The sequence below is a fragment of the Quercus robur genome, chromosome 8 (assembly GCF_932294415.1).
Source record: "Quercus robur chromosome 8, dhQueRobu3.1, whole genome shotgun sequence".
Classification (NCBI taxonomy): Eukaryota; Viridiplantae; Streptophyta; class Magnoliopsida; order Fagales; family Fagaceae; genus Quercus; species Quercus robur.
In genome coordinates this window covers 8,353,202-8,425,290 of record NC_065541.1, presented here as the reverse complement: position 1 = coordinate 8,425,290, position 72,089 = coordinate 8,353,202, and the positions used below count along the sequence as shown (strand labels likewise).

At 34.7% G+C, this 72,089-nt stretch overlaps 3 protein-coding genes, 1 long non-coding RNA gene and 1 pseudogene across 7 annotated transcripts; 1 reads left to right on the top strand and 4 right to left on the bottom strand.

Annotated features, from left to right (window-relative positions):
- Positions 1–1,927: 1,927 nt before the first annotated feature.
- LOC126694443 (chloroplastic import inner membrane translocase subunit TIM22-2-like) lies at positions 1,928–5,716 on the bottom strand. The gene is made up of 5 exons (XM_050390707.1): positions 5,456–5,716; positions 3,459–3,523; positions 3,261–3,333; positions 3,129–3,182; positions 1,928–2,382 (listed from the first exon to the last, which is right to left on the bottom strand). The coding sequence occupies exons 1-5, from the start codon at positions 5,637–5,639 to the stop codon at positions 2,126–2,128; spliced, it is 633 nt and encodes a 210-aa protein (XP_050246664.1). The 5' UTR covers positions 5,640–5,716; the 3' UTR covers positions 1,928–2,125.
- A 24,098-nt stretch (positions 5,717–29,814) lies between these two features.
- LOC126694439 (uncharacterized) lies at positions 29,815–36,928 on the bottom strand. The gene is made up of 7 exons (XM_050390706.1): positions 36,247–36,928; positions 35,315–36,153; positions 34,175–35,196; positions 33,371–33,441; positions 33,151–33,240; positions 30,327–30,383; positions 29,815–30,119 (listed from the first exon to the last, which is right to left on the bottom strand). The coding sequence occupies exons 2-3, from the start codon at positions 36,088–36,090 to the stop codon at positions 35,049–35,051; spliced, it is 924 nt and encodes a 307-aa protein (XP_050246663.1). The 5' UTR covers positions 36,091–36,153; positions 36,247–36,928; the 3' UTR covers positions 29,815–30,119; positions 30,327–30,383; positions 33,151–33,240; positions 33,371–33,441; positions 34,175–35,048.
- An 11,141-nt stretch (positions 36,929–48,069) lies between these two features.
- LOC126694440 (uncharacterized) lies at positions 48,070–51,988 on the top strand. 4 transcript variants are annotated; one of them, XR_007645763.1, is made up of 9 exons: positions 48,071–48,232; positions 48,443–48,597; positions 48,722–48,825; positions 49,232–49,316; positions 50,358–50,566; positions 50,691–50,809; positions 51,035–51,148; positions 51,243–51,293; positions 51,724–51,988. It is a non-coding gene; the product is annotated as an uncharacterized LOC126694440 (long non-coding RNA). The 4 variants fall into 4 exon arrangements; XR_007645762.1 differs by having other exon boundaries at positions 50,691–51,148; XR_007645764.1 differs by having other exon boundaries at positions 50,691–51,148; positions 51,222–51,293.
- A 4,400-nt stretch (positions 51,989–56,388) lies between these two features.
- LOC126695795 (kinesin-like protein KIN-12C) lies at positions 56,389–64,268 on the bottom strand (annotated as a pseudogene).
- A 1,079-nt stretch (positions 64,269–65,347) lies between these two features.
- LOC126694438 (disease resistance protein Roq1-like) lies at positions 65,348–71,633 on the bottom strand. Its single transcript, XM_050390705.1, has 6 exons — positions 70,510–71,633; positions 70,080–70,352; positions 69,183–69,983; positions 68,300–69,093; positions 68,032–68,196; positions 65,348–66,277 (listed from the first exon to the last, which is right to left on the bottom strand). The coding sequence occupies exons 1-5, from the start codon at positions 71,476–71,478 to the stop codon at positions 68,049–68,051; spliced, it is 2,985 nt and encodes a 994-aa protein (XP_050246662.1). The 5' UTR covers positions 71,479–71,633; the 3' UTR covers positions 65,348–66,277; positions 68,032–68,048.
- Between the last annotated feature and the right edge of the window lie 456 nt (positions 71,634–72,089).

Below are 72,089 nucleotides of genomic sequence, written 5' to 3'. Positions count from 1 at the left end.
ACTTTAAGGCGTTCTTGCGGTTTTGGGTAATATCAGCTGGAGGAAAGACCAACAAAAAAGGAAAGGATTTTAGCAAGAAAAAGATAGTTTCTTTGGTTGGTTTTGGTTTTTAGCCAAATAAGGAAATTCTGTAATGTTAAGGCTGTCGGGTTAGCTGTCCTATCAGTTCTGAAACAACTATCCTAGCTGACTAAAAAAGTTATCATAGATGTCATAAGACAACTGTTGGTTGGGACTAAAGTAGATGAGGTTAATTGGATGATGTCAGGCTTCTGGAGCAAATATTTAGCATTTATTGCATGAGTTTGGTTGAAAATGGTAAGATCTCTTTTAAGGGTATCTTGCCATTTTGGGTATAGCAGCTGGCTGTTGGGATTTGAGCATTAAATGGCTAGTGATGTCACTTTCAGCCAGGTGTCAAGTGCTGAACACACTGCTGGTGTTTGGTTGGAAATGTTTCTTCTTTTGGGTATTTATATTTTTGGTCCAAGATTCTATTACAACACATTTTTAGTAAGTAATAAAATGATTGATTGATAGTTCATGAAGCTTTAAAGATCTAATCAAAGTCTCATTATGTTGTGACTTAATCTTGGTGAACAAGAAGAGCTTTTAATGCTCTGATCTGGCAAATGAATATTTGGTCTGATTATGGTAGATGACAACTAGGTCTTAAAGATATCATGAATATATTATATTTGAAAATTGAAGATAGCCATTCAGATTTAGTCATGTGTTTGAGTTGGATTTTAGCTAAAAGTAGTAATGTAGTTTATGTGAAAAATATAATTAGGTTTCTAAATTCGTATAGGAATAGCTAAAGGTTGAATGAATAGTTATTTTGCCAACATTTAGAAGGCTAGAGTTTTTGAGTGTTTGTCATATGATGAATATTAAGTTTTAGGAAAAGAGTAATAGAGAATTTTATCATTTTAAATGTTATGTGATAAGAGAGGCTTACCATATGTTACCCGCTACACACTGACTCGTCAGAGTTCAGGGAGTTGGAGAAGATACGCCAAGCAACATGTTTCTTTTATCAACTTTAAACCGTTGGAGTTTTACTAAACATACCTCTTAGCTCTTCAAACCACAACTCCCAAAACTTCCCCAAAGAGACTCATAAGCTTGGATCGTAAGTCGAATATAAGATGACGTACCTTGAGTTTTATTGTCAATTTGTGTAAATATGAGCTTTTGTTGGAGAAGCTGCTTTCCATGAATATGAGAGAGATATTATGGGCCATGAGTTTTGATTCATTGATTGAGCTTGATTCATATGTTGTTGTTGATGATGTCATGGGTTATGATCCCAATTGATAAAGAGGAAATGTGGCGCATGATTCCACCTCTTGAAGTAAGGATCTTGTGGGCCATGTGAGCCCAATCCATGTAGTTGGATACAATATAAGCTTATTTTGGGCTTTATAGAAGATTCACCCAAAACTCAATAATATGTTAATATGGAGTGGGTTGCCAATGAAGTAGTGTTATGTGGGGCGAAAAAAGAGTCCTCAACAATGTCTCCTAAACTTCATAGTATTAATTTATGTAATTTTCCCATAACACGAATTTTTTGGTTAAATTTCATGCCTAACACAAATTAGGGGTTTCTAGACATCCTAGGACTTTTGTAGTATAAATTAGTAGTATTTATTCAAACTAATCAATTATAGAATATCTCTCTCTCAGTGGATTCCAAAGCAATTTTCCCTATGGATTCAATGATCCTTTTGGGAATAAAGGGGTTTATTCTTAAAATGGACATTCTATTTCTTATGGCTATCCCACTGCGTTTGTTACGCGCCTTAAAAGAAATGAAGACTTGCACAGTATGCACTACGCAGCATCGTACTGGAAAAGAATTAAATCAGCTCTCTCCCACCATAAATACTGTGTTTGGTTTTTCAAGTGTTAAAACTATGAGTGACTTTTAGAACTATTTAATTGAACCATCAAATCGAGAACTAAGTCGCAATTTATAGCTCAATTCACAACGAATATTAGAATTGCAACTATAAATTTACAGTTTACAACGTGACCATGTCTTTCCAAAAAGAAGAAGAAAAAGAAGAACGGGGGACCTAGAGATCTGCAGAAGATCAAAAACACATCCCGAAATATCTCAGTGAGATGTGGGAAAACTGCTATTACGGTTCTTCAAAGACATGCAAAAAGCGGAGAACGCCCCTTTCATTTCATCTGGAAGAGGGAGCTGAAGTTGAAGGGGAAGTGCCAAAGATGGATGTACGTGATAATGCTCACTTTTCTTTCTCAATGAAAATGGTTCCGCAAGTGCTGGCTGCTGCTTGTTAAGCCCTTCAAGGACAAATGAGAATGCACCAAATGTGAGGCAGCTTTGTAGAAGAGCTTGGGGAGCACCTGCAAAATCATTTAGAGTGGAAATAAGGCTCAATTACTACCATATACATAGCTATAGGAACTTCTATAGATTTGCATACGCTAAAGGCAATCAAATGAACACTAATCAATCATCTGTAGCTATGAAATTCCAAATTTTATGTTCAACAACAAAGACAATTCAAAATGGAGAAATTGGCAAGATGAGACATAGAAGGTTCATACAGAAACTGCCCTCCTCTACCCACAAAAGCCAAAGGAAAGGCACAATTCCAATCATTTAGAAAAGAGTGAGTTTTTAGCAACATGAATACATGAAAAGATACAAGATGGAATATAGCCAAATGTGCTTCATATAAGTATGATCCAAGACTCTTTCCAAAACCAAAATATGTTCCACGAAGGATTTTGGTGAGGTGGAAGGAGGCAGGGAAGGACCAGGTACTTGATACTGAATATCCAAGTTTTATACTCCCTCCGTCCCACTTTGTTTGTCCTCTATTCCATTTTGGAATGTCCCAAAATACTGTCCTGTTTCTAAAAATAAAAGTTATTAATATACTAATGTTCCTATTATACCCCTATTAATTTACTAATTCAATTTTTTGATAAATTTATTTAAGGGTAGTTTTGGAAATTTATACATTTTTAAAAGGTAGACAAGACAATAAATGATGTCCCCTTAAAAAGTTTGACTTTTCAAACAGGACAAACAAAGTGGGACGGAGGGAGTAGTTAACTTTATGTATTACTGGGATATTGGATACCTGGGAAACTTAGAGCAAGACCAGTGCAACATCCTGCCACTCCAGCATTAATAACTGCAGACAGAATAAATGATTAAAGAAAATATGAATGTATAAAACATTTGTGCAAGTTCTATGGTTAAGGTAACATACCATCATCTTTTCCCCGGAGCCTCTTCAAAATGCAGACAACCAAACTGTGTACTCCAGACAAAACTGCAAATGTCTGATAAGGACAAAGACAGAAAAAGGAAGCCTTAACATGCAGCATAAGTAACAACAAAAATAGAAAAGGCCTCAAAACATTCTATTCGGTTAATCAAAGTGCAGTAAACTTCTGGGATTTCGCACCTTTGCAGAAGATCCTGCCTCTCCAAAAGATCCTTTAAAGCCTTTCTTCTTAATCAATCCCGCACCTGGTACATAACACATATCCTTTGTATAAGTTAAAATTAGGACTTCTACTTGACATGTTTGGAGAATCACAAATTTCTTACTACATACAAAACCAATCATCAACGGAGTCTTGATCATTACAACAAAATACCATGAACCAATAAGGTTATCTGAATTCCCCATAACTATTTCTTATCTAACATCTTGCTAGTGGCTAGTGCATGCAAAAGAGGTCTTATCTAACATACTTAGTAGGCGCATAGCCCCACCAAACTTTCTAAAATTTTAAGTTGTGCCCTTATATTTCAGTTTCATATTACACCAATTATATAGGTTTCCACCCCCCACCACCCCCCCCCAAAAAAAAAAAAAAAAAAAAAATTTAAAGAATCTTCTTGTTTCCTATATGGCCCTCTTAATTTAGTTTAGTAGTCATAACTCATAATTGTTAGGAAACTTACAATTTACTCCCTTGTGGTCCTATTACCATTTAGTAGCACAAAAATTTTCAATTGCTATAATTTGCTAGGATGCACAGACACGGGTACAAGTACAATACAGCAAAATGAGCAATTTTTAATATATTATAATATGATATGCCCATTAGAAAACTGTTACGACACGTGTATGGCACTCCAAATGAAGTGTCCATGCATCCTAGATTAATTTGACCCCCTAAAGTTTGGATTAAAATGAAATCTTTAAGAGGTCTTTTGATGGTATCCTAACAATTTCTTTTTTGTCCTCCAAACCTTAGGAAGGTCCAATATAGCAATCAGAAGTTTGTGGACTAAACTGTGACAGGGCCAAATCAAAGGAGGGTAAATTGTAATTTCCCCTAAAAAAATTTTGACTTTGGCCCCCCCAATCTTTAAAGTCTAGTTCTGCCTCAGCCTGGAACCCTGTACTAGAGAGAGGTGTTGCTCGGAGTCCTGAATTTAGATCTCCATCAGGAACTTAACCACAATTTATGAAGTTGAGGGTGTGACAATATCACAAAATTTTCATTCCCCCCACCAAAAAAAAGTGGCCTCACAACGGATAATCCTGCAAACATCTCTACACTGAAGCACTCCTAGATCCATAGGTGCAACATAACCTCACAAATAAAAGTACCCAAAAAAAAAAAAAATTTCTTTCCCATCTAAGTACTAAATTTTCATTCACAATCCCCTCCATTTCTTTCCCCTACTGACATCAACTGGGTCTTTTTTTTCTTGATAACTTCAACACGACTAAAACTACTTTCCTTCACAATCCCTCCATTTCTCTCCCTGACTGGCATCAACTGGGTCTCTTTTTTTTTAATTCATAAGTTCACGTGTTCAACACAACGACTAAAACTACTTTCCTTCACAATTCCCTACATTTCTCTCCCCCACTGGCATCAACTGGGTCTTCTTCTTTTTTTGGATAAGTTCATCAGGTCATCTATAACAATCACTACAGCCTTAGTTCGCATAAAATTACGTCACTCCTCAATTTAACTCAAAGAAACTGAAACCATAATGCAACAATTTTAACATCTCAGGTATGTGTCTTAACAGTTAACACACTCAAATTTCACTTGGAAAGTTAAAACAAACCCTCTCCACCTTGCTTATGTACACTGCATAATCAAGCACACAACACTCCTATTTGTCAATCAAGCTCAATCACAGACTAGGAACTACACAAATATACAAAAAAAAAAAAAATTATTAATTAATCAAATTAACCATTTCCAATTCAATCACACCAGAGTAATTTTATTTCCCCCAATACTTAATTAACACATTTAATTTTCAAAAAAGAAAATTTATTTTCAAACATCCCCAACAAAATTTCCAAAACAAAAAAACAACAACAACAAGAATAATAATTCAATTATATATCAAACAAAAAAGAATATATTATATACATATATGTGTGTATGTATTAGAGAGAGAGAGAGAGAGAGAGAGAGAGAGGACCGTAGCCGAAGATGGAGCCCATGAAGGCGCCGCCGAGGGAGTCGCCGGCGAACCTCATGAGGCAGACGGCGGAGCCATTGGGAGTAGGGACTAATGCGTTTGAGGGATTAGGGTTAGGGTTCGGGTTTGGGTTGGTCTCGATTTCGGACTCGGAGTCGGGCTTTGGAGAATCCGTAGTCGCCATAGCTCTCTCTCCGTGTTTCGCTATCTAATTCCTCACAGTAGGAGAATATCGAATCTGATATTGTACAAAGTAGTAGTATCTTTTTCATATCTTTATAAACGACGTCGTCGTCTCTTATACTAACATAGGCTGTAAATAACTGCTATATGAAAATATTCGGCTTTTTTTTTTTTTTGGGTAAATAACTAAATCTAAAGTTTTAGCTTGATTATTAAATGAGTAAAGCTCAAATATAATAATAATGTATTCGTGTATATAGGATAAAGTTTCTTGTTTTCAAATAAGAGATTTGTGATTAATATCTTGATTATATCGAGAATCGAGTAGTAACTTGAAATATGAAGTAGACACTGTAATTTAAACAAATTTATGAGAGTAATATTGAATTGGGTAAATTTATTTATAAGATATATCAAAATATTATTTATTGATGGTATATGTAGTTCATTTGGTGCTAAAAAATTACATATATATATTTTAATAATATAAAGTTAGTGAATTTAATTTTTATAAGTTTATAAACAAAAATCATTCTATATAATTAAATCAAATAATATTATTTCAACTATCAGTTATTTATTAAATTATTTTAAAATGATTAAAATGTTTTGTTGTACTTTATATTGAAAAAATAATAAATTGATTGAATAGCTCATGAATAAGCTCGACAAGAAAATAAACCAAGCTTGAATATGTAATGTAATTTGTTGATGAGCTCGAACTTGGCTCATGTTTGGAATAAAATGAATGAACAATTCTAAACCTTTACTACCCAATTCAACTTGATTTGTTTACAACCTTCCATTGGATTGAGTTACTTTAGACTTCAAAGTAATCATCATGTGAGGCGTGGCTTGGGTTTTAGTAGAGTAATTTATTTATAAATGTGAAAAGGTGTTACAAAAGCAGGGATGGTAAAAATTCTCCATTCCATCCCACTTGACCCACTTTTCTTGCTGTGAACGAATTTTGATTGTCTAAGCCGTTTGGTCCCACTCCAACTTTTTTTTTTTGAGGATGAACCATATTAATATTATTATTCAAAAGTGGCTAAGTCAGCCTGAACAACATGATGAATGTCTGGTGGTACATCTTCCATCCAGACAGTTAGATCTTGCTCCCTAATAGCCCGTCTTGCCAAAGCATGGGCGACAGTATTCCTTGACGACATACATGAGAAAAACCAACAAAGTGAAAAGAAGTTGACAAACTTATGACATCCTGAAGTAGATGACCATGTAAGGCCCGGGATGGAGTAGCATCGTTGAGCTCCCTGCATATGGTTTCTGAATCTCCTTCAAAGATGGCTTTAGTTATTCCAAGTTCAAGTGCAAATTCCGTTTGGTCCCACTCCAACTTGAATGTGTATATAATTAATATGTGTGTGTTATTTATACATATTTTATTTATAACTTTTTTTTTGGTATATATCCTATTACCATCTAAGACACTTGATTTCTCACTCGCGGCACTTTCTTGACTATCCTTTTCCTTTTTATTTAATTTCTATCTCATTAACGTCACCTAATTCATAAATGATGAAATATCTCCAACCCATCCACCACCAACTTACCTTACATGGGGAACCCGTTATTGACTCTAACCTTGTGATAATTGTGGTACAACATCGACCTCCACGGCTTCCACTCATTGTCAGATTCGGATTTTTTTTTCTTCAGATTTGGGTGATGGGGCTTTTAGTTATGTATTGCAATGGATTATTTATTTGATATTGGTTTTGTGAAGGCTTGATAATTGTGGTACAACATCGACCTCCACGGCTTCCACTCATTGTCAGATTCGGATTTTTTTTTCTTCAGATTTGGGTGATGGGGCTTTTAGTTATGTATTGCAATGGATTATTTATTTGATATTGGTTTTGTGAAGGCTTGTGGTGGATTTCTGCTGCTGGTGGTTGGTTGTGCTTCTCGTGGGGTGGGGTTGGAGAGAGAGAGAGAGAGAGAGAGAGAGAGAGACGTTTGGTACACTGAATGAGAATTATAATATGAATTGTAATCTTTATTACTAGGAATAAAATGTGTTATAATGTAAAAACTAAACATATTCATAGGTTTGATTGTGAGCTATAACATTAGAATAAAACTTAAGATTTATTTTAGGAAATATCTTACTCATGCAATTATATCTCCTTAAAAATTGTTATTTTTTAAATTTAAGAGAGATATGTGTTATTTTTTATGATTTTTTATTTTTATAATTATTAGATGTATATGGAAAGTTTGTTTATTTGGAAATATATTAAGTTTTGAAATTATTGCACTTACTGAAGAATATTTATTTCTAATTTTGAAGAATAACTAGTTTGAAGAATAACTATTTGCAAACGTATCAAAAGATACGTTTGGTACACTGAATGAGAATTACAACAGGAATTGTAATCTTTATTACTAGGAATAAAATGTGTTATAATGTAAAAACTAAACATATTCATAAGTTTGGTTGTGAGTTATAACATTAGAATAAAACTTAAGATTTATTTTAGGAAATATCTTACTTATGCAATTATATCTCCTTAAAAATTGTTATTTTTTAAATTTAAGAGAGATATGTTTTATTTTTTATGATTTTTTATTTTTATAATTCTTAGATGTATATGGAAAGTTTGTTTATTTGGAAATATATTAAGTTTTGAAATTATTGCACTTACTGAAAAATATTTATTTCTAATTTTGAAGAATAACTATATATTCATAAGGAATAACTATTCCTTGTAATAAAAATATAACTAAACTAAAAAATAGTTAAACCATAGGAATAGTTAAAGCAAATGTTGATGGAGTTGTGTTCAAGGAGCAACTTACTGCTGGCTTGGGTGTGATTATTCGTGATGCTAATGGTTAGGTTGTTGGTGCCTTAAGTCAGCAGATATATGCTCCATTAGGCGCTCTTGAAGCTGAAGCTAAGGCGATAGAAGCTACTGTGATGTTTGCAAGGGATGTTGGAATTCAAGAGATCATTTTCGAAGGGGACTCACTACAAGTATACAATTTTCTTAAAGGAGGCTCCTTAGTCCCACCTGCTGTTGCTAATGTGTTGGAAGGCATTCTCTATCATCTTCAAGCTTTTCGTTCTTTTGATTTTTCTCACATAAAAAGGGTAGGCAATAGGCCAGCCCATCTTCTAGCTCATCATGCTAAGTCTATAGTTGATTTTGAGGCATGGGTTGAAGAAACCCCCAGTTTTTTAGAAGCTGCTTTGGCCTCTGATGTAATTGCTTGCAGCACTTAAGTTTTATTAATGTTATGCAGTAATATTCCCAATAAAAAAAAAAAAAAACTATTACATTACAGTACCTATTACTGTTTACCAAACATGCATTAATTGGAGTCCAATTTTACGTCATTTATCCTAGATTATTTATTAATTTTGGTGCTATGTGGAGACCATAAATATCCATCAAGGTGTCTATTGATTATAAATTACGTATGTATTTATTTGCTGGACAGACTCTTAATTTACTCTTATTATTAATCTTAATGACTCTCTCTCTCTCTTCTTTTTTTTGGCTCTTCCCCTTCTCAACTAAACAACCCTTCCTTTCTTCAATTCTTCCGCTCAGTCGCCTCTACCCCTAAAACTAGACATGGCAAAACGGGCGGGTCGGGTCGGGTTCGGGTCGGGTCAACCGGGTCACGGGTCAAACGGGTCACGGGTCATTTTAAGCGGGTTGAAATCGGGTTCGGGTCAATCGGGTTGCGGGTCGGGTCGGGTTGAACCGTATTTTTCACATGAAATTTTTTATTTTTTTATTTTTTTTATAAAGAAAACAATATGTATTTGCCATTTGGATAGTTATGCAACATATTACTTGATCTAAAATGCATTATTTTGAATTCACTACTTATATCAAGAATAAACTCAGTTAAACTTATTAATATTTATTCAATAATTTTAAAATTATACAAATCCTAACATTGCTATCTAAAACAAAACAACACAAAGATAAGTAAAACAAATATACAAGTTTTATTTTTACACAATATCAACATTCCAAAAAAAAAAAATTACAAATGACTTATTGGATAACTCATTTGATAAAGAATAAAAACATATATGAAAGTTACAATTTAAAAAATTAATTTTATAATCTATTATCAATTGTGGTTGACACTCTATTTCAATTTGAGATATACATTAAAGTTTGATTGCTTACTTATTTATACCTAGTCTCTTTTATGAAGATCATATCATTGTTAAGCAGAGCACACTCTAGGAAATATCATAATTTATTTTGAAAAGCTGTTTATTTTGAACATAAATTGTTAAAAAAAAGATCTAAGCATTCATAATTTATGCTAATTTGATACTTTGGTTTTACTATTTTCACACTTGTGAATGTGTCTCACACATATCTACAATTTTAAATATGTTTTTAACTTTATTGTAACTAGATTATCTTAGCATGTACTTTGCTATTTGATATCTAAAAATCTTTACTCATTACAGAATGCTCAACCATTTATTTTTCAATTAATTTGCATGCAGTTATGTAAATGTATCAATTGTTTCCTTAAAACTCATAATAAACAATTAAACTAATATTGTCTTAATTTCACTATTTTTTTTACCCAAAAAAAAAAAGTTTTAAAAAAATGGTTCGGGTTCGGGTTCGAGTCGCGGGTCGGGTCGGGTTGACCCGCGCAAAACACGGGTAGGGTCACGGGTCAACCCGTTTTTGCTTCGGGTCAAAAAAATCGGATTCGGGTCGGGTCAAAAAATTCTGACCCGTTTTGCCATGTCTACCTAAAACATCAAAGACTCACAACAACTACTAAATGAAAAAAAGAAGAAGAAGAGGTCTTTGTCTTTTGAAACAAGAACCACGTACAAAAGCAGACATAGACAACTCCACTTCCATTGGAGTTGCTCTCTTCTCCGGCAACGGTATTAACCCAGAGCAACAAGTCCATCCAAAAAGGTTACTCCTAAGAAAAGGTGAGTGAAAATTTTGTTCTTGAATTTTTTTTTTTTAGTTTTTCCATGATTGATGTTGCATGTTTATTTCCTGTTTGATAACAAGTTAGTATTTTTTTTCCTTCTCTTAGATCCATCAAATCCATCCAAGCTTTACTCCATCACTGTACTATCTGTCCCTCTCTCCCAATGTAGTACGTATAGCAGGTGTGGTGGTTTCCTTGTGAATTACATGAAAGCAACATGTTGGGTCTGTCAATGTCATGCATAGCATGTGCTTGTGTTGATGTGCAAGTGCAAATGTTTTTCTTGAAGTAGTAACCTAATCTATTAAGTTATATATAAAAGAGGCAGATATTTTTTGGTAAAAACTTAAGAAGGTTCATACTTTTCGATTCACATTGGAGTGCAGTGGTAGATCTCTATGTTTTATTGTTTATTTATTTATTTATTTTTATTTATTTTTTATGGTTTTTGCTTTGTTTCCTAGGTTTAGATGCTTTATCTTTGTTCACTATTAAAAGATGTAGGTAAATCTTGAATGTTGTAGTTTAGTCATTTGACTAGTGGAAATTAATCATTTCTTTTAATTTCGTGGCTTCTAAGTTAAATGGTTTTAAAATTTGTTGAAAAAGTTGATGACGGTCATTGCAATGGAATAATTTCTTTTTAAATCTAAAGCAAATGAGTGGAGGATTGTGTTTTATCTTAATATGGGATTTCCAGTTGAATACGAAAATTATTTTGTAAGCCAAGTAGTGTTAAGGTATATATTGATGAATAGCTACTGGAGTTGAAAGTCATTGAAGGTACTCCATTTCTCTATCTCTCATGTTTTCATTTTTCTTTTAAAACTGTATCTGGAGGTTGTCGTGGGTGCTTGAATTTGTAGATAGTACTTGTGGATATATGGGTTGTCCAATTTGAAACTTAGTTTTATGTTGTTAACATTTTTCTTAAGCTCTTGATGATAGTTGTTTATGTTTCTACTTTGTATTTCTAATTTTCTATAGAGTACCTTAGATTAGCAACCTATATACTTCTTATTTTTATTGCTGTTTGTATTGCTGTTTGTATTGTTGTGATTGGTGTCGTAGTGTCATTAGTTAACAACCCTATAATTTATATTAATTGATAAAGTTTCTAATGGTTAAATGAGAGATTTGAACTTCAATTCCCGCCTACATCAAAAACTGGTTTGTGTCTTGGTCTAATAATAAATAGCTATCATCAGGAGTGAATGCTGTAAGTTGAAACCTCTCTCTCTCTCTCACAAAAAAAAAAAAAAAAAAAAAAAAAAAGCTCTGCCAAAATATTATAATTATAATTTGAGTTAGCTTTCTTTATTTTAGGGATTGTGTTAAGCTATTGGTCGGCTTTCATTATGTTGCAATAGAAACCAAACGAAAGATGATATATAGGAGATTCTCAAATCCTTATTGTTGTGGTCTTGCTCTTTTCAACCTAAACATGATAATGGAGACATGATCTGGAGCAATATTATTTTTTACCTTTATGTGTCCGTTTATGTACAACTTATTTGGCCACCTTTTACCATTCAGCTAAATAAGTTGATCCTAAACACACATGGCATATAATAGACACCCACAATATTGTGTATTGTTAAATGTAATAATGATGTAGGACACGGTTTAATATTTAATTTTTGTAATTATTTAACTTTAGTATATTTTTGTTATTTTAGGTTTAGGTGATTTATTTCCTTATTTTAAGTGTTTTTATTTTTATTTATTCAAATTAGGGTTTTATATGCTTTCGTAACCGCCTTAGAATTTCTAGCTACCCTAGGTTTCTTTTTACTATTTAAATGCATTGTAGCCTTCAAAGGCAATTCAGTTTTCAAACTATTATCAATAAACACAGAGTTTTTTCAATTTTCTTCTCTGGTGGATTCCAGTTTTATCATCTTATGAATTCAAGGAATTCTCTGTAGATTCAAGGTTTACTACCTAGGAAATAATAGTTTAGTTTCTGTCCATCAAAGAGAGTATCATGCGCATGTGTGTGTGTGTGTGTGTGTTTGTTTGTTTGTTTGTTTGTTTCTTTTTCTTTTTTTTTTTTTTTTTTTTTTTTTTTTCATGACATTAATTGGTATCAGAGCCTTGTCATACCTTGGTTTGATAGCTAACCGGTGAAACAATAAGCACCACAACAATGACGACGGTGACAATGTCAACAACCCAGTCCTTACTTAGGCTGAGTTCCTTGAGTTTTGTAAAGAGGCTCGTGATAAGAATAAAAAATTTTGTGAAAAGAGTTAGAAAATTATAGGTGAAATCAAGCAAATGATTGCTACTCTTCTTGCTAGGAAATCATCTCACAACAACAATGATCAATATATTCAACGATGCACTCCTAACTACAAGAAAATTCCATTCTTTGAAGGAGATATGTGTAAGTTGGATTTTATTGACTGGCTTCTTGATTTGGAAGAGTATTTTAATTTTTGGAAGATTTGTGATGAAGGAAAAATGCGGCTTGCATCTAATAAATTGGACGATGAAGCAAAGGAATGGTGGGAAGATATTCAAATCGATAGAAAGTGACGAGGTAAGCATCCAATCTGCTCTTGGCAAAGAATGAAAAAGGTGCTAATTGATTTATGGTTTCCTAATGACTATTATGATATACTAAATTATACAAGTGTTGATTATAAATTTGTATATTCATATGAAAAGCAATATGTTCAAAACATGAAAGGTTAACCACAAAACTAAAATTATCCAAGTCAAATCCATGTGTCAAGTAAAGGAAAGGATTTTAGGGTTGAGAAGAAGCAGCCTATTTCTAAAGAAAATTTTGAAGTGGTTAAAAAAGATCAAGACTTGCAACAAGTTATTGGATTGAAGATTGAAGATACCACTTGCCAAAAACATGATGAAGAGATCAAAGAAAAGAAGGTTGAGCTGATTGTGGATAATGACAAAAATCAAGAGATGGTAATTGTTGAGAATATTGTGGAAGATCCAATTGAGGTTAAATATGAGAATAAGTCCACAACTCATAGTCCTCAGGTTTCGGTTGATTTGTTGAAGATGACTACACAATATGTTGATTTTATTGGAGTAGAAAATTTTAATTTTATTATCAGTCCTTTGTTGATTAATGTTGCAAATAAATTGAAGGTAGATGAGAATAAATTTTATGCAACACTTTAGGAAGAATTCAAGTTTCAAAACCGGATGAAGTCATTCAAGCATTCAAAGTATTTATTTATTTGGAGCGGAAGATTTTAGATTTTGACAATCAACTCGAGGATGTGTTTGTTTCAAATGGAGGGGTCTGATGTAGGACACGGTTTAATATTTAATTTTTGTAATTATTTAACTTTAATATTTTTATGTAATTTTTGTTATTTTAGGTTTAGGTGATTTATTTCCTTGTTTTAGGTGCTTTTAATGTTTTTTTTTTAGTCAAATTTGAGTTTTATATGTTTTCGTAACTACCTTAGGATTTCTAGCCACCCTAGTTTTCTTTTCACTATTTAAATGCATTGTAGTCTTCAAAGGCAATTCAGTTATCACCTTGTGGATTCAAGAAACCTCTCATGGTTTGCGGTTTACTACTCAGGAACTAATAGTTTAGTTTTTGTCCATCAAAGAGAGCATCGTATGTGCTTTCTTTAGGCTTCTGCGATATCAAATAATTTGTGTAATCTATATATATATATATATATATATATATATAAAACCAAAACTTTTGAAGCTCCCACAAATTTCCACGTCATCACTATTTTCTTTTTCTTTTTATTTTTGGTTTTATATCTTATCAAGTATGACAATAGTTTAGTTTAAATAAAACTCTATTAGTTATATGTTTCAAAAGCTTGAAAATTCTATTTCAACTAAAATTCTATAACAAAAATTTTCACAAATATAAACTTCTTTAAATAAAACTCTATTAGATATATGTTTTAAAAGCTTGAAAATTCTATTTCAACTAAAATTCTATAACAAAAATTTTCACAAATATAAACTTTTGCCAAGGTTGAAACCCTTCATACTCACTCAAATTTTCACAAAGAAAACACACATATCAAATTGAAGCCATAGTAGGAAGCAAGTTGATTCTTCAACGAGAACAAATCCTGAAGTACAAAGACCACCTAATCGCTTTTAGTTTTGAATTCGATTGTCTTATTAACAATAAAGTCTATGAATTGCAGTGATGGACAGTCGTCCACAAATAACATCCACACAAGGGCTTGATGTTCTTCTTAATTATCTCATATAATTCTAGGAATTATTTTATTTAATATTTTTTGGAATTAATATATTTAGATGGTTGGCATAGCAGACAACGTAAAAACAATTTTCTGTCATTTATATTGCCTTCTGCATAACCCTAAATCAATGTTGACAGGTTGTGTTTTACACCCATCTGATCTTGGTAACCAAACCCTGCACCTATGATTGTTTATTATTATTTTTGTTCATTGTTTGTATTTTAAACCCATTAAAACTTTTTCTTTCAAGGTTGCTAGGAACACAACATAACATATGATTTTTTTCCATTGTTTAAAGTTTAGACCCATTAAAATTTAAAACTTATTACTTTATAGTTTCAAACAATGACTCCTTTATCAAAAGTTATACAAGAGAAATTCATGCAATAATGTAGTTTCTTAATCAATTTAAAATTTTATAAAATCATTTTAGTTTATCACATAAATAGGTAGGTTCCCATGCATAGCACGGGTTAGCGACTGGTGTAAACAGTGGTGGAGCCACTTGATGACCAAGGGGGGCCTGGGCCCCCCCAAAATTTTTGAAAAAAATTATTAATTTTTTTGAAAATATCTTAAATAATTTGATAATTTTTGAATGACCTTATTATTTTGGCCCATGCCTAATAATATACATACATATTTAAGAAAGTTTAAAAGTAAATATAATTTTCATTTAAATAAAATACAATCTATAAATATATGTGTAAACAAATTACAATAATTAAACATTCATTATCTTTAAAATGAACATATAGGTATTTTAACAATTATCTCAACAAATAAAAGGGAAAAAATTGAGTTATGAAGTATTGAATATTACTATTTTACATTTCATATATACAAAAAAAAAAAAAAAAAAAAAAAAATATGGCCCCCCCAAAGGTAAATTCCTGGCTCCGCCACTGAATGTAAAATGTAAGAATTAATTTGTCTGGAACTTGTGTGTACTAATACAATAAAAAATAAAAAATAAAAAAAAACTATTTGAGAGATGAAGTGCTTAAGTATGCTTATTTTGAAGGAATTTCCTTTTGCAATGGATGATCACGTTTTTATTTATTATGTATTGCAACACAATCTTTTTAAGGGGAATCTTCCAATTAAATGCATTACATGGATTAGAGAATAATTGTCAAATTTTATAGTATACTTTATATAATGGACTAAATTTTGGAAGTTGACAATTATCTACTTTATCTTTTGAGATCTTAAAGTCAAAGTACAATCAAAATCTAAGCTAGCTTTTAATCGTAATAGTATAATTTTACACTAAGTGTTCATTTTAATGCTAAATAACCCATTTATAATATTCAGTGCAAAAGTAAAAAACTCCCCACATTCAAATATCTCCCTTGGTGGAGCTCTCTCTCTCTCGTCTAAAAGCGAGTTTCCTCTCTCCCGTCTAAAAGCGAGTTTCCTCTCTCCCTTGATCTGATCTAAGGGTTTTTCACTCTACTACCTTACTACTTATTGTTCAGAATGGAAGACGATGTTATTACTGGATTGGGAAACATAAAGTTAACAACAGATGAGGAAGAGATTATTGCGATATCTGAAACTGGAAGATTGGAAGCTATTGAGAGTTGTTGTTTGAGTCTCATTGGGAAGTTTTTAATGTGCAAGCCTTTTAATAAGAGAGCAGCAAAGAATACAATACGGAGAGCATGGGGTATGGAAGAGGGGCTACAAATCCTTGAGATTGGTCCAAATCTGTTTCAATTTAAATTCCAATCGGAATTTGATATGAATCGGATTTTTCGAGGAGGACCCTGGACATTTGATAATCAACTACTTATGCTTCAGCGGTGGAAGAAAGGGATGTCTGTGGAAAATATAAGACTGGAATATGCATCTTTGTGGGTGCAAATATGGGGAGCTCCGTTGGATATGTTCTCTCCCCAAGTAGCATCTGAAGTAGGAAATAGACTGGGAACTGTGGAGGAAGTAGAAAGTAGGCGGCGTCAAGATGGGTTGAATTTTTTCATGCGTGTTCATGTTGTGTTGCCAATATCAAAGCCTCTCAGACGTGGTGCTTACATAGCAGATCTTGATGGAGCACGGATGTGGGTAAAATTCAAATACGAGAGACTGCCTCTGTTCTGCTATTACTGTGGATTTCTCAAACACGATTTGAAGCATTGTGCTAAACATTTTGAAGCGCAGAAAACTGGTGAAGGGGTGCAGTACCAGTATGGTGAATGGTTGAAGGCTAATGGGGATCACTCACGTTCTCCATCAAAGCGAGACATGGGGAATATTGATGTGGGTGGTGCAATGGATGAATCAGAGGATTTACCAAGGCAAACCGAGCATAAGTTGATGCAGGGGAGGTGGGGAACGACAATGACAAAGCAAACGCAGATGGGTGATTCAGGCGATCGGAGTGATAACGGCAGACCCGATGAAGGGAAAGCCGTGATTCCAGGAACTGTTCCTGAAATCCAGGTGGTTGATAGCGTGAATAAAGGAGATTTTGCTGACATGAAGGATGCTAACGCTAAAAACATGGGAATGTTGGTACGTGATGCTTACGTGAAGGATGTTAGTGCTGAAAATATGGGAAAAGGCTATGGGAATATAGGCGATATTTCCGGGTCTGCTTACGTGAAGGATGCTGATGTTTCCAATAAGGAATCTAATCCTATTTGGGAGACACACACATTAGCCTCTATTACTACTGGAGTGGATGAAAGCGCTAAGTTGAATCTAAAAGGAGTTAAAGAAAGCCAGCTGGACCCAATTTCTAATGAACTACCGGTGGTATGGCCCAAATCCACTTGGACTAGAATAAACCAAATGGATTTTAGGCTGGGTGGGTTTACTAAGAACTTAGTATTACCTACGCTTGGAAAAAGGGAAGCATCTTAGATTGTCACACCAAACCTGGATGTAAGTCACGCTGCACCATCTTTGAAGAAGGGAAAATTTGATGAAGTTAACATTGATGAGATATCGGCAGGGGTGGAGAGCCACCCTTGTCGGAAGCAATGAGGCTCCTAAGTTGGAACTGCCAAGGGCTTGGGAACCCTTGGATAGGTCGAAGCCTTCGCAAAATTGTGAAGGAACAAGCTCCCAATGTTTGTTTTCTTATGGAAACAAGACTAGACAAAGAAGGATTTGAGAACCTGTATGATAATTTACCTTTTCCTAATCAGATTTTTGCCAAAAATCCGAATTCCGGAGGAGGTATTGCCTTGATTTGGAAGCGTGAAATCTCATTGGATGTCATTAATTTCACAGCAAATCATGTTCTAGCTAAAGTTGTAGAGGAAGATGGTTTTGAATGGTTCTTGACAGGATTTTATGGTTGGCAGAAGCAAATCAACGAGAGAAGTCATGGAAGTTACTAGCTCATTTGAAAACATTTGTGGATGGACCGTGGCTTTGTATTGGTGACTTTAATGCCTTCCTCCATGCATCAGAGAAACAAAGTAAGCGACCTGCACAAGTAGCACAGGTGGATGCTTTTAGAGATGCTTTGGAGTTATGTCACCTTGAAGATTTGGGTTATAGAGGCTACCCATTTACTTGGAGTAATAAGAGGCTGGGTGATGCAAATACAAAAATCTACCTTGATCGAGCTATAGCAACTAAGGAGTGGGGGGAAAAATATCAGTTAAGCACGGTTACTCATCTTTATTCCCATGCATCAGATCATCTGCCTATTGTTCTTCAGACCCAGAGTTATCATAAGTAGAGACAAAGAAGGGAAAGGTCGTTTAAATTTGAGGAATCATGGCTTATGTGGGAGGAATGTGAGCAAGTGGTGGGTGAGGCATGGCATGCGAATGGAAACAATGAGGTGGGGCTAGCTTCGGTTAGGGAGAAAATTAAACACTGTGGTTCAGACTTGATGGCATGGGGGACATCCAAAGTTGATCCGAATGATGAGGAAATTAAAAAATTGCAGAAGCAACTTGAGATTCTTAATGAGGCCGAAACTACTGAGGGGGCTAAAGCTGAATTTTTGGCGGTTAGCAAATAGTTGGATGATTTATTGTTGAAGCAAGAGATTTATTGGGCTCAACGGTCAAGAATTCCCTGGCTGAAATATGGGGATAAAAATACAAAATATTTCCATTCCAAAGCAAGCCAAAGGAGGAGGAGAAACCATATAAATGGGATTCAAAATGGGGAGGGTATATGGGTGGAGGATATGGAGGATGTAGTCAATGTAGCTACAGGATATTTTGACAATTTATTCTGTGCAGGTTCATGTGATCAGATGGAGAAGTGTCTTGATGCAGTCTCTAGTAAGGTAACCCCTGAAATGTAGCAGATGTTGTCCAGTGATTTTACCGCTGAGGAAGTGGAAGTGGCGTTGTTCCAACTGGGACCAACAAAAGCTCCTGGGCCTGATGGTATGAATGCTTTTTTCTACCAAAAGTTTTGGCATGTCGTGGGTGAATCTGTTACTATGGCTGTGTTAGATTTTTTAAATTCTGGTAACATGGTGCCTGACATTAATCATACCAATATTGTTATCATTCCTAAAGTTAAGAACCCTGAAAAGATGTCTGATTTTAGACCTATTAGCCTGTGTAATGTGATCTATAAAATTGTATCTAAGGTCTTGGCGAATAGATTGAAGTAGGTTCTCTCTCAGATCATCTCTCCCACACAAAGTGCTTTTGTGCCTGGTCGTCTCATCACAGATAATGTGCTGGTGGCTTATGAAACTTTACACACCATGCATTGCAGGAAGAAGGGTAAAAAAGGGTCTCTAGCATTGAAGCTTGATATCAGTAAGGCTTATGATCGTGTAGAGTGGCCTTTCCTGAAGGAAATTATGCATAAACTGGGGTTCCCTGAAAGGTGGATTGATAGAGTGATGAGTTGTGTCACAACACCATCTTTTTCTGTTCTCATTAATGGCAAACCATATGGCAATATACACCCATCTAGAGGAATCTATCAAGGAGATCCTCTTTCACCTTATTTATTTTTGTTGTGTGCAGAGGGTTTCACTTCTTTACTGATGAAGGCAGATTTGGAGGGGAAAATTCATGGTGTTTCGGTTTGCAGAAGCGCACCCAAAATCACCAACCTGTTATTTGCTGATGACTCATTACTATTTTGCAGAGCAACTAAAACTAAAATAGAAGTAGTTAATGATATTCTTAAAACTTATGCTCAAGCCTTAGGTCAAAGTATCAACTTGGAGAAGTCATCTGTTTATTTCAACAGCAATACCCTTGATTATTAAAAGGAGGAGATCAAGTAGATTCTAGGAGTAAGGGAGGTGGACCGGTTTGAATCCTATCTGGGACTGCCTACATTGGTGGGAAGATTGAAATATCATTCTTTTTCCTATTTGAAGGATAGGGTTTGGAAGAAATTACAAGGATGGAAGGGCATGTTACTATCAAGGGCGGGGAAAGAGATTCTCATCAAGGCTGTGGCACAATCCATTCCTACCTATACGATGGGTGTATTCCAACTTCCAATAAAATTATGTGACGAACTAGATGCTTTGTGTGCAAAATTTGGTGGGGACAAGTAGGGAATGAAAGGAAACTTCATTGGAGAAGGTGGGATAAATTAGCCAATCCTTAAAAAGAAGGTGGCATGGGGTTTCATGATTTGCGAGCATTTAATCTTGCTATGCTAGCAAAGCAAGGGTTGAGATTGCTTAAAGAGGATGACTCTCTTTTATTGAAGTGTTTCAAGGCTAGATATTTTCCACGGACTAATTTTCTTGAAGCTATTGTATCCCTTAATTGTTCTTTTGTTTGGAGAAGCATAATGGCAGCTCAACCTATTCTCAAAAAAGGGAGTTGTTGGAGAGTTGGGGATGGGTATTCAATCAGAGTTCATGAGGATAGATGGATTCCAAATCATCCAACCAATAAAGTTTTATACCCGGCTAGTGAAGAAATTGATGGAATGGTAGTGGCTGATCTCCTTGATCTGGAACTACATTGTTGGAGAAGAGAGCTGATTAATTCACTGTTTCATACTGATGATGCGGAGGCAATTTGTAAAATTCCATTGAGTCATCGACATGTGCCAAATATATTACTGTGGATGTACAATAAGAATGGAATGTTCTCAGTGAAGTCGGCTTATAGGGTGGCTGTACAGATTCAAAAAGGTGAGGAATGGACTGAGAATTCTAGTGGCTGTGCTGGAAAACAGGTGTGGAATGCTCTGTGGAAATTACATATTCCTAATAAGATTAAAGTGTTTGGGTGGAGGGCATGTCAGGAGATTTTGCCAACACGGTTGAACCTTGTGAAGAGAAGAATTATTCATGATGATGTATGTTCGAATTGCACCAGGCTTCCAGAGTCAACGGTACATGCATTATGGGACTGCGGGGTTGCTGTGGACGTGTGGGCTGGGAGTTCGTTGAAGTTACAGAAGTGTACGCATGGCCAAACTGATATGATGGAGCTGATGGAGTATTTGTTGAGTAGACTCTCTTTGAAGGAGATGGAGTTGTTTTTAGTTCAGGCATGGATACTTTGGAACCAACGAAACAAGTTGCTGCATGGGGGGAAGATTCAAGATCCAAACATGTTGTGTAAGAGAGTTGTGGAGTACTTAGAGAAATATCAGACTTCTCAAGGAAATTTACGTGTTGATGGTGTGGTGCAATCAGTTGGTGATGTGTGGAAACCACCTCCAAATTCAGTCTTCAAGTTAAATTTTGATGCAGCGGTGTTTGTGGCAGCTGAAAGGACTGGGTTTGGTGCCATTATACAGAATGATAAGGGCGAGGTTATGGCAACGATGTCAGCAAAAGGACCACCAGTGAGTAGCAGTGAAGAAGCGGAGCTATTAGCGTGCAGAAAGGCAGTAGAGTTCACCACTGATGTTGGATTTTCTGAGCTTGTGATCGAAGGAGATAATATTAATGCTATGAAAGCTTTATCTTCTTCGTTGACTGATCAGTCGCTATTGGGTAATGTGGTGGATGATGTGCGCCACTTAGTTTGTGGGATGCATTGGGTAAATTTCAGTTGTATTAGGAGAGGGGGTAACCGGGTAGCTCATGCTCTTGCGAAACATGGTAGGAATATTGTTGAGGATGTGTTCTGGATGGAGGATTCACCCCCACCAGCTTTGAATGCATTGTATCATGATTCTCTTCTGTTATAAATAGATGAATGTTCCAGTTTCAAAAAAAAAAAATATTCAGTGCAAAAGTCAAGATGAACACCTTATCCTTTCTATTATTGACTGTTTTCAACGCGTAAGCACTAGTTACATTCTTGTTGTATTAATGCAATCCTTATATGTTTTTGTACAACTCCCTCTTCTTCTCTTTCCCTCCCCTTACTTTTTCCTTCCTTCTTTCCTTTTCTTGCATCTCCCTTACAACCAAACAAAATATTAGTTTCCAAATTTGGCTATAACCCTCACTAAAAAATTAACATAACTATATATTTTGAAAATTTAACTGTCATATTACATGTACTTTTATGTCCTTAACACGCATGTCAAATTTTATATCCATAAACTTATTTTTTACGCATAATTTTAAAATATAAAAATTTAAACATTTGATTGATGATATAGCTATTAATATTTGATCTTCTAAAAGTTTTGCAAGCGTGAAGGATACGAGTGTTTTGAGGATATCAATAACAATATGTAAGAAAAATATGTTTATTACCATTTTAGTCCTTAACGCTTGTACTATGTGTCAAAATGGTTTTTAACATCTTAATTGTGTCAATTTAGTTTTTAAACTTTTGGTATTGTGTTAAAATAATCCTTGTTGGTAAGTGTTACATGAAAAAAATTGACATGGCTAAGATTAATATCAAAATAGTATTTTTTATGCCACCTAGGCTATCCCATTGGTTTCTTAATTGTAAAATAAATTAAATATAGAAATATATTATTTGAAACTCCCTAAGTACATGAGATGCCATTTTATTAGCAAAAATTGAAAATTTCTTTTCTTTTCTTTTATTTTGCATTATGGGGAACCAAACGAGGTTTTGAGAGTTGGCTTTTTAGTGAAAGTGCTTATGAACGGTAGTTGAAAAACATACTATTTACCTAGTTTTATAATGGAAACTTGTAAAAAACAAAAAGCCAAATACCAATTTTTTTTTTTTTTTTTTTAAGAAATTAAAGATATTACCAATTATATTATATTAAAAACCTTCTAAACTAATATGATAATGAATATAATTAGCGTTATGTTAATAAGGTAATAAGTAAATTTCTTAGTTATTTTTCTATTTTGTGTTTAAAAATTGATACATCCATTTAATAAAATATATAGTAACCTACCATCACTTAATTTGAAATTACTTGTTGTTCATGAAATCACAGTCCCATGTGGCCCTTTTAGCTGACCAATACAAAAGTAAATTACAAATTTCTCATGAAGAGGTTAGCAAAAAAAAAAAACTACGACTAACCTTGAATCAGTAAACTTCCCATAATAGATAACATAAGACATGCATAATAAGTTAATAACAGAGAAGTACGAGATGAGAAGTTGAATCTGTGTAAGGAAATCCACAATTGAATAAGTTTGTTGAAGCCAATTTAGTAGTTTGATAGTGTTTAAAAGTTGTGTTTTCCCTTTTAGTTGGAACTGTAAAAGGATACCCTTTTTTTTTTGGCTGAATGAAAAGATACTTCTTGTTAAACTTTGAAGATGAGAGTATTGTGCATGGATGTGTCTTTGTCAAAATTTAGTGGAGGAGCACCAGAAGAAGATAATTTTTTTTTTTTTTTTTTTTTTTTTTTTTTGGGGAATCCCATAACAAAACTTATGTCTAATTTTTTTTTTTTTTGGATGCGTCTCATGTCAAATTTTTACATTATCATTTTTTTAAGAAGTTAAATTTATTACCAATTATACTATAAAATTTTTATAAATTGATGTGATAATGAATATAATTAATGTCATGTTAATAAATAAATAAATAAATATTTTTAATTATTTTTTCTACTTTGTGTTTGAAAATTGATACACCCATTTATAAAGTTTTTATAATAAAATGTTTAGTAACCTACCATTGCTCTATTTAAAATTAATTGTTGTTTATGAAATTACAATCCATGCAGCCCTTTTTTAGCCGACTAATACAAACATATTCTTACTATTTTTTTGGTATAAAAATAAACTACAAATTTGCTGTAGGGACAAAGTTTGGAGCCCAAGCCCGAACTGTATGAAATCCTGGTCCAAAAAGCCCAATACAATGAATTTTGTAGAGTATGGATCAAAGAACTAGATTTAGATGAGTTAAGCAATGGCTTGCATGGGATTAAGGAACAATCAGACAAGAATAAAAGCTATTATGATCAAAGGACCTTCTATCCGAGGAGACTAGAATTTTATTTATGAATACAGATCACCACATTAGGGTTCTTTTACATGCTACAGTATTATCTTCTTCTTTTTTTGCTGTCCCTTCTTCACGGGGGCTTCTCTACATTATATAGGCTCTTCCTGATCATCTGGGCTTTACACTTGTTGATCACCTGGACCCCCACTTGAGCACCCAACCCATCAGACACCCCTTTCAGTCCTTTGTGAGTTGCGGCAGCTATGGCAACACTGTTCAGGGGTCTTCTCCACATTAGTGCGGCCAGAAAAGTAGCTGCAGTGCATTTAATGTGGTGGTGGCAGTTTTTCCTTAGATATTTTGAGTTTTCTTCTCTTTCACATGTTCAGGGGGCGTACTTCAACTGCTTGAATATACACTTGGTCTGGGTTTGCCGTGTTCGAGGAGAAGTTCCTCCTCGGACTTTCTTCCCTTTGTCTCCTAATGATGAGGCTTGTAAAGTAAATCACCTAAGTCATGTTTCTCTCCTCGGACTTGTTAGTGTCCTCGAACAAGGCCCAAGGCCCAATACATTATTTTGGGCCATAGTCCCCACAATAGCCCCTCAAAACTCTGGTTTTTCTCTCCATCTAAGGAGAAATGCGGGGTTTTGATTTTTTGAGAGATAAGATCAATTAATTTTTAGTTCACACGTGCGGGAGTGGTTACTTCTGACGTGTTGTAGATTACGAGGCGCTATTAATTGCTCCTGGCGGCTTTGTGTTCCCCACATCCAATGGCGAAGCATAGATCCAATGGCTGGCATTCCTCCTAGAATTTTGAGCGGGAGCAACCTTTCCCCTCCTATCCTGCTATATAAAGCCTTGAAGAAACTCTTTTTGCCTTTCTTTTTTACGAACATCCAAAAACTTCAGAGAATTTCAGTGCCCAGTCTTCATAAAACATACCAGATCAACCTTTGAGTTTCCGTAGTCATTCATGTGAGAAGTTTTTCCTTGAGAAGATCTCTAAAAGATTCAGAGGTTATTGTACGGATACCCGTAAGTTCTCATTCCTTTACATTACCCCATTTTCATCTCGGCATTCCTCCTCGGCCCTTCAGTTCATCTAGATGGGTAAATTCAAGCATTTAGTAGGTACACCAGCCGCCATGGAGGCTTTCAGAGCTAGGTACCGCATTCCGCATGGGGTGGTTTTGGAGTATTATCCCCTAGACTGAGTATTGACCAATAGAGATGTGGGTGAAGTCGTCATTCCTATGATTGCTTTCATAGAGGGAGAAATGACGCTTCCCATGCGTAGGATTACCCAAGATTATTTGCTTAACCATAGGTTGACACCTTATCAGTGCGCCCCCAACCTATTTAGGGTCTTGGGCAGCATAGATGCCCTGAACGAGCAGATGGGTTTAGGTCTCACATGGCACGACGTGGTTCACATGTACGAGTGCCACCATCTTGCCAAAGCGGGGTACCACCTTAAATCTCTGTCTGAGGTTGTTAGGCTAATCTCCTGTCTTCCTAAGTCCAATAGGGTATGAAGGATGACTACCTGATTGCCTCAGGGGAATGGAGCGACGATCTTCGTTGTCTAAGAGATCCAAGAGCGGTACCTCTAGGATCAATCTCTTGGGAAGGGGATTTAACCCTATAGTTTTATTCCTTTCGCTTGGAAATTCAAACTTTTTTTTTTAGAAAATATCTTTTTAACGATCTGACTACAATTCCCTTCTCAGATGGTTATTGTTGTATCGTTCCGACCTGAAATCGTTCCGACCTGAAATCATTTCTCTTGTGAGGGATGATCTTCTCCTTTCCTTTCCCTTGTAATTGGTCCTCTTCCACCCTTTTGTATTTGTTAATCTGGTCCATAAGTTGATGAACACTGGTAATAGGTTTACTAGCTAGGGATTTCCTTAAACAATGCTCGGTGGGGAGACCGCTTTTAAATGTGCTGATGGTAATGTCGTCGTAGTTACCTTCCATCTCATTGTACATTTCCCAATATCTATCCGAGTATGCTTTTAAAGTTTCCCCTTCGTGCATGGACAATGAAAACAATGAACTCAGAGGCCGAGAAACCTTGCTGTTCGTAATGAAACGAGAGCCAAAGGCTTGGGTGAGCTGCTTGTAAGAATCTATGGAGTTCGTTTTCAAGCTGTTGAACCACCTCATCACCACAGGTCCTAGACTGGACGGGAAAACTTTGTACATCAAAGCCTCCTTTCGAGAATGGATGACCATTCCATTCTTTGGTTAAACTGACTCACATGCTCCACAGGGTCTGTTCGGCCATTATAAATGGTGAATATAGGTTGGTGGAAACATCGAGGTAGTCTAGCCCTTTCTATCTTGTGCATGAAGGTTGACTTAGAGATCTGATCCAGAGCTTCATTCATGGCATCATTACCTAAGCCCTTACTAGATGGGCTCTTTTGTCTCCATCCATGACACTGCTCTTTTTCATAAGAGAAAGTTTCACTTGGGTGAGTTTTTGATCTCCGCCTATAACTGATGTCCTCCTCCTCATTAGAGGATATGTCAAAGTTAGAAGGGGACTGCCTTTGCTGTGCATGGCGTAATCTCTTTTTCAAGTCGTTTATCTCTCGTTGCATGGCCTGACAGTTGTTTTGTCTTTAGGATATGCGACTACCTACTTGGGAATGGCTTTGGCTCGTCTGAGTAGTATGCACACTCTCCTCTCGATTCCTTTCATTGCCCCGATTTTGCTTAGGGTCAAGAGGATTACTTTGCCTCTAAGGCCCAATGGGTTTTGTCCGCTGGGGATCGGTTTGGCGTGGGTTTTCTTGGTGTGGACCTGACCCTACTATGTTTAACCGTCGCACTCACTAACACCCAAGTTCTTTCCCACAGATGGCACCAATTGTAGGGACAAAGTTTGGAGCCCAAGCCCAAACCGTATGGAATCCTGGTCCAAAAAGCCAAATACAATGAATTTGGTAGAGTATGGGTCAAAGAACTAGGTTTAGATGAGTTGAGCAATGGCTTGCATGGAATTAAGGAACAATCAGACAAGAATAAAAGCTATTATGATCAAAGGACCTTTTGTTCGTGGAGACTAGAATTTTATTTATGAATACAGATCACCACATTAGGGTTACTTTATATGCTACAGTATTATCTTATTCTTTTTCGCTGTTCCTTTTTCATGAAGGCTTCTCTACATTATATAGGCTCTTCCTGATCATCTGGGCCTTACACTTGTTGATCACCTAGACCCCTACTTGAGCACCCATCCCATCAGACACCCCTTTCAGTCCTTTGTGAGTTGCGGCAGTCAAGGCAACACTATTCAGGGGTCTTCTCCACATTAATGCGGCCAGAAAAGTACCTGCAGTGCATTTAATGTGATGGTGGCAGTTTTTCCTTAGATATTTTGAGTTTTCTTCTCTTTCATGTGTTCAGGGGGCGTACTTCAACTACTTGAATATACACTTGGTCTAGGTTTGCCGTGTTCGAGGAGAAGTTCCTCCTCGGACTTTCTTCCCTTTGTCTCCTAATGATGAGGCTTGTAAAGTAATCACCTAAGTCATATTTCTCTCCTCGGACTTGTTAGTGTTTTCGGACAAGGACCAAGGCCCAAGGCCCAATACATTATTTTGGGCCATAGTCCCCACATTTGTCATGAAGAGGCTGATGAGCCCCCCACCCCCCAAATAAAAAAATATGACAAACCTTGAATTGGTAAACTTCTCATAATAGATAACATAATAAAAGCATTTGCATGAGTTCATTCAAAAATTTCTATCTATTTTAGCATAAAAACCTATTTTTTATATTTTATATACTTACTTCTCAAACACCTCACATCAAATTACATTTTATTTAAAATTTGATATTTTTAATTATTCCTCTGTTTTCACATACAACAACCACCATTCAGTCTCTTCCTTCATTTTTGGGATATGTAAAGAAAGAATAAAAAATTAAATGTAAAATGAATAATGTCGGTATAAATTTACACGGTTACTCTAGTAACCATGTATTTTTACAAAACTTTACATAATCTAATGTGAGTGAAGTTTGAATTTAATCTGCTAAAATATAGTCATTTTTCTATTTTACAACTTACAAGCACGGATGTAAGTGTTCTAAAACATGCAAAATAAAAATAAATAAATAAGTAAATAAAAAAACGAGATGATGAGAAGTCAAATCCATGAAAGGAAATTCTCAATTCAATAGGTTTGTTGAAGCCAATTTATCAGATACTGTTTAAAATTTGTGTTTTCCCTTTTAGTTGAAACTTGGAACAGTGAAAAGATACTTGTTCTCAAACTTAATTTGAAGATGCGAATATTGTGCATGCATAGTTGCATATTTGTCTTTGCCAAAATTTAGTGGACGCGCCCCACAAGATGACAATTTTACCTTCTCATTTTGCAATATCGAAAACGTTAAAAAAAGTATGAACAGGAAAAAAAAAATGTTAAACTTACTACAAATTTTACTTGGGGGGAAAAAATTTACAAACAGATTTAACAAAAAATATAATTGTTGTCAACCCAAAAAAAGAAGAAAAAATATTGATGCACATGGGTAGAGCTGTAAATGAGCCGAGTCTAGCCAAACTCGAGATCATCACCAAACAATATTAAATATTTAAGCTTGATTCATTTATTTGTTGAGGAAGCTCGAGTTTATTCATGAACTACCTGATTAACTTATTCTTTTCCTTCATATATAAAAATTATGACTAAAATGTTTTAGTCCTTCACAAATATGTGCATTTTTACTACAAATGATTTGGTTATATTATGAAAAGTACAAATAATAATTTTATATCATATATACCAATACACAAACTTATACAACCCTATTTTAAGTCTATAAAAATATACTTTTAAACAAGTATACAAATAAATATATAATTACTTCGAGCTCTCATGTTCATGAGCTTGTTCACGAACACATTATTACGTATGAGCTTAGCTCATTTATTAATCGGGCCTAAAGTTGGGCTTATATTGTTTTGGTGAATTACGTAAATGATGGAATATTTAATTATTTTCAATTTTCAATTCCTGATCTTGATTACTTAGGGTTTTGTACAATTCTTCCACTGCTACAAAGCACAGAGAGAGAGAGAGAGAGAGAGAGAGAGAGAGAGAGTTCTAACTGTGTCCAGTTGAATCATGAAATGAAACATTTCATCTACTCGACCCTGTATTTTTCAACCTGGACTTGGGTTGAAAAGATTACACGCACACATTGATTATTAATTCCTAATTAGGAGTGGGACATCGGATTCCTAATTCCTAAAGGGAGGGAAAAAGAAGAACCAAAAGAAATGAATGACGTCATTTTTTAATGTAACCTGATCCAAAATGACCAAAGAGCAAACAGGCCCTAAGATTTTGGATTTTGGATTTGGGTTTTTGTTAAATTATTATTGTTAAGTCAAATTGGGTTCAAAAGCTTTAAAGTGTAGAAATCTTGACTCGGTGCAGAATGTGAACTATTAGAAAAAGCAAAGAAACTCAAATCTAAAATAAACAAACAATTTATGTAAGTTATTTAGTTTTAGTTGAATAACCTTAGAGATTGAAGTTATATATGTACCACCTTTATCTTAAAGCAACGCCCATTTAGATCTTTGCTTAGTAATAGAAAAACTTACATTGATTACTGCCCAAAAATAGAGAGCAAAGAAACTAAAAATCTCTAAGGTTATAACTGTTGTGTTAGTTTATATGCATAACATGATCAAGGACTATAATACCTAGTATCACAATTGATAAAAATCAATACAAACTAATAAGAATTTCATGTTTTTACAGATACTTAAACAATCACATATATGGTGTGTTGAACATATTCACATTTTCTTCATCTGAACAAACTCCTCAATATAAAAAGAAAACTATTGGACATTTCCAGCACCAAAGGATCCACTGTACAAGATGATTCATGTATGGCTCTACTATTTCCATCCAAATAGAAGAAGTTCGGCTCTACTTGGGAATTACTGATCAATGTCGACCCCAAGCTCTGAAGTTAAGCATTAGATTCCCTCCTGAATTTGTTACAAAAAATGTGAATGAGAGAGACAGGAACAAATACATATAGAGAAAGAGATATGTGTATGTATCACTTTACTTATAGAATAGAGTCAGGATCGTATAAGCAAATTATTTTCCCTTGTTGCACTAGTTGAATTCCCAACTAAATCAATAAACAATTCTTCGAGCTAGGGAATCACAATGATAAAGAATATATTTACCACTGACTTGCTGCTATATACCGTAGCTAGGCACGTTGATTTCAGCTTTTCCACTTTCTGCATTTGAAAATTCTAGCTATTAAGAATAAGCCCCAAAGACAACCAATGAAATCGGAAATTAAGTTCTTAATATCAGCATAAATATTAGGTGAAAATACTGATTTGGTCCATACATTTTGGTGTCACGGTCAATTTAGTCCTTACATTTTGACAACAGTCAATTTGGTCCATGTTATTTTCAACATATAGTTAATTTGGTCCCTACCATTAACTTATTAACAGAAAATACCTACGTGGCAAACAGTTTATAAGGTTGACATGTCTGATATTAAAAAATTGAATGAGATGATGACGTGTCTAAATTTTATTGGCCATGTCAGTGATTAATTGGCAAAAAATGCCACATCAGCTTTTATAAATATATTTCTCTTTTTTTCTTTTTTTTTTTTCCTCTCTTTATTCTAACCCAAAAAAAAAAAAAATTCTTTAATCAAACATAATTTTCATTTTATTTTCAATAACAATTTTCTTCATTGTTTCGGCAAACAACCATTGAATGTGCATAGCTATCTCACCTGGTGGAGACCATGATTTGGAAACCCCATTTCTCTCTCAATAATTGTGGGTTATTGTGTTGTGTTGTGTTGTATAGCAAGTGAATGTATAGCAGCCAAGGCCACTAGAAATCCATACAGAGGAGAAAAAATTTCATATGCAGTTGTTAACCAAACGAAGAGGACATGGATTTGATCCGAGTTGCATGTCAAATTGGTAAACTTGAATAGAGCAATCATTCTAGACCATTTTGAATTAGAATCGGAGGTCCACTAAGGGGTTGGATTTGGAGCAACTGGGATTTGGATCTGAAAGTTCAAATAGTGTAAAAACACCCTTGAACGTTTAGACCTCCAATTTACAAATTACCAATTCAAGCTTTATATCAAACAAAATGTGCGGAACATAAACAAAAGCTTAATACAGAATTGGTAAACAATCTATGCCAATTAAAATCACATCCACAGCAAAAAATAAAAGGCAAAGATAAAGGGAAGACAGATGCAAACACAAGGAAAACACACGATGCGTTATCGAAGAGGAAACCGAAGCCCTCGGCATAAAACCTCTCTGCCGCCCTCCAAGCAGTAAACAATCCACTAGAAAATGTAGTTGGGATACATGAACAGCAATAGACCCTCCAAGCCTAATCTACCCAGTGTACCTAAGCCCTCCAAGCTTCTTGCTCCAACGAGGTTGCGTCGAACCTATTTCTTTTCTAGCTTCCCAGATTCCGCTACTTGACCATAGCATCAACCAATGTAAATTAGATCCTTCCTAACTGCTTCCCAGAACACCAAACAGCCCTCTCATAGTAATGGATATGGTGAGAAAAAGGTTTTGGTAAAATGCCTCTCAAGGATTTAATAATGGAGAGGAAGAGAGTTGAGGAATTTGAAGAGTCTCTTATGTAAAGATTGTGGATGAATCAATCTTGTTTTATTCTAGGGTTTCTCTCTCAAAATTCTCTCTGGAAGCTCCCTTTCTTTCATGGGTATAAGGAGTATTTATACTAGGGTGAGACTGGAATGTGAAACGTCAGGTTTTTCAAAACAGGGCTAGCTCGCAGCTTGGCCTTGCGATTTAACTGAGTTGCGAGATCCAGCTGCAAGATAATAGAACTGCCAGTTGTCCTATTTTGTCCTGTAGTGCTCTAGCTAGCATGACGCTTCAACTTCTGGCATGCTTGGCACGTGTGTTGCTTCTGGCGGCTTGCAGCTGCGAGTCACCCGCGAGATCTAGCTCGAGACTCTGTTTTCTTGCACACTCTTGAGCATTCAACACTCTATCTCACTCACTACCCTTACTACAAACCCACCTAAATGCAGGGTTACTAATTGCTGAAATACAAGCAAATTTGGCACGGAATAAAGCCAACAAAATGGTTGATTAAATTCAACCTTACAGGATCCACATAGGAGAGGAGGATGAGGAGGAGAAATCCCAAGAAGGTTAGTTTCTAAGGCATGAGATCCAGATTTGGAGACTGGGAGAAAGAGAGGTGGCACAAGCACTAGTGGTTAAGTGAGGAGTAGGAGAATGGGAGAGACAGAGGGCTGTCTTGGGTTTGGGGAAAGAACAATGAAGAATGTTCAGGGTTTGGGAAGAAGAACGATGAAAAATGTGGGAAAATAAATTTAATTTTTAAAGAAATCGTAGGAAAATTGAAAGAAAAAATAGAGGAAAAAAATTGGAAAAGAAAAGAAATATATTTCTAAAGGTTGATGTGGTTTTTTTTCCAACTAAGCACTGATATAGCCAATAAAATTTAGACATATCAACATCTCATTTAATTTTTTTTAATTTAGTAACACCAACGGTACAAATTGTTTGCCATGTAGACATTTTCTGTTAATAAGCTAACGGTGGGGACTAAATTGATTGCAAGTTGAAAATAATAGGGACTAAATTGACTGCTTCTAAAATGTAGGGACTAAATTGATTGTAACACTAAAATATAGGGACCAAAATAGTGTTTTCGCCTAAATATTAATTGTCCTCCTCTTTCTCAACAGCATTATTATTATTATTTTTTGGTAAGTAATTTTTCAATAGCATTATTCACTAGAGGTGCTTAGTGATTATTGGATTACTTCTATTTTCAAATAAAAATATCAAATTTTGGTTCCAACTTCCAAGATTGTGTCTAAATCAAAATAAATTGACATTTAAAGTCACAAATATCAGTAGTTTATAACAATATCATGAACAACTTAAGTTCATTAAATAACTTGAATACTAAGAAAATGTACAGTATGATTTCTTTTACCTCTACAACTCTTTTAACTTTGATGTGTGCTCTTCATGGAATGTGTGCCAAAGAGGGAGCCTAATGGCTGCAATTTTTTTGAGACTCATGCTGATTAGGAGTTACAGATGAATAATATTCATTAATCATCCTACCTGTTAATCCAAATTAAACTAGACTAGCACTCAAGCAGTCAAGTTTTGTTGATAAAAAAAAAAAAAAAAAAAAAAAAAGTACCAACCTTCACACAGGCTAAATAAGCAAATGTTCACCAAGACACTTATCAAGGGGAAAACAATGGTGCTGGATAATCTATTTTAGAAAAAAATATCATTACATATACATCAAAGACTAGTCACTCTCAACACATGAGCAAAACACTGCAATATTTGACAATACACAACTTTATTTCTCTAAAAGAATCATGCATGTATGAATTTTTCTTAGAAATTCTACATTCAATCTAACATAATTCTTTTTTGCTAGAGAAAAAAGAACCCATTTTTAAATGAAGACCATACCTCATTTATCATGCTAAATTATCACTTTTTGCAAAAGTTTAAACTCAAAATTTTAATAATATATCAACAATTAGTGTAACTAATTGGAGATAGCAACTTAGGATAACCTGTATCATACCATGACAAGTGCTGATTAATAACAGTGGACTTAATCAACTATTACAATACTAGAGAACTTGGATCACTTATAATGATATCGTGGTAATCTATCATTTATTGTAAAAGCTTAAATTGTTAATTCTAATAATCTTTTAACTATTTGTAGACTGATACTTTGCAGTTATTCTATTTCTGAACATGCATAGAGGGAAACTACATACTAGCATTTGTCAAAAGGCATACATGTCTAACAAATTTCAACACAATTCTTCAAACTTGACCCTTGTCAGAGTGGTGTCAATGTGTTTTGGGCCATTTGTAGCGGTGGTAATGAAAGGTAAACTGGAAAAACAAAAGTATATTCTCAATGAATATGAAAAAGAGAGATCCAATTATAGAAAAAAGATATAGAAATAGCCACATACCTAATATTGGTCTAAGTCAGAGATGACAGCTCCATTTTCACTTTCTCAGCACTCTCTATGAGACATGGAGCTTGCTTGTCTTTCGAGGACAGGTTGAAACTGCCTTGAGTGATGCAAAGCTATCCTTCAAAGAGATAGATGAAGTAATCCTCATTGGTGGTTCAACTTGCATTCCAGCTGTTCAGGAACTAGTGAGGAAGATGACTGGAAAAATCCCATTGTGACTGTAAAACCTAATGAAGTTGTTGCTCTTGGAGCTGCAATTCAAGTTCGTCCTTTTCTCCTATTGAAACCATGACCTCACCATCCATTCCATTATTATTGGAGGAGGAAGCACCAATTGAGCTATAGGTCATTGTTAATAAGTGACCTTTTCTCCACAATATTTTTATTTATAAGAAAGTTAAAGCCATGTATATTTTTTGTACAGGACATACAAGCATAGCTATTTGCTCATGAATAATGCTTACTTTTTAATAGGAGACTTGTTCATAGCTGTAGATACAGAGATTCATTCTAATGTCTACAAAATAAGGACATCAACTACCAAAGAAAAGACTTACATCTGTACCCGATTCCATCTAGAATAAAGTCATCAAAATATCATAACAGAGGATCCTAGGGAACAGAATGATCATTTTTGGGCACAACACTCCAATGTATGAGGAATTACTTTCATCAACTGCTACAGATATCAACCCAACAATGCTAAAGTTATGGCTCTGTCATCATTACTGACTCAAGTGTTTGCAATAAATACTTGAGCCATAATCATATAATTGAGCCTTTTATTAAGAGATATAGAAAGAGAAGCACCCAAAGATGTGAATCCAAAAATGCAACTAAAGGAGGCATACCTTGGCATCGAATTCAATCAAGATTTTCTTGTCCACTTTGATGGTGGACACAACTTGGAGTTGGAACAATCATTGACAAAAGTGTGGGCCACTGAAAGCCCTGAATCTTCTTCTCCATTGTTGAAAGACCTGGGATCTATCTCTTCCAATTCCCTTATTAGAGCCCTTGAGTTTCCCAAAAAAACAAAACAAAATAGAAAACACCCAAACTTGGTTTGTTTCATTTTCTTTGGTTTTCCAAACAGAGAGTGAATAAAAAATAATAATAATAAAAAGAAGGTACCTAGACTTGAGCATTGTAGTTGGAATTCGGGTTGCACGAGAGCTCCATTTCCAGAGACGATATCGGATTCGAAGCCATCCGAAGTGGGACAGGTAGTGTTTTTGGGGACGTCTGGCATAGGGTGGTGGTCGATGGTTTCTTCTTGGCCGATGTCTAGAATCTCCTCCATTGTTGAAAGCCCATTGATCCATATTAGTGCCACAACTAGAAGTGGGTAAAAGAGGGACTGAGGAAGACCCACAGCTATGCGTAGCACTTGGACTCGGCAACTGAAAAACATCAGATTTTCGGGAACAACAAATGCACTCTACACGGACCCCCCACCTTCTAGGAGGGTTTTTAACCCAATCCTCCATTTCACATGTTAACTCAACGTAATTTAATTCAGATGGTTTTGACTTATTCAATTGGATTTGCAAGTACTTATTCGAAAAAGAAATTATCATCAGATGGTCGGAGAATTCAAGATTATAACTAATGTTCTCATTTTCACAACCATTGATGGAAAGGTAAACAATACAAGTAGACATCCGTGGATATTTCAACGGTCCAAAAGCAAAACAGACATCAATTATATTTGGAAATGTGCGACCAACCCAAAATGATATGACATTTCCATCACTTTCATGGTTTAAGTTCAACCACTTTGGAATCTCAGTTCCTGGTAGTATAATTACAAAATAATCATCTTCAGGTTTAGAGCCCACGTCAAGCAAAACTGAGCGATAGCGACGAACCTCATCCAGTATTTCGGTTGATGATGTTTGTGGATCCATTAATATCCTGCTTCTTGTTCCCTTGCAAGCTTTATTTGGAAATATCCCTAAAAATTCTCCAATCTGCATTCAATTAACAAATTCAACAAATTGAATCAGGGAAGAAATTAACAAAAATTGTTTCTTTTTTATAACTTAATAAAAAAAGAGAGAAACCTGATTCAATAATCTGCTTGACGATTGTGGATTCAACGAACAGCAATTGCTTGCATCCAAAACTTGTATAGATTGTGGAAGCCTTGGAATTTCCTGAAGCTGCTTGCAATTTCTTATATCAACCCAGACAATTCAGTCACTTTAGTCAAAGCTGTCCTCCACCTTTGAACCTTCTCCAAGCTATCCTCTAAATTTTCTTCATGTTGAGTTAACGCTACTCCAAACTTTCCCTTTTGTTTATGTATTTCTGATGGATCTACTTTGTAAAATATAGGTAGAACTAATTGTCTGTTATTTCTACACTCAAGAATCTTTACTAGCTCATCTAAGCACCAACTAGAAGATGCATAATTTTCAGAGAACACAACAATCAAAATCATTGACAATTCAATAGCCTTAAGAAGTTTTGTTGAAATTTCTTCTCCTCTCTAAAGGCCATTATCGATAAAGGTGTTAAAACCCTTATCACATAAAGCTTGATATAAATGACTTGTAAAATTATAGCGGGTATCTTCACCTCTGAAACTTAAGAAAACATCATAGATAAATTGGGGAGTGAAAGAAGAAGAGGCTCCGTTTTTTATTTGGAGAGCCATAGGAATCTATGATCAAAAAGTTGAGAAAATATGGAGAGAAGAAAGATATGATGAGATGTGAAACAAAATGAATTTATTGACAAAACAATATGTGATCCATAGGTTATATACAAGTTGTGACGGTCCCACACGTTTTCAGTTTTCCACTGAAAAGTGTGAATACATTTTCAATTTTCCATTGAAAAGTGTGAATGCATTGAAAAATTCATCAATATTTCATACTTTTCTTCTTCTTTTCATGAAGTTTCATACTTTTCTCACTAGTCACAACTACCAATTTTGACTAAAGGTTGTGTTGTAGAAACTTTCTTAGTTTGATGTGCTATGTCCACAATATCTTTACAACATTTTTACAAAAAATCATACGTTGGTTGTTATTATTGATTCTAATTTGAACTTAGTGTTGGAATTTTTTCTTTTCTTTTTTATTACCAATAACAACCCATAACAACTTGCCACTTAAAATTTATTGTAAAAATATTGTAGACATAGCATTTCTCTTTCTTAACACAATCATTCATACCATTCCACCTGTAATTAGTTTTTCAAGAAAACTTTTCTTTCAAAGAAATTGTATTTATGCAATCCTTCTATGCTTGTTTACTACTCTCTCTTCTTCTCTTTCTTTCCCTTACTTTTTCCTCACTTCTATCACTCTCTTTCATCTCCATTTCAAACCAAATGGAATATCAGTTTCCAGATTTGGCTACAATTCTCAATAAAAAAATTCACACAACTACATATTTTTAAAATCTAACTGTCAAATTACATGTACTTTATATTCTTAACACACATGTCAAATTTCTTGCCAATTGGATTTTATTACTATTCAATTCATAAACTTATTTTTTATGCATAATTAGACTACGGAAACATAAAATATAAACATTTAATTGATGATATAGTTATTGATATTTGATTTTTTGAAAATTTTGCGAGCATGGAGAATATAAAAATAAAATGTAATCCAATGGTTAATTTGTTAAAATTCACCTCAAATTAATAGATATTGAGTGGCATTGTAGTCATTGGTTACAACCAAGTTTGTAACCAAACTTTTTCCAATAAAAAAAAGAAACAAAACAAGTGTTTTGAGGATATTAATAAAAATATATATAAAAAAAAACACGTTTAATTACCATTTTAGTCCTTAATGCTTGTACTATATGTCAACATGGTCTTTAACACCTTAAATGTGACAATTTAGTTTCTAAAATTTTGGTATTATGTCAAAATAATGCTTGTCAATAAGCGGTACATGAAAAAAAATTGGCATGACTAACATTAGTATCAAAATAGTATTTTTAGGTCTTGGTACTATGATTCGAGATAGCAAATGAATTGTTCTTGCTTCTTGTTTAGAGAAAGTCTCTCTCCCTCCCTCTTTAGACAATTTTGAAGTCATTGGTTACAACCAAGTTTGTAACCAAAAATTTTCCAATAAAAAAAGAAAAGAAAAGAAACAAAACAAGTGTTTTGAGGATATTAATAAAAATATGTATAAAAAAAACACGTTTAATTACCATTTTAGTCCTTAATGCTTGTACTATATGTCAATGTGGTCTTTAACACGTTAAATGTGACAATTTAGTTTCTAAAATTTTGGTATTATGTCAAAATAATGCTTGTCAATAAGCAGTACATGAAAAAAAATTGGCATGACTAACGTTAGTATCAAAATAGTGTTTTTAGGTCTTGGTATTGTGATTCGGGATAGCAAATGAATTGTTCTTGCTTCTTGTTCAGAGAAAGTCTCTCTCCCTCCCTCTTCAGACAATTTTGAAGCTTTGGCCGCAGCTGAGGCACTTCTTTTTGCACAAGAACTCGGCCTCTTTTCTCTTATCCTTGAGGGAGATTCAGAGTTTGTTATCAAGGTTTTGAGGAGTGAGGACGAATCTCTTGCTTCCTTTGGTCACCCTTTGGAATCAGTGAAACCCATTATAGATGCCTTTAGTAGTATTTCTTTTTCTCATACTCATAAACTTGGCAATTCTATAGCTCACAACCTGGCTAAGCATGCAAGACATGCTAGAGGTTTATTGGTGTGGTCGAAGGGTGCTCCTTCCCATCTTCATGATGTTCTTTTGGCAGACAATGGATAGGTGTCTTTTTTTTTTTTTTTTTTTTTTTTTTTTTTTCAATAAAAGTTCCTTGTTTTCTTTCTAAAAAAATAAAAATAAATAAAAAAATTTATCCTGTAGGTTATTGTGTGACCTTAATTATAAAATCAAAATTTTAAAAATATATTATTTGGAAGCCCCTAAGTAAATGAGATGCCATTTTATTAGCTGAAATTGAAATTTTCTTTTCTTTTCTTTTCCTTTGCTTTTTGGGGAACTAAACGAGGTTTAAGTCTTGACCTTTTAGTTCATGAACGGCATTTGAAAAACATACTATTTACCAATCTCACTCCACTTCATGTACATAGAGAAATATGAAATATTACTAATTTACTATATTAGAGAGATTCGGTTTTATTCTATGCTATATTTCAAGATCGGTGTTGTAGATATACAATTGTAGATGCTGCACACTATGAGGTGTATGTGGTAAAAGACTATCAATTCTATGATAGATGGCTCCTTGAGCACAAAATGTATATTTTCCTCGACTATTCGAGGCTACGCTATCATCCACATGCACACCTATTGAGGTAAATGCAAACATGTTGTTGTAAAACCATATATATTGCATGAAATGTCTACCTCGCAATGTTTACCCACAAATGAGCTCCATTAATTCAGCACAAATTGGTATGTTGGGTAAAGATATTTTTCCATTATTACAACATATTGAGGATGTCTTCTAACAAACAGGCAATAAAATGCGACATGTATTTGGTTGTGGTAGTTGGTACCTTATGACCTCTCTACCTTCTTTATAATTTTTTGCACAATTATTTCTCCCTTGCATATAATTTATTACATGTGCAGTATCATCACATGTGTTGTCAACACCTAATTTTAATTTTAAGGAAAAAATTAGTGATTTTATTTTATTCAATATTAAAATTTGTACCAAATATGATGTAGTGAAATATTAATAATGTTTTGAATATGCAGTGTGTAAACTAATTACAAAATTTATAAGGACAAACTTGAAATTTGAATAAAAAATGGTGACATTGAGGAAAAAACCTTGTTCTCTGTAGGCATCCCCTTGGTTTTGCTCAACTATATTTTCAATCCCTTCAATTCTTTATGTAACTGCAATGTAATTATATAAAATGCTCAACTAGTGTAATTATATATATTGAAAGTTCAAATAGTGTATAAAACACCCTTGAACGTTTAGACCCCCAATTACAAAATAACCAATTCAAGCTTTATGACAAACAACAAGTGTGCGGAAAATGAACACAAGCTATAAACAGAATTGGTAAACAATCTAAGCCAATTAAAATCACATCCACAGCAGAAAATAAAAGGCAAAGATAAAGGGAAGAGAGATGCAAACACAAGGACAACACAACAATGTGTTATCGAAGAGGAAACTGAAACCCTCAGCGTAAAACCTCTTCGCCGCCCTCCAAGCGGTAAGTAATCCACTAGAAAATGTAGTTGGGATACATGAACAGCAATAAACCCTCCAAGCCTAATCTATCCAGTGTACCTAAGCCCTCCAAGTTTCTTACTCCAACGAGATTGCGCCGAACCTATTTCTTTTCTAGCTTCCCGGATTTCCTTCTTAACCATAGCATCAACCAATGTCTAATTGGTTCCTTCCTAACTGCTTCCCAGAACACCAAACAGCCCTCTCACAGTAATGGATATGGTGAGAAAAGGTTTTGGTAAAAGGCCTCTCAATGATTTAACAATGGAGAGAAAGAGAGTAGAGGAATTTGAAGAGTCTCTTATGTGAAGATTGCGGATGAATCAATCTTGTTTTTCTCTAGGGTTTTTCTCTCAAAATTCTCTCTAGAAGCTCTCTTTCTTTCGTGGGTATAAGGGGTATTTATACCAGGGTGAGAATGGAATGTGAAGAGTCAGGTTTTTCAAAACAGGATGGCCTCCCGGCTTGACTGAGTCGCAAGATCCAACCGCGAGATAACTGAACGGCCAGTTGTCCTATTTCGTCTTGTAGTGCTCCAACTAGCATGACGCTTCAACTTCTGGCATGCACATGTGCAGCTTCTGGCGGCTTGCAGCCGCAAGTCACCCGCGAGATCCAGTTGCGAGTCTCTGTTTTTCTTGCACACTCTTGAGCATTTCATCACACTATCTCACTCACTACCATTACAAAAATCCCACCTAAATACAGGGTTACTAATTGCTGAAATACAAGTAAATTTGGCACGGAATAAAGCCAACAAGATGGTTGATTAAATTCAACCTTACATATATATATATATATAAATAGTGGTGAAAGATTTATAAATATATTATATAAAACTTACCATCATTAACATTAGAATTCATATGACTTGGCCTAACCTTAAAGTCATTTGCCATTGTAGTTGGATAGGTTGGAGGGAAACCTAAATTTAATATATAAACATTAAGTTAGTGTTTTTGTTGACATTGACATACAACTAACATGCCAAAAACTATAGATTTTCTCAAAATAATAATATTCCAAGCAATGAAGATTGTTTAAAGATACAAAACTATAATCTCACCATTGGCTTCTGGCATAACTTTGCTTAACTGGCATATTGCATGCCAAGTTACGAATATGTGTAAGCCAACGACTTTGTCTAGCCTTATGATTAGGTGGTATTAGTGATAGGTTTGTTGATGTTAAATCAGAATGCACAACATCTTCATTTAAATTTGCTAGACTTCTCACTAAAACGTATTCCCCACCCAAAGTTTGTTGACTTTGTATTGAGTAATTGGCACGATGTCTTACCAATCAAATATTTTTGCCTTCATTGTCTTCTCTTTGTCTTCTTAGACGAGCATAATATCTCCATTGTTCTCGACAACATTCAATTTCATCGATACGAGCCATCGCTGTATTGTTCAAGCTCATTTCTACATAAAATTAAATTAAATTAAATTTATGGTGGTCGTTGCACACACATACACATTAAGCAATAGATCTTTCCTTGTCACAGATAGACTGTATTAAAACCTTAAAAAATTGAACTAATTTTGAACAAATCACATGTAAGAATTGTAATAATATGTGCAATTGTAATAAAATTTTAGTAAAGGGGGAAGCATGTGCTAAGTTTAGTTGAGTAAGAGTTTGTAAAATAGGAGAAATAAGTTACACTTCTTAAAATTATTAAATTATTATTTTAGGTAGAAGTTTTGAGAATATATTTAGATTTAGATTATGAATTGTTAGATCAATGTGACCAAAATATAATTTAGAAAATGTCTAAATTTTATTTTCCAAACTCATTTCTACATAAAATTAGATTCAATTTTTTGTGCTCATTTGACACACTTTAAAACAAAATCAGGCCTTTTTGTAAGGCCAAGTCCAAGTTCTAGTTAGCCAATGAAATTTGCTTACCTACTAAAGCTAATACTAATATATTATATTGCTTTTCATGGTTTTTTTTTTTTTAATGTAAAACTCTATAGTTACAATCAAATTTAAGATCATGTTAGTCCAGTCCATTTTACAGTCCCAAATAAATAAGAGTGCTAGAGTGCAAGGCCAATTGAATCATGTCTTCTTCTGTCTCTTTCTCTTTTTTTTTTCTTTTTTTTTTTTTCTTTTTTTCTTTTTTCTTTTTTTTTTTTTTTTTTTTTTTTTTGAGAAACAATTGAATCATGTCTAGTTACTCTTTATTAGAAGTAGCTTTTGTTTTCCAACATCCAATTGGATCGAGTCTACCATCTAAAATAATATAAAATATGCTTAAATAATAGTATTTATAAGTTAAAATTGTTAAAGTCCTTATCTATTCCTTTTTATTATTAGTACTGAATTCTATCTGATATTTGTGAGCATATCTAAACTTTTTTATTTTTTTTCTAATTTTAGTGAAGTATAGAAAAAGAATTCTTCATTTTAAGTGATGGATTTATCCAAAATTTTATTTACACCTCTTTCCTCAATTGTTTCTTATATATTTTTAAGAGAAAATTCTGATTTATTTATAGGAGTTATCTACTTATCTTTAGTCCTAACACTTAGCCACTTACTACACATCCATAATAATAGTCAAAAAGAGCTTAAATTTAGGATTTAACAACTACCTTTAAAACCAAGAATTTGCATGTAACATTTTTTATGGAAATAAAAATGGATGTGGTTTTTTTTTTAGAAGAATGGACATAGCTTTTATTTATTTATGATAGTTCTAAGATGTAGCCACTTAGTACACATCCATAACAAAATAAAGTAAAAAAATTTAATAGTTTTTATTTATTTTTGTTATAATAAAAGGCTCACATTTCTATGTGTTAGGGTTTATTTATTTATTTATTTATTTTGCCTTTTTATTTTTGTTAAAGGAAAGGCTCCAGGATCCCCACTTCTTTTTCTTTTTCTTTTTCTTTTTCTTTTTTATGGGATCCATGTTTCTTTTTGTTTGGGTGTTTGTCGACGCCCGGCTTCGATTGAAAGCAGAAAAAATGCCGCTGCCATGCCTTCATTTGACCACTAGCCGTGGCAACAGCTCCTGCGTGTGCGGGGCCCCGTTGGAGGGCCCCTTTTGATGATGGTGTGCGTGTAATTTGCGTGGAGCTTCAAGTGCTCAACAGCTCCTGCGTGTGAGGGGCCTGTTGGAGGGCCCCTTTTGATGATGGTATGCGTGTAATTTGCGTGGAGCTCTCTCTCTCTCTCTCTCTCTCTCTCTCTCTCTCTCTCTGTGTGTGTGGAGGAAGGTAAGTCTACCTTTGGTGTTATGGCAAGAATCTAGGCCAAATTTCTCTCTCTCTCTCTCTGTGGAGGAAGGTAAGTCTACCTTTGGTGTTATGGCAGGAATCTAGGCCAAATTTTAAGGAATTACCAAAGGTAAGTGGAGTCACCATCAATCATTGGGTTTTTCTAAAGTATGATTGGTCACTTGTTTCTAGTTGATTTTATTACCAATCCTAGATTAAGAAAACGGGCATTTTCCCTAATCTAATGTGGATGGCAAAAAATCTTGATTCTTAGGTCTGGGAGTTTGGTTACGTGTGGGGAAGGTGTTAGGCACCCCACAACGCATGTCCAATGACAGTCCTTTGTTTTTATAAAACCTTAATTTTCAAAAATTGGCAGTAAAAACATGATTTTGGAATTGGCTATCGAGGCTTAGCATGCATGGGGGCTTTGAGGTTTGGCCTTTGAATGGGTGTGGTCCCAATCTATGCTTTCCTAAGGAGTTCGAGCAAAGTGCCAGATTTCTACAACAAAAATCTGGCGACAAGTCACCTTACTTTCGTGGCAGAAATTAGGCATCGTTTGCCTTAGGTGACACAGACTGTGACAATCACACTGAAAGGGGGGCAAATAGGTATATATATACATACATCTTGCACAATGCAAGCACACAAAGTAGGGAAGTAAATGCTTACATCCCTAGAGCATGGCCCAAAATATAGGTGCAGGAAAGTAAACAGGGGTCACCATACTCTAGAGATGAGGACGAATGGTACACGGCATAATATACCTAATACAAACCATCTAGGGGAGAAATGGAGGAGGAAGGAAAGGGGTTTGAAAGAGTACATAACCAAATGGGAGAGGCTAAACTCCTAAACCTACTAATTATCGTCGCTTGGCTTATATCTGCATGCTCGTGCCTGTGCCTCTTTTGCTTGCGCTTGGGAGACTGTGCCCTAGCTCCATGCGTCCTCACTCCATGTGTGTACATGCAAAGACAAAGACAAGAAACCAGTAGACAAGCAATGGAAGTCAAAGATGCAAAGTGCGTATGAAAGAGGCATAAAGCAGATAAACATGATAGACATGGCAAGCATAGAAACAAGGATGCGATCAAACAAGCGAGAAGGCAAACAAGCAAGATAGCAAGCAAACAAGTAAAAAGGCAAACAAGCAAGAAAGGAAACAAAAGATGGTGTCTGAGAGGGACAAATGTAGGTTTGGATCGAATGTCCATAACTTCATTTTGTTGAAGCACAGACGACATACTAGCAAGCAAGACTCATGCATGGACATGTGAGCAAGCGTGTAAAGATGCATAGAAAGCCAATAGGTGGCACAAACAAGCATGGCAAGCATATCATCGCACATAGTAGAAAAGGGGAAGTATGCATGAAGCAACCGGCATCACAGCGATGCATCCCAAATGGTCACATCCAAATAAGGCCACATGGGCATCGAATGTAATCACACAACCACAAACCCGCTATTGACATCAAACGTGGCAAAGCCTAGAACTAGAAAGGCTAACACAAGCATAAAGCATAGAAGCAAGCAAGCATAGACATGCAAATAAGGATGATCCAAACCCTTTGATGAGGGCCTTGGTACATGGATGATGACAAAGACTATAGGGTCTAGATCGGGTCCTAACCATTAGGCCAAAACACAAGAGGAAAGACAATGCGACAAAAGGGCTAAAATAGCACATGGCATGACAAACAAAGCCTAAGTCTAGGCACATGAATATGGCATAGAGTGCACAAGCACATGGAAAAAAGCATAAAGCATGTAGAGAACATAGATCCAAGCACACAAGCATGCGAAAACATAGATCTAGACGCATAGGCATGGAAATATGCATGTAAACATATAGAAATTTAGCACATAGACATGGTAGAATATGAATCCAAGCACATAAACATGGTAGAACATGAATCCAAGCACATAGACATGAACGGATGCAAATCTAAGCATGAAACATGACAACAAGTGCATAAACACAAATTCGGGCAAAAGCGTAGCCAACAACATTAAATAAACATGTGAACATGTAACCCTAATCATCAACCTAGAACAAAATGAGGCGTAAAACACAGAAAAATATGGCATAAAACCCTAAGCATGTAGATCTAAACATATAAGCATGTGGAAACATAGATCTAAGCATGAAACATGGCATAAGACATAACAACCAAGAGATTTAAGCTAGAAACACAGATAAAACAAAAAACATGCTAAAGAAAGCAATAAATCATGTTATTCAAGCAAAAGGAAGATTGGGTATAAGAACAATACCTTGTGTTTTTGGTGAAGAGTGAAGAATCAAGAAGCTTTGATGTGTTTTTTGGGTGTTTTTGTGTGTTTTTTGGTGTTTGGAAGAGAGAAAAATGTGTAGGGAAACCAGGCAGAGAGCAGAAATTAAGAAAAATGTGTTCTTTCTCTGGTTTGAAGGGTGCCTGGGGTTATATATAGGCCTGACACGCGTTTCGAGATGGCGGCCCTTAGAGGACTGCCAGCCTTAAAAGGCCTAAAATGGGGTTGATCTTGACACCCATGAAAAGATCTTGGTTTCCTATTTTTGAAAAGGTATGGATCTTGGAAATCCAACTATCGGATCAAAAGTTATGGCTCTCGGAAGTTAGTGGTGCATCAATCGATGTGTCATCCTGGTTTTCATGATATCTTGGCCGTTCTAACTCTGATTTCAACCTATGAACAGTCATTGGAATGAGAATTTGATAATCTTCACAATGGCATTGGTTTCAACCCATTTTGATAGCCGGATCAAAATTAGGGTATTTAGGCCCACCTTGGATCGACTTCGAGTTAAACTTTGTCAAAGTTGTTAAAATTCTCTGAGAAGCTCAAGTTTGATGTAAAACTATGAAAAATGTAGTTTTGTGAGGGTTTCGACCTTGTTTGACCTTCAGTCCAACTTAGGGTTGACTAGGGGCATTTTGGTCATTTTAGCTGGAAAAAGGCACTTCAGGTGCTCCGGTGCTTGAATAGGTTACGCCACATTGTTTTGGATGTTCTTGTGGCTCTATGGAAAGAAAATGATATTTTTGGATTTTTCGGGGTCTGGCACGCAAATCGAGGGTGAACAAAATACGGTATCAATAGTGTTGTTGCTTTTTTCTAGGTGTGCTATTTGTTGGTGCAGGAGCGGGAGATAAGTACATATGGCTATGCAGAAATCTTGAGGAGTAATTTAACTAGTAGTGTCAAATTGAAAGACTTCTCTATGTACTTGAAATGGAGTGAGATTGGGGACCTACAGATACATCTTCAGGTTGGTGTCATCTTGGTCTCTGTCAAATCAAATATATTGTTGTTAGGAAATTGATGAGTGAAATATGCTGCTATATTATCTCTAGCAAGTATTTAGAACCTTAAAACAAAGTTTTACGACTGAGTTGATTTTAACACTAAACTAATCAATATAGTCCAAGTGTGACTTAGCAAATTTCCAAACTAACTACACTACACAAACATGGCAATGTAGAAAGGTAAAGGAAATATAAAGGAAATTAAACACACCACACATAACACCACAAAGTGTTATGGAAGAGGAAAACCCAAGCACGGGGCATAGAAACCTTTCCCCTAACCGCCTGTCAGAAAACTCTACTAGAATGTATAGTTGCAATACATAGATGACTATAAACCTTCCAAGCCTATATCTCCTTGTGTACTTGAGCCCTCCAAATTTCACTTAGCAACCAACTCCACGAGTCTTTTTCACCTAGCTTCCTAGAGTTACCACCGTTAAGCCGCCAACAGAAAGCCACCAAAGGATTTGGATTTGGATATGGATATGGCTTTGCACGTTTTCAATGTCATTCTCTCACTCACAATGTCTATGTTTGTGGATGAGGAAGGTGTTTACATAATCTCTATCAATGCAATGAAAGAGATGGAAAAGAGAGGTGTGAACTTGGTTTTTCTCATGGAAAAAGGTCTCTCTTTTCATGCAAAGGCTTGGCATCAATTTCTTCCCTCTTATCTCATTTCTAGGGTTTGTTCAACCCTTATTTGAAACCTCTTGCCACACCTCATAGCTATTTGTGTGTGTTGGTAAATGAACAACAAATAAGTTCAATGCAGAGTATAAAGATCATGCAACTCGCGAGTCGCGAACTGGTCACCCCTTAAGGTCACGAGATGGTCGCGAGGTGCACAATTGCACTCTCACCCAAAACCCTACCACTTGGATTTCGCAGGCAAACTAGGTCATGAGATGGTCTCCTCTAGGCCACGAAATCTCTATCTAATGTTGCTTCTAATCTTCAAGGAGAGGCTCAAGTACTCTACCCCAAGTAACATGTAAATCCAAGAAAAAGAACATTAACAATAAAAACATTACAAACAACTTTGTCACTAAATTAATCCAACACTAAAAACATGACTTCTCAAAGAGAAATAGAAAGCCAAAAAGTGAACAAAATTTTCTTTACAATTTTATTATTATTATTATTATTTAACCTGAGATAAAAATCCCACTGTACAAGGGTCAGGTGCAACAGTACCTGGAAAAGCACATGCTCTCTCGGAAAATCGAAGACGCCGTCAATGCCGTCGTTAGGGCCAAAACCCTCGATCCCGTCATCTTAATCGTAATCCTCTCTCTCTCTCTCTCTCTCTCTCTCTCTCTCTGTGTTTCTTTCGCGTCTGTTTGGTTCCCGAGAAAATGCAGGAAAAAAACAAATAATATGAATTCTTTCTAGCTTAATTTAGTTGAGATCTTCAATTCTGGTCAAAGTTTTATAGTGAATGATTCTATTATGTAGTTTTTGTGATTTTACATTGTGTTTGTGAATCAACAGTCTCATCATATGAGGAAATCAGTTCCTTCGGTGATCACGAAGATTAAAGCGAGGCAGATCCTCGATAGCAGAGGAATTCCTACCGTTGAAGTCGATTTGTTCAACAACAAAGGCATGTTCCGAGCCTCTGTTCCAAGCGGCGATACTACTGGAATGTAAGCTTTATTATTCTTTTCAATTATCTTGTTTGGTTGCTCACAAAATTTTGATTAATTTGAAATGCTATGTAAAAATTGAATTTGTGGTTTTGTGTATTGCATGCTTTCAATGTGATTGCAGGTGCATTGGGAGTTCAACTCAATGAATGGTCAAGGAGAGTTCAAATTTCACTATTTGTGGGATTGAAAGCTAGAACGTGTGTGAGTTCAAATTACAAGTGCTTGGTAAGTTCATTTGCCTTTTAATTTGTGTTATGTCTCTTTGCCATATTCACATGAAGTGGGTTTTGATGTTGTGATTGCATTTAAGTGGGTATTAGCTTGTTTTAGTTTTCATTTCTTGAATGTGTGTTGTAGCTGTCAATATATTTAAACATAATCAACAACTCTAGCATAGGTAGTTCTATAAATGGTCTTACCAATACCAAAGCCAAAGAATTTGGATAAGAAAAGAAGAACAAGGAGAAAAGCCTTAACAGTTTACTTTGGTATAATTATATGACTTGTCCCAACTTCCAAGTTAAAAATTTTGAGCTGGAGAGTACTCCAATATAAAGTTTGTGCTTTGAATGTAATTGCAACATTCTAAATTGGTTGGTTAGTCATCCATTTATGACTGAGCTTTTTGCAGCCTTGCCGAACAACTAGAATCAATCAGTGAATCAATGGATGAGCGTGGCCTTCCTGCTCTGACATTGTTTTTGGAGTGCAAAAAGGTGGATCTTCATTTTTAGATCTTAATTTTCATCTGTTGAGGTCATGTATTTTTATAGCCAGAAACTGAGATGTGAATCTGAACATACAAGGTGTTGCTACATAACTACATCTTGATTGTAAACTCAATAGCTAATGCAGCCAAGGATAAGAGTCAAGTTGCTATATGTAGAACGATTTTCAGTTTTGTCAACTTAGAAATCTTCATGTGTAGCACCAACATGTGAAGTGCAATTGAAGCACAACTTATATTGTTTTGAACATCTAGTCATAATTATTCTAGGTAAAAATAAGATTTTAATTTGGATTTTTGGATCTTTTTATGCATTCATGCTTGCTCTGTTACTTATGTTTCTGAGAAATATCTCCAGAAATATTCTAGCAGGGGAGACAAGACCAAGGGGAAGATAATCTTTCTGCTTATATATGTAACTATAGCAGTCTGATTTACTATTCTACAAAGTCATCAGTTCTAAACCACAAAAATGGGGAAAAAAAAAAAAAGAAGAGTAAAAAGAAGAAATCATGAGCAATGGTTGTCAAAGCAAGCACAAAGTTGTGCTTTCCACTTTTTCTACTTAATAGTACTTGTCTGATCTCCCCCACCCCCTCCGAAAAACAACACCTACCTTTATTTTTGAGCTGATTTTCAATATATCCATTTTGTTAAGGGTTAATTAGTTATAGTTTTTTGGCATCTGATCTTAAGTGGCAAATTTTATTTATTTATTTATTTTTTAGAATTTGGATGCTGTTGAATCAAGTAGTTCTTCAGAAAACATTGCCATTGATCTGTTATTTTTTTATTATTTAATTTGAAATTTAAATACAGTTAAAATATATTTGGTCAGAATATGAGACATATAAACACAGATACATGTGCATCAAGTGTTTAAGCTGGCAAAGGAATGCCATGACTGGAGTAGTAATTAAAACCCATGTACTATATCACTATAAATTGTCACAAAAAATTTATCATCTTATCTTTGTTAATCAATACTTCCTGGATTAAAAGCCTTGCTGACACTCATTGATTTGAATAGATTCCTCAATGTGCTTGAAACTGTGGGAGGGGCTCATTGGCTGGCAAAGAGTGTGGAAGCTAGGAATATAAACTCTTGGAATGATCCTCTTGGTGCACTTGTTGTTGGCATTCATCAGTTAGGGTTATCTGGTTGGAAGCCAGAGGAATCTGCTGCCATTGAAAATGAACTTCTTGCCTAGAGAGAGAGAGGTCTCTCTGAAAGGGAAGGTGCCATCATCTTCTTTTTGCTTTAGTTCTCTATTGTATGATTAATAATACAATATTTAGGCTTGCATCAAAATTCGTAACCTGGGTCTCTCCCCCCCCCCCAAAAAAAAAATGAATAATAAAGGAAGTGAAGATGGCAAGATGATCTGGGCATTAAGGCTTAAAGCTACTTTTGATAGAGCCAGGAGGCTAACTGAAGAATTTTCTGAAACACTTCTTCAAATATTCCCTCAAAAAGTCCAGGTAAGAAAGGAAAAAGAAAAGAATTTGCTTTTCTTTTAGGTTGAAAATATCTATGTATCGTATTATTAAAGATTTGAAACCTGCATATGGGTCTTCTCGGATGATGACTTTGTAAAATACTATTTTTCTTTGGGTACCTTATTTCATAAACAACATGTGGAACGTAACTGAACAAACTGTATGTTTTGTGCCCCCTGCTAAAAACCTCTACTCTCCACTGCTTAGTGCTTACAAGATGTGTATGGAGGCCACTTTAGTAGACAATGGCTTGCATTACAAATGTGCTCTTGTGATTCATGGAATGCAATCATGTCATTTTGTAGGAGGTTAAACAAGAATGTGAGTTTAAATATTGTTTTAATTATGTATTTCCTCTTGACTATTAAACGAGCCAAGCTTAAGTCTCTCAAAGTATTTTTGACTTTTTTTGTAGGAATGATCCCCAAGAGACACACACTTTGTTCCAAATCAGTTATGAAATAAGGTACCCAAACTTAGTTCCAAATCAGTTACATTTAGTTTCTATTTATAGCATGTGCACAGTTATTTGCTTTTGTTTATTGCATTTCTTTTAGTTTTAGCTAGTTCTGATATGGTCAGTTTTAATTTTAAGAAATGAGTTTATTCAATTATAAGTGTTTTCTTATTTGAATTTGAATTTGAATTTTGGAAATGTTAATAGAATAAATTACCTCCTTTAAAATGTTAATAGTTCAGTCCAATCATTCACTTTCACTTAACAAGGTTGCATCTATACATTTGTAAATTGCTAATATGTGACTTTTTTTGTGCTGGTTTTATTTATTTTTTTTTTTAGGTAGGTGCATTTTCTTCCTAAAATGAACTACCCTTATTTGGCATTTTATTCAAGTTTGGCACTTATAACAATGCCTAATGGACGGCACTTTTTGCAGGCATCAAAAGAACTTAGCGATTAATGGGATCTCATGCACATTGAAGATGACCCGGCTATAGATGTCTGGATGGCAGATGTGAGTCACTATGTTTTTAAAATTTCCAATGAATTGGTCTTGAAGGTTAAAGGTTATAAGAATCTTCTATTTTGAAAGGTAGGTGAACAATGTAAATTTAAGAGTGTAAAGGGCAGTATGTAGAGTAGTTGAGTTGTATTGATTTTTACAGTTTGTTTCAGGTTATTAAATTTTGATTAATGTGAAAGAGTGCATCCAAATTTTTTTTTTTTTTTTTTAACAAGAAAATACTTATTTCAACGGTTGGGTGCCTGTGGATAAAAGTAATAAACATACTTTAATCTACATTTATGTGTATATATTTCAACGGTTATCAACCATTGATAAATGTGTAATACTTTTTTCAACAGTTGCATAGGCCATAGAAAAATGTTCTCGATACGGTTTTTAATAACGGTTCTCTACTGTCATTCCAATCGTTGAAAATATTTTTTTCGACGGTTTCAACCATTGAAAATAGCCAAGTTTCTTGTAGTATAAGTATCTGTGTGCGAAATTCTCTCCTGTATTTGGTGGTCGAGGAGCCTGAGTCAATGAGCTAAAAGATGCAAAGTTTTGGATCTCATAGTCTTGGTTGTTCATTCAGTAATAATCACTTGTGAGCACTTCTGCACCCATGGCCCATTGGTGAACTTGACAGCGGAAAGGAGGTTTAAAATAGGTTCTGGGAAACTTCTATTTTTTATTTTTGCCAAATTATACTTTGAATATCATGTTTATTGTAAGATATATGATATAATATAATATAAATATTTGAGACAACAATCTATTTAGTTCCTCTTGTCTGTTGCATTCTCTTAATAGAATAAAGGGACATTACTTTCTTGCGATAAATCTCATTCAGTGTTGATCTTTGCGGCCAGTAATGTCAACTATCCTGAAAACCGTTTTCTTGCCATATGTGAACTTACCCTAATAAGAGGAGTTCCTCTGCCAATCCTTCATGGTTTTACACTTCAGGATGCTGAAATTGTCTGTACAGATTCAACGGTTATAGTTCACAGCGATTTGATCTCCACAAAACAATATTTATATGCTGTTATGTAAATGAAATACACTTCGATGCTGTGCCTACAAATTTAGAATTGTAAATGTAGTGTTTTCGGGTGTTAAATAAGTTTTGTCATCACTATTGTATAAGAGATGCTTGTACACGAAATTTCTAACATTTGGTGCACTAGGAAGGAGTCTAAATTTTCTATCCCACTTTTCCTGCTCCTCTCTATACTCCACCAATAAAAACTTGCCACATGTTCACCAAACTAATTAAATACTACCATTATTGACTTATTAATACTACCATTATTAATTAATGATAATAATTAATTAATTAGGTGAACATGTAGCAAATTTTTATTGGTGGAGTATATGGTGGAGCAGGAGAAGTGGGATAAAAGATTTGGATACGCACTAGGAAGAGGTAATGGCAAGTTCACATCTCAGATAAAAATGCAGTAGGAATAAGAAACTATTTGGTGCAATAGTCTTTTTCTTTCTTTCTTTCTTCATTTTGGAATAAGAAACTATATGTGAAAACGGTTAAAAAATCAAACCGATTTACCTAGTAGGCATGGGGTTGTGAAGGGCCAGACCCGAATCAACTACAGGCCCATCACATCAATTTCAATCACTTGCATCTAACTCAGATTCTGACTGAAGTCCAAGTTGATTATTTTTTATCCTGGTAGGGTAAAAAAACGTATCCTCTAAGGAGATCAAGGACCACCCACTTTGATCACTTTTGTGTGCCATTGTCTTTTGACCGGCCCACTTTTGGAAAACTATTGTGGGAGGCAACCAAATAAACATAAGGGTAAAAGGGGAAATTCATCAAAGACAAGGCCGCTCAGGCTCTATGCATCAAGACTAGCTTAAGATAGTGAGTATCATACCGGTTGGAGGCAGTCACGAGCTACACTAGTTATGGCCGGCCTACCTCGTTCCATCAAATTATCCCATTAGGAGGCTGTCTCATTAGCCAAAAGTAGCCTTGTAGAGCAATAATGCTCCGTACCATGTCACACGTGGTGTTAAAAATATAAATACCTCTCTCACTCTCTCAGGAGGTAGGTCATAACTCTCAATTTCTTCTCTTCATTTTTTTTCTTTCCAAAATTAGCTGCTAACTTGAGTTTTGGAGTGCTTATTGCCACCTAGGGTGGCATTATGCCCTTCTCGGCTGGACCCCAGCTATGTTGGGCTTCAATAGAGCTTCTTTCCTTTCAGAGCTATGTCCCTTGAATTCCCAGGCCCAGCCCCCAGTTGCCTGGGCCGGAGAGCATTGGTACCAGACCATTTCTCTTGCCAGTCAAGTGTTGGGGATTAAGGGTTTGGTTCATTAATAAAGAAATTTATTGTAATGAGTTAATTAATGGACCGACTACACTAACAGACACATTATTTCTTTTCTTGACTGTGACTCATCATTTCTACTAGTGCATATTATTGTAGGAAGAGAGAACAAAAACTAACTTGATGGGCTTTGATATCCTGATTTTTTTTTTCTTTATCTCCGTTAAAATTGGACTACAATGTTTCTTGTGGCATCTGACCCTTGGAAACCATTTCCAACTCCTCCATTTCAAAACTTATGTATGTCAAAGTGATTAGTAAAATAAAAAAGGAGGAAAAATGAAGGCCAAACTACACTTTTGGTCCTCCAATAATGGGGTATTTTCAATTTTGTTTCTCAAATTTTAAAATCAAGTCAATTTTGTAATAGATAAAATTCTCTCAGCTACCTGTAGCTTTCTATTGTAGAACTTGTTTGGCAGCTAGTTGTTAAGAGTCGTTTGGAAGAATCTGGTTAATCTGTTGTATATACATCAATTTTGTTAGTATATATTTCTGTAATTAATCCTACTCCTCTGGTGTATAAGGAGTTCTCTGTACAGAACAATAATTAATGAGAATTCAGCATCATATTCTCTCTCTCTCTCTCTCTGTGTCAACCTCCTGCTCTATTCTTCATCCTATCATCTTCTTTCTTGTTTAGTGTTAGAAACTGTCAGGTCTCTGATGCATTTTCTTCAAAACCAGCATAAATTTCGACTTCACCAATGAATCCCACAATGTATGCATCATCATCTTTGAAAACTTGGAAACTACTAATATGTGAACCAAGCTTCAGTAACTTGTCATCACATTCAAAACCTAAATTGTCCCTGACATCCAAATGCACAAGCTTCTTGTAGCCCCGCAGAATTCTCTGCAAGTTCAAACTCGTCCGACTAAGGTTTGCCTGTCTCAGGTTTGAGTACTTTATGTTTGGCAGAAGGGTGGGAATGGCTGCTGCTGCGCATCTCCCAATATATGCTGTAGAATCAGTCAATGTCTAACTGACAGAAATTCTTGCAGTGAAGGCTGATTCCTTCAAGTATCTAAACCATGTTAATGGAATTTCCAAGTTTCAACAGCTCTAGATTTTTCCACTTACGTATGAGTTTTGGCAAAACAGATGAAGAATTGTCCCATATTGCAGATAGAAAATGCAGAGCCTTCAACGCAGGGCACCTGGAAACAATGAAATGCATCGATGACAAAACTAGAAATGGCACTCTTCAATATGTATTAGCAAGATTTGCTAAAATTCTATACTATGATCTCAATAGACACGATATGTAACACAATAAAAGCAGCATCTGCTGAGGTGAATGTGGAACACATTGACAATATTACGAACACACTCAATTTCGCTACATGCTAAACTGGTTAATTGTGAGTGGTGGGTCTATTAATCCATGTAAATAGTAACAAGTAGAAAGTGTCGATTACTCATAGTAGAATACTTCAATATGTTGTGAAATTGGGTATTCCTATATTTATTGGAGATGTCGATGCCTTACAAACTCAAAAAGGCTATAATTTTTAATGATAAACATTCGGCCTCGAGCGTGGTTGAAGAGGGTGTGGTTGCCTATATCTATATGTTTAGGTTCTCTCCAAGGGAGTCTCTTGATAAAAAAGCTCATACATTTTTTTATGAAGTCCTTATTCAGCGGGTTTGAATGAAAATTTAAATATAACAAAAATTAAATAAGGAATTCTATAAGGGATTAAACGTTGGTTGCTTTCTGATCATGCTGGCATGCTGCTTTTCAATAATGCGATGCCTTGTTTTTACAACCTCTTTTTGGAAACCTAAATGGTCAATTGTTGATAATTTTTCATTTTTTCTGTTATATTCATTATTTCAAAGATAGAAATCAAGCACTAATGCAGGATCCTAGTAATGCTTAATCTTAGATGTTTCAATGTGTATTCCTGAATAATCTCATTTTTCAATTATTCAACCATTTCATTTTACCTAGATCAATGTTAGTCAGATTAGTCAACATTTATATGTTTCGATGCAACAAGAAGATATTATTTATAACAACTAGTTTTGTTGGTTGGTTAATTGGTCACATTTTATTCATGAAATGGGTTGGCTTGGTATTATTCTGGACATAAAATCTATTCCACAATCCTAATCAAATTGCGCAGGTTTCACCATCAAGTCTTGCTGTCCAAATAGAGTGTATGCTTGAAGATGCTAAGAACAATTCTAGCAACCAAAGTCCAAAGAAGCATCTACAAGGACCACAATTATCACTAAAGAATGAACATTCAATCGCATCCATTATCATCCAGAGTCAACAAAGATGAACACATTCCTCTACACATAATCACGCCAACCATTAAAAGAATAAAAGGAAATTAAAGACAACAAATGAAAGATACAAGAATCGTATATTGCTTCGACCCAAGTAGGGTCAGAATGATGCAAGCCCCTCAGCAGATTTACGGCTAAGCACTGCCATTGCCACACAACAATATTCATCACCTCCAATTCTCAAGAGCCGATTTTAACTTCACAAGGAGAATTATTAGTGCTCTTGATATATTGCTCCAAACTCTGCTCTCCATGCCTGATCATCATCTGCATATGGGATTGTGGTGTTGTGTGCTACATCTGAATCCTGTCGATATAGTGGTTGCAATGCAGATTCAGGCAATCTGCTCTCTGCAAGATACTGCTTGATGGTGACCATCTCCATCTTTTTGTTTTCTTTTGAGCTTCTCCACTTGCTTCTTTAACGTTTCATTGTCTTGTTGAACCTTTGTAAAGTTGTCCTGCATTCATATGAAAATCATAAGTGATGAATCAGAAAGCTACCAACACTTAAACCCTCCTCCCCCCCCCCCCCCCCCTTGTTAATTAATAATCTAATCTATATATTACTGAAAGTTGAAGCGTAGCGTTTAATACTATTACTCTCACATTGCACCACATCAGCTGCCATGTCATTCTTTTTTTTCTTTTTCTTTTTAAAATATAATTTATCCTACAATTTTAAAATGGTTTTTACAATTTTCAGCCCTATAAATGCAGCTCATTACTTATTTATTTACCTCCACTATCACCCTATAATAAATCCAACCCACTATTTATTTATTTACTTCCATTATCACCTTATAATAAATCTATATAATTAATCTAGTCTATCTCTTATTTATTTAATTCTACTATCAATCCCAACCCAAAACCTTTTCAGTTCAGCTTTAGGGTTTTGTGTGAGAATTCAGCTTAAAAAAAAAAAAAAAAAAAAAAAAAAAAAAAAAAAAAACAACAACAACAACAACAACAACAACATTAAAGCTTACTTTCAAGTTAGGAAATTATTGTGTACTATCGGAGTACCATAAATGTGTACTCATTCCTCTCACATGAATAGTGAGTCCCACTAATTAAATTCATGGTAGGACCCATCATTTATGTGAAAGGAAGGAATACGCATTTATGGTACTCCGGGAGTACCTAATAATTTTCCTTTCAAGCTTTAGGATTTTTTTTTTCTTTCCAATTTTCCTATAATTGTTTTTAATATTTATTTTTTTAACATTTACACTTCTCCAACCTTTCTCTCTCCCTTACCATTTCATCTCCCCACTACTTCTTCAATCTTTCTCTCTCCCTTACCTTTTCATCTCTCCACTACCCTCTACATTAATATTATTCTTCCTATTTCCTTTCATCTTCCTTTATTTTTGTCTCTTCTTATTCACACTCTCTTACTATAAATTTGTCACTATCTCTTCTATTCTATGCATAGTTTTCCCTCACAAAAAAAAAAAAAAAAAAAGCTTCCCTTACTCTCCCTCTCTCTCTCTCTCTCTATATATATATATAAATTTTTTGGTGGATTTTTTTTTTTTCTTGCATCTCTACTTTAGGTTGATAATTTTTTTTATTATTTAAAACTCTATTTTGGGTTAATGCGATTTTGTTTTGTTTTTTAAACTGTTGTTGTTGTTGTTGTTGTTTTATTTTTATTTATTTATTTATTTTTTTTTTTTTATTCTCTTTGATTGTTAAATGTTATCCTATTGCGTTTTAAAGAATTAAATATAACATATAAAAATATAATATTATTCTATTACATAGCATGATTTGAATAATTTGGTATTTATTCTGTTACATAGCATAATTTTTTATAGTGCTTAATTTAGATGTTAAATTATGAGATTTTACTAATTTTTGTTTATTTTCTAATCCTTTGGGGTGGACAAAGTACTCTTAATAGTTGTATCAGAAGTACTCTATAATGCTATTTATTTAAAGAAAAGCAAAGGTTAGTCAAACGAAAATAATCAGATAGGTGACAAATTTTAACTTTTGCAATTTTATTTTAATCATTATTATTTTATAACAATGCACATATAGAAATTTAATTCTTAGATTTTGCTAATAATTGTTTATTTGATAATATGTTTTGAGTGGCCGAAATTATAACTTCTACAAAGAAAATTTTTTTAATAAAACCACCATAAAAATAATTATCACGCGCAACGCACGGGTTCGCGGCTAGTATATCATTAAATTGACAACAATCTTTAATAATTCGATATCACCTTTTCCAGAAAATGCTATCATAATATTCAGTGTTCATATTAACTTCCACTTTTCCCAGAATCGTAAATACGTTTTGTTGATAAATGATCAATCTGATTAATGATCAGGACCCTCTATGTGAGGTACCACCACCAAACAGAAGCTATTAGAGAATCATTGAATAGTCTGATTGTGAAGCCAATCTAGACAGAATGGTCTCTAAATGAAACCGTGTTAAATATTAGTCCAGTCAAAAGTGACAGATAAGCTACCTCTGCAACTGATGCTACATGTTCAGCTTCTCTCAACCTAACAAGGAGTTCTCCAGCAGCATGAGCAGCTTCTGCAGTGTCTCTAAGTTGAATTCTAAGACTCTTGTTCTCCTTTTTCAACAATTCTCTCTCCCTCTCCCTCTCCACCCTCAATGTATAAAGCTCAGCAGCAAGGGATTTTGCAAAACGAGAGCCATGACCATTTTTCCCTGCCATTGCAGCTGCCCTCTTCACTTCTGCTATCCCATCCATGATTGCACGATGCTTTCCAACCAAGTCATTGTACTTCTCCTGTAGTTCCGCATAGTGTTCAATTCTAGCATGCCCAAGGACTGATCTGTGAAGTACATCATCCAACTCCGAAGTGCACTTCTTCTCTAATGTCAACTCCATCTCCAGCTTCTCTGCATGTCAGCGGTGGGATTCAATATCAATTCTCAGTTCATCAGTTAAAGAAATCCAATCGCTCTCCATTTCTTTCCATCTCTCTCTTTCCTTCTCTAGTTCTTCCTTGCTATAACCGAGCTGATCTACACCACTTTTTCATAATTGGAATGATCGCGACAACAAAGAGGATCTCAGTTTTTCGGTAGACTTGTTAGAAGATGGATCAGAATATGACTGCAACTTGCTTTTTAAACTTTCAATTTCCTTAAGAAGTGCTTCCTTCTCATTCAGATCAAAATATTGGTTCCCAGTCCCAGCTTCCACAACTTCCTTTATTTCACATTTTTCTTTTATAATCTCCGGCTGATAATTTTCAACAGAATTGTACCTTAGAAGCTGCACAAAACACACCAAGAACAAAGTTAGAAGGGATTTCCAACATTTGAAATGCTAAGTGTGATAGAGGAAAACAATTACTGACCTTGTCTTCACCCCTCAGTGAATGATAATCATCATTCTTGGAATCCTTAAATGGAACTATTTCATTCTTTGAAGCCTCAAGGTGAAGCTTATTAATTTCTTGACTGTGTTCTTCTTCCATCAGTTTGTACTGCTCTACCTGTACATATTTCAAAACGTCAATAATGAAGAATCCACATTATAAAATCCCAAGAAATTATAGAGCTTTGTAAATTCTTGTTACCTGTCGATTCAACTGCTCAATTTTGGCAGCTTGCTCCACACACACACTTTCAAGCCCCTCTTGCTTAAGACCTTTTATCATAGCATTGCCTGCATCCTGAAACAGCAAAAATAGAAACTAATTTAAAAATGCAGAAATGGATTTCTCTTAACTACACTTGCCAGAAATTTAGTCAAGCCATACTTTAGGCACTTCATCTGTCAATTGAGTAGGATTTTCCGCCTCATCAACTGCTACAATCCATGTCTTCAAGCTATCCTTAACCTCATTGGAATCCTTCTCAGATATTCTTCGTTGGCAAGATTTACAAAGGAAAGAAGCAGATGGTCCATTTGAAGATGGTCTCTCTTCTGGTAGTGTCTGAACAGAAGCATTGGCCTTATCAATTTCTGCACAAGGTTCCAATTTCAAGTGCTCAAAGGAGAAGGAAACTGAAGATTTTTTTTATGCAGATTTCCGTTGGTGATAGTCAATAATCTGTAAGCCTCTGTGAAGGCTAGCAGCCAAGGTCTCAGCAGGGCCTGCAAATGTCTTGCTTGACCGCAAAGAAGAATGGACCTGCTCACTCTGTTTAAGTGAGTGTCTTAAAACATCCAAGTTGAACTTGGAACTTTCTGAAACACTGTGCTGACTTACTAAATGACTTCATGATGATATATTCATGCTTTTCCTTTGTATATTTCCAATTTTTGGAGATTCAGACAATGGTGGATCTTGGAGGAGTGGGGACTGACAGCATGAGCTAATTGAAATGCTCCTGGTTGCAGGACCAGAAGCTGTTAAGGTGTCAGCAGCACTTACAAAATTGTCTTCCATAGAATCATTGGCCATCTGAGGAAGTTCATTCCAAGGTTCTTCCATACAGAGATCGAGTCTGTCTCACCACTTTCCTCCATTGAATAAAACTGGATGGAATCCCTACTAACAGGCTTGTCTCTAATATTTTCTTCAGAAGAGCTATGCAACTTATCTACATGCTGACGAATCTCCCTTACATCATCCTCATCAACATTTACCTCTTCATCAGAATCATTATCTATGGGGGGTAGTATCAAAGAGTGGTACTCTCAATTGATTCAAGATTTCACGTACATTACGCCCTTGAAAATATCCATTTTGACTTCCTACTGATTTACTAGACTTTGCTCTTATAAGTTCCTCCTGCAACCAACAAGATTCAAATTTCTTTAACATCAGTAGAATACGAATTTCTTAAACCTTAGCTTGCTTCTAGCTACGGCCTTCAAAATAAGATTTCAATTATAACTCTTGCAGGATAACTTAATACCTTCAACTGACGAATTTGATCACTGAGACCATTAACATCATCCTCTGTGATTTCATTTATTACAGGCTTGTTTCTAATGAATTTTCCTCGTTGTCCAAATCTGAGAGTTCTCAGTGTATCACCACTATTTCTGCAATCACAAGGCATTCTTAATTTCAGAAAAATACCAAAATTTCAAGAAATTTTTCAAAAGAATGTTGAAAATTTGTTTTATAATTACTATCTTATGAAAAGACTCAATCTAGGTGAGCATTAGTATGTAACATCAAACTGTAAACATTTTAAAGGTTCACATAGTTATTGTGCAGATTCTGTAAATAGAAAACTAAAAGTAGTTCAAGTCATATATAATTCTTTTCTGGTGAGATGGCACAGAGAACCGTCAGTTTTAAATTGCCACCAAGTGATTCTTGCAGTAAATGTGTTAAACAGGAACCTCTATATGTAATATCTTCAGAATTTCCAGACTGAGCAGCTTTTGCAAGAATATTAACCAAGTGCCTGCACCAATATAATAGAACCGTGATGATGAAACTCCATCATTAAATCAAACCGTGGCTATATTCTAGATATCTTGATAGCATATGTAATTAACACAAAGTAATTGGTGAACCTTTAGCATGGCAAGAAAATAAGTTGCTATCCAGTCGGACCCACACTTTTGGCATAATATGGCAAGAAAATAATTGAAGTATGGCAAGAAAATAAGTTGCTTTCCAGTCGCACCCACACTTTTATCATAATATGGGAAAAAGAACTGATTATAGATTAATTGCAATAGTAGGATCACAAATACAAAATCTAATCAGTATTCTACATAAAGAACATCTTATAAAACAAATTTCTCTAACTTAATAAGGCTCATGGCATCGTCATACCCAAGTTGTGAGAAGGACTTCTTCACATGTTTGCCTTCCTTCACACCTTGTCTGCGCACATCATCAACTTTATTTCTATCAAGTCCAGCTAGATCAACAAGGGTGATTCTGCTTGTTTTTGAACTATTAAAACATTTAGATGAGGTTCCCCGTGGCATCAGTGAATAAAAGAACATATCAGAGTGATAGAACTTATAAAGGGATAATAACAGTTAATAATAGCAACTTTAGAACTCTATCATGGATAATGAGTAAAAATGGCATCTAAACATATGGTTCCATTAAACAGTAAGACCACTCAAGCACCTTGTGTGCAAGGAATAAGTCATTCAATGAATAGTTTATCACAAACAAACAATCTCTTATTCAGAACAAAATATTTTACTGATAACTGACAGAAATGTCCAATGATACCTTGCACCATGACTCAATGATGAAAGTAAAAACAATATGGTCGAGGACTATAAAGTAAAAACCTTGCACCTCAAAATCTCTGAGGTTATAACTGTTATGTGTAAGTTTATTCGCATAACATGATCAAGGACTATAATACCTAGTATCACAATTGATAAAAATCAATACAAACTAATAAGAATTTCATGTTTTTACAGATATTTAAACAATTTCATATATGGTGTGTTGAACAGATTCACATTTTCTTCCATCTGAACAAACTCCTCAACATAAAAAAGAAAATTATTGGTCATTTCCAGCACCAAACGATCCACTGTACAAGATGAGTCAAGTATGGTCACTATTTTCCTCCCAAAAATAAAAAATAAATAAATAAATAAAGAAGTATGGCTCTACTCAGGAATTACTGATCAATGTCGACCCCAAGCTCTTAAGTTCAGCATTAGTTTCCCTCTTGAATTTGTTGCAAAAAGTGTGAATGAGAGAGACAGGAACACACATATAGAGAGAGAGACATGTGTATGTGTCACTTTACTTATAGAATAGAGTCAAGATCGTAGAATTTTTGGTAGCAAATTAATTTCCCTTGATGCACTAGCTGAATTCCCAACTAAATCAATAAGCAATTCTTCGAGCTAGGGAATCACAATGATAAATAATATATTTACCACTGACTCGCTGCTAGATACAGTAGCTAGGCACGTCAATTTCAGCTTTTCCACTTTCTGCATTTGAAAATTCTAGCTATTAAGAATAAACCCCAAAGACAACCAATGAAATTGGAAATTAAGTTCTTAATATCAGCATAAATATTAATTGTCTTCCTCTTTTTCAACAGCATTATTATTTTTTTTTATATAAGCAATTTTTCAACAGCATTATTCACTAGAGGCGCTTAGTGATTATTGGATTACTTCTATTTTCAAATAAAGATATCAAATTTTGGTTCCAACTTCCAAGTTTGTGTCTTGATCAAAATAAATTGACATTTAAAGTCACAAATATCATTAGTTTATAACTATATCATGAACAACTTAAGTTCATTAAATAACTTGAATGCTAAGAAAATGTACAGTATGATTTCTTTTACCTCTACAACTCTTTTAACTTTGATGTGTGCTCTTCATGGAATGTGTACCAAAGAGGGAGACAGATGGCTGCAAGTTTTTTGAGACTCATGCTGATTAGGAGTTATAAAGGAATAATATTCATTAATCATCCTACCCGTCAATCCAAATTAAACTAGACCAGCACTCAAGCAGTCAAGTGTTGCAAATAAAAAAGAAGTACCAACCTTCACACAGGCTAAAGAAGCAAATGTTCACCAAGACACTTAACAAGCAGAAAACAATGGTGCTGGATAATCTGTTGCAGAAAAAAATATCATTACATATACATCAAAGACTAGTCACTCTCATCATATGAGCAAACACTGCAATATTTGACAATACACAACTTTATTTCTCTAAAAGAATCATGCATATACAACTTTTTCTTAGAAATTGTACATTCAATCCAACATAATTCCTTTTTGCTAGAGAAAAAGGAACCTATTTTTAAATGAACGCCATACCTCATCTATGCCTTTTCCCCGTCTAAAGTCTGTTATGTACCATGTGCCAATTATGTTCAAGAACATGAGAATATTCATTACTATATTAAAGTGTTGGTGCACTAAGCATTTTTGAAATTTTACGACAAATTTCGCACATAAATATAACATAGAAACCTTAATGAATTTCATATAGAATCATGATCTTCCTCAACCCCCTCGCCCCCTGAAAAAAAAGATTAAGATCCAACCCTCTTTCCTGATCAGATGTCTTCACTAGTATGATAAGATACTTTTAGCAAGTCAGAAATGATTAAGAGCTCACTGCTCGTGAAGTCATTAGCAACTTTTATATAGTCAAGGTAACAACAGCTCAAGCCATAGCTTATTAATTTTAATATTCTGATACAGGGCCAATTACAAGAATCCAATCAAAGACAGAATACTAGAAGACCGCACAGTTCTTTTTTGTTATTATTATTTAATTATAACTATTAGTCTATATTGTGTGTGCATAATCATAACCAATCCTGACACTATAACTACATTGTCTCATGTCATCCAGAATTTGACACAGATTTCTTCAATATTTGTAAGGAAGCTAGAAGTAGCATCCTTGAAGCTGTGCCATTGCCTTCAATACTTAGAATCATAATCCCAAGTGAGGCTCTATAATAAAAGATTAATAGATTGTAAGCATCTAAAAAAGGATTTGATAAAATCATAATTATTGTTAATAGAGACATACCTTTTGAAAAGATTTGTTCTCTGCAATGAAAAATCCACCATAAGGATTGTTATCCACTCCTCCATAGAACCACCCAAATTTAGTTTGATTTCCGTTTGAGAAAGAAAAGAATTATAGACGAAATCATAAAATTATAATGCAGAAAAAAATAGAATTAAACCAACTTAATCAAAATGCAGAAACCACATTATTTGTTTTTTTAATCTAATATCTCCGAACCTTATTTTTCAACTTTGAATTTATGCAGCATGAGCAAGAACAAGGGCCTTGGATATGACACTGCTGACATGAACTAAATTCGGCAGATCATGGAAAATAGGACAATAACATTAATCTGTCTGTTTCTGTGGTCTAACACTTGTAAGTAATAACATTAACAAGGTATCTATGGGTCCGTTTGGATTGAGTTTATTTTTGCTGAAACTGAAAACTGAAACTGAAAACACTGTAGCGAAATATTTTTTAAATGTGTGAATAGTGCTATGGGACCCATTTTTAATGAAAAAATTGTGAAAAGTGGAATTTGTGGGTCCGTGAACAGTACATAAATGCACTGTTCACAGTGAACAAAGTCAACATATGCGGCTGAACAATAGCCGATTACTCTGAAACGCGAGAAAACAAAAAAAAAAAAAAAAAAAAGGGACGCGTTTACTGTAGCGTGGGTCCCATGCCCAAAACGCAAACGCGTTTCAGCAACAAAACGTCCAAAGCAAACACTCACTATGTGTCTGTTTGTGGCCAATTAAGCTAATAATTAAGTCCATTACATTATTAAAATAGTGGCTGTCAAACGCATAACCAGGGATGACCCATGATGTGAAAATTTAATGACAAATTCCAACAGCAAATCAAATTATACCTTTCTTAGATGTCAAGATAAGCATTGCTTGCACATTGCATCATTTTTTAAAGCAATTACCTCACTGCGGTATCACCAGCCCTGGCCCAAGCCTGGATGTAGGAAAAGTAATTTCAAAAACTTAGAAAACATATACTCCATGCCATGATAAGGGTCAACATTCCCAGTTTTTACCTAATAAATTTGTGCCTTGTCAAAGTCAAGGAATATTTATTTTCATGTTACAGATAACAGCCTTTTTTTTATCACATCAGTTACAAGAGACATATTGTATTTTATGCTCATTTAAATGTAGAAGTAGGGTGAGGATTGGACTTTACTTATGACATAGGAAGTATGGATACTTCATTTAGGATGCCGTACCCATGTTGTATCCGCGTCGTGCCTATGTCATACCGGTGTCATACCAGCTGTTTCATATTATAATTTTTCAGAAATTGTTCATGTCGCCATGTCGTACCTGTGTCCATGTCTGTGCTTCCTAGCTTATGAACATAACTGTAATAACACCTGATGCAATTTTTTTGTAAATTGTATAGAACAAGCTCAAAACTTTAACTGCAAAGAGGAAAAAAAAAAAACTATCTACGGAGAATATTATTTTTTAAACAAAATAATAATTCAGATATAAGGTTTTACATGATTCTGCAAGAGATTAAGAACAATGGAACATGCAAAATCATTAAGAAGCTCTTGTATCACATTGAACAAAGCTTGCATAGATCCATCATGGGCTGCAATACATAATGAAAATCCCTTTAGTGAACATTCTAGGAATGATTGTGCGGATTCAAGGCACAATCAAACTTGAGAGTGAAACCACAATTCTTGCATCTTCCAACTAGAAATTAGTGCCTAAATTGTGCAGCTATACTACTGTGCCCTACCAATTCTAATTAAGAATTTTTGACATTTAATAAAATGTGTATTGTGAATGGCATAAAATAAAATAAAATAATTTTGAAAGGAAATTTAACTAAAAAATCATAGTCCAAATAATATGGAATTGCTTGTACTGATCAAGTAAATGCACGAGTATTTTGAATTGGGAGGGAGCATTTACATGCAAAATTAACATTATATATACATGAGATTTTCTTTCTGCAAAGTATTTACTTGATATTGTCTGTTTGCTAAGTATGTACGGGATATTTTAACTTAATCATTGGTTACAATAGGAACAATATTAACAAAAAGGGAAAGGAAAAATAAATGCAACAAGAAACCTTTTTTTAGAGAAGTGTTGTTGTGGAATCATAGTCCAATAACAACTTACCACCTATGATTTGTTGTGAAAATGTTGTGGACATAGCATTTTTTTTTTTTTATTGGTAAGTATGAACCTTTTGAGTTTAGCCATGACCTCACCCTCCATTCCATAATAATTGGAGGAGGAAGTACCAATTGAGCTATAGTTCATAGGTCATAAGTGACCTCTTCTCCACAGTATTTTTTTATTATAAGAAAGTTAAAGCCACGTATTTTGTTTTTACAGGATATGCAAGCATAACAGTGCAGTGGCAGCAATGGAAGGTGATAAATTTTCTAAGAGACGAGCAGCTGTGGTGAATCCTAACCACACTTTCTTTTCACTCAAAAGGTTCCAATTTTCTACTATATATGTCCTTATATTTAATAAGTCAACTGTTTGTAGATTAGACACTGAATTTGGAGTTGGATTACTGCTCACAAGAGCTTAAACTGTGAATTTCAATAATTAGTAGACTAATTGGAGATAGGAACTTAGGATTGCCAGATGAATACCATGACGTGTTCTGATGTTATGATAAAGTAGAGTCAATTTACTCATTTATCTATTAGTTAAAGTTGATGGGGGATAGAATCGAAATAGAATCTGAATTTGGATCACTGTTTAGATATCATTCTAAATTATCACTTGTTGCAAAAGTTTAAACTCAGAAATTTAATAATATATCAACAATCAGTTTAACTAATTGGAGATAGCAACTTAGGATAACCTGTATCATACCATGACATGTGTTGATATCCTGATTAATAACGGTGGACTTAATCAACTATTACCATACTAGAGAACATGGATCACTTATAATGATATCGTGGTAATCTATCATTTATTGCAAAAGCTTAAAATTGTTAATTTCAATAATCTTTTAACTATTAGTAGACTTATACTTTGTAGTTATTCTATTTCTAAACATGCATAGAGCGAAACTACAGAAAGAGAAGCACCCAAAGATGTGAATCCAAAAATGCAACTAAAGGAGGCATACCTTGGCATCGAATTCAATCAAGATTTTCTTGTCCACTTTGATGGTGGACACAACTTGGAGTTGGAACAATCATCGACAAAAGTGTGGGCCATTGAAAGCCCTGAATCTTCTTCTCCATTGTTGAAAGACCTGGGATCTATCTCTTCCAATTCCCTTATTAGAGCCCTTGAGTTTCCCAAAAAAAAACAAAAACAAAACTTGGGTTGTTTCATTTTCTTTGGTTTTCCAAACAGAGAGTGAATAAAAAATAATAATAAAAAGAAGGTACCTGGACTTGAGCGTTGTAGTTGGAATTCGGGTTGGACGAGAGCTCCGTTTCCAGAGACGATATCGGATTCGAAGCCATCCGAAGTGGGACAGGTAGTGTTTTTGGGGACGTCTAGCATAGGGTGGTGGTCGATGGTTTCTTCTTGGCTGATGTCTAGAATCTCCTCCATTATTGAAAGCCCATTGATCCATATCAGTGCCACAACTTGGACTCGGCAACTGAAAAACATTAGATTTTTGGGAACAACAGATGCACTCTACACGGACCCCCCACCTTCGTGGACGGTTTTTAACCCAATCCTCCATTTCACATGTTACCTCAACGTAATTTTGTTCAGATGGGTTTGACTTATTCAATCGGTTCTGCATTTTGTTATTAGATAAAGAAAATATCCACAGATGGTCGGAGAATTCACTTGTAGGAGTTGAACTAAGGTTCTCTTTTTTACAGCCATTGATGGAAAGGTCAACATAACAGGAAGACATCCATGGATATTTCACCGGTCCAAAAGCAAAACAAACATCAAAAATATTTGGAAATGTGCGACCAACCCAGAATGATATGACATTTCCATCACTCTCATGGTTTAAGTTCAACCACTTTGGAATCTCAGTTCCTGGTAGTCTAATTATAAATTCATCATCTTCAGGTTTAGAGTCCATGTCAGGCAAAAACGAGCGATAGTGACGAACCTTATCCAATATTTCGGTTGATGATGTTTGTGGATCCGTTAATATCCTGCTTCTTGTTCCCTTGCAACCTTTATTTGGAAAAATCCCTAAAAACTCTCCAATCTGCAGTCAATTAGCAAATTCAACAAATTGAATTAGGGAAGAAATTAACAAAAATTGTTTCTTTATAACTTAACAGAAGAGAGAGAAACCTGATTCAATAATCTGCTTGAGGATTGTGGATTCAACGAACAGCTATTGCTTACATCCACATTTTGTACAGATTGTGGAAGCCTTGGAATTTCCCGAAGCTGCTTGCAACGTCTTATATCAAGGTACTCTAATGTAGTAAATCTGCCAAGGCTTTCTGGGATGCTAACAATATTAGTTGCACTTAGATCTAGATCTTTCAATACGGGGAAGTACTCGGGTTTCATCAAAAAATCTAATTCAATTATATTTTTATTGCCCCTGAAACTCAAGAAATCCAACATCAAAAACCCAATTCTCGAAAGGCCATCCAAATAATCGGACGTCTGTCTCAATTTGGCAGTGTGAATACCTAGTATAGTAAGAAGTTGTAATTTATAAATGTTATCTGGAAGATAACTAAGGTTTTTGCAATCGTTTAAGTCTAAGTTACAAAGCCTAGTGAGGTACTTGATTGATGAAGGCAACTCTCGAATACCAGTCCCACGTAAATATAATTGCCTTAAACATTTCATTTCTGGATCAATATTAGGAAACTTCTCAAGCCTTAAGCAGTCTATAAGAAGAAACTCCTCAAGAGATTTTAACCTTAGGTTGTCTGGAAGAATTTGAAGTTTTCCACAACCTTGGAGTTTCCATATCTTAAGCTTATCAAGAAATCCAACAGACTCATGAACCTTAACTAAATTCTGACAATAGGAAAGATCCATTTTTTCTAGGTTTGGGGCACACAACTCAGGTAATTCTGTAATGAACTCACACCTGTTGAAATCAATATATTTTAAATATTTTAACTGGATTCCCTGTAGAAGAAAAAAAAAAAAACCAAAATTTATTTTTGACCAACATTTCAAATAAATTTTAAAGAAATTATAATTTATAAATACTAACACTCGTACCAATTTGAATGTTGTCTCCAATCTAATATGACTACTTGGCATCTCAAGTGCAACAAGTTGTTGAGGATAATATTTGGATGGCAAGGAAAATGGAAATTCAAGCCATTGAAGTAAAGTTAACCCGTTAGGGAGATATGTCAGTTCTTCACAAATGCGTACATTATGAACCATAAGAAATTTGAGATATTTCATCTTTTCAAAAGCTTTAGCCTCTATTGGCATCGTTATCAGCTGAGGTGAGTAGCACTTAATGCCCCGAATTTTACTTGATCCCTAGTTGAACAAAGCATTAGTTACACTAAATAATAGAAGTATACAAATTTTTAAAAATTAAACAAACTTATACAAATTAAATTAAATTTTCTTCCACATTAAAAAGAAAAAAAAAGATCAATGAAAAAAAAAAACAGAGATACAAAAGAGCTTATACCATATTTGTAGTCAGTATTTCATAAGCATCCTCAAAACACCATACCCTACTATGTTTTCCAAGCTCTTCTGATTCTTGTTGAACAATTTCTCTCCCCATTTGTTGAAGCAAGTCATGCATCCACAAATTTCCAGATTGACCAACAGTTATGAGACACTTATCAATAAGTTTTCCAATTCCATAACCCGGATATAATTTGCAAGCTTCTAATATACTCTCTACATAACTCCTATTGAATCCCTTAAAGAAACATGCAATATCTAGAAAAATATCCTTTTCAGTCTTTCCAAGTCCGTCATAACTTATTTTGAGCTTTTCTTGAATTTTTTCGTGAGGGATGTTTTTATACTTTTCTAATGCACTTTTCCATTCACATACACTTTTTCCACACAAATCAGAACCTATTATTTTAAGAGCTAATGGAAGGCCATTGGCGTAATGTATGATTTGCTTTGCAACTTCTAAATAATCTTTCTCAGGTTCAATTTTTTGGAAGGCATATAGGTTGAAGAGTTCAGGAGATTCAGATTGATTCAATTCCTTAAGCTCATAAATTTGATGATCTTTTCCAAGAGTGGTTAGCACTTGTTTGTCTCTTGTTGTTATAATGACTCTACTTCCTAAAGCAAACCAATTACATTCTCCAAGCAAATTTACTATCATTTCTGACTCATCGACATTGTCAAGAATTAAAAGAAGTCTTGTATGACAAAGCCTTTTCTTTATCATAATAATTCCTTTGGGTACACTGTCTACCTTTACATATGTGCCCTGTGATATGTTAGAAAGAAGCATCTCTTGTAGTTTGATTATGCCATCATATGTTCCACACTTTTCTCTGACATCCTCTAGAAAGCAACTCAATTCAAAACAATTAGCGATTTTGTTATAAATAGCCTTTGCAATTGTAGTCTTACCTATTCCTCCAAGACCATGAATCCCTACCATGCGAACATCATTTGACTTCATATCTAGAAGCAATTCTATAGCATCCACACGAGAATCTATTCCAACTGGATGTTTAGTAACAAATAACTGTGTGCGATTCAATTCAGTACCTAATATCTCTTTGATAATTCTCTGGATAAATTGAATTTCAGATTCAGCATAGCTGTCACACACAAAGCATAAGAAACATATAATAAGTTAGACAATTTGAAAATATACGTTGATGGGTTGTTCATGTACGAAGAGCTCAAAAGTTCAAAAGTTTTTGTGGGTTGGAATAGTAAGTTCATCTAATCAATAGTGCCTAGGGGCAAGGGTCTTGTATTGGATTTGTAACTTTTCTTCATATAGTGAATTGTCTTATTTGGGTTGTGTTGCTCTTGTAATGTTTTTTTTTTTTTTTTTTTTTTTTTTTTTTTTTTAATTCAATTGGAGATTTTCTATATCAATTTTTTTCACTTCCTCATCATAACATTGTGTTATTTGTCTATTGCTTTTATTGCATGCTTTATGATTTGTGACTCTTGTTTTTTAGATACAAGATAGAAATTCTACTAAAACCTTATTTAAGATATATGTATGTGAAGCTTCCTCCTAGAAACTTGAACTTTGGCCCTTGCCCTCCACACCTC

Excerpts from the sequence above, each read along its gene's own strand:
- LOC126694443 (XM_050390707.1), bottom strand. The coding sequence starts at position 5,639 with ATGGCGACTACGGATTCTCCAAAGCCCGACTCCGAGTCCGAAATCGAG. Across the intron at positions 3,524-5,455 it reads GGGCTCCATCTTCGGCTACG|GTGCGGGATTGATTAAGAAG; the intron begins GTCCTCTCTCTC and ends GTTATGTACCAG. Across the intron at positions 3,334-3,458 it reads AGGCAGGATCTTCTGCAAAG|ACATTTGCAGTTTTGTCTGG; the intron begins GTGCGAAATCCC and ends TGTCCTTATCAG.
- LOC126694439 (XM_050390706.1), bottom strand. The coding sequence starts at position 36,090 with ATGGATCCACAAACATCATCAACCGAAATACTGGATGAGGTTCGTCGC. Across the intron at positions 35,197-35,314 it reads ACTACAATGCTCAAGTCTAG|GGCTCTAATAAGGGAATTGG; the intron begins GTACCTTCTTTT and ends GGGAAACTCAAG.
- LOC126694438 (XM_050390705.1), bottom strand. The coding sequence starts at position 71,478 with ATGAAGTCAAATGATGTTCGCATGGTAGGGATTCATGGTCTTGGAGGA. Across the intron at positions 69,984-70,079 it reads TGGAGACAACATTCAAATTG|GGAATCCAGTTAAAATATTT; the intron begins GTACGAGTGTTA and ends TTTCTTCTACAG. Across the intron at positions 69,094-69,182 it reads CAAGCAGATTATTGAATCAG|ATTGGAGAGTTTTTAGGGAT; the intron begins GTTTCTCTCTCT and ends AATTGACTGCAG.